The following is a 72,089-nucleotide window of genomic DNA, read 5'->3' as shown; positions in this document are numbered from 1 at the left end:
CCTGACCTCGTGATCTGCCCGCCTCGGCCTCCCAAAGTGCTGGGATTACAGGCGTGAGCCACCGCGCCCGGCTCACGAGACACAAATTTGTAAAAGGAATTCCTACTTTGAGTAAGGATGGGGTCCTGACGGTATCACTAAGTTCCCTATTAATTTACGGTTTACTAGGTGGACATAGAAGAGGCGAGAGAGGCAGGGGAAGTGAGGCCGTCTTGTTCTGCCCCGTTTCCTTCCAGAGGAGGGGAGAAAGGGGCCTTCGCCGCTCAGGAGCACAGCAACGCCGGATGAGCAGTGCTTGTCGGACCAAGGCAGGAGAGAAGGTTGCGACCCTGTCTTGATTCTTTCCTTACGCTTTTCTGCTTTTGCATTTCATCCCCTTTTCAGTTTCAAATCAGCACCATAGCAGATCCTATCAACAAACATTTTCCCTGTCCTGAAGCAGTTGTCAAGCCAGGGAGAGAAAGAGGATCCACTCTGGGGAAACAGCACCCTGGCTTTTGCTTCTGGAGGCTGCAATTGCCTGTGAGGAGAGGTATCAAATTCCACTTCCCGAGGCTGCAGCCAGCCGAGATTGCGCCACTGCACTCCAGCCTGGGCGACAGAGTGAGACTCTGTCTCAAAAAAAAAGAAAAAAAAAAAAATTCCACTTCCCTGTTTGCCCACAGAAGCCAGTGTGAAATCCCCTTCCCTTGCATTCCTTTGGACTGGTCCCATCGAGAAAGAGGCTGGCACTGGACAAGGAGAGGAAAGCAGACTGTTCCAGGTACAGTGTCTCACCAAGCTGCTTCCAGCTGCCGTGGCCCTGTCCAGGTCTGCTGACCTCTGGTGACGGCCAATGCCATCCCTCCTTAGCTCATGCCCACTTTGGCTGAGTTACTCTGGCCCAGCTTAGAATGCCGTGTTTTGTTTTGATGCCTGACTCTGCATAGTCCTTTTTATAAGGTCACCTGCCCTGCTTGGATCTTCCCCTTGGTGCTGCTGACACCCCTGATGTGACGTACGCTGTGCACAACTCCAGGTCACAGAGGGAGTAAAAAACAAGCTCTTTCCCACCTGATAAAATACCTGATTACTTTATGCTTTGCATAAAGAGACATTTGCCTCAAGGAACAAATAAGACATAAATACTGAAAATGGGATTGCCCTTTAAAAAGGAGGATGTCTGCTCAGTCTAATTTGGGGAATGTCTCTTTTATCTCCATTGTTCAGGCTGACTACATGGTTTGTGAATTAACCCGATCTTTTCCTTTGTCTTGTTTGGCCATCTGCCTTGCTTCTCAGTTATTTAGAAAGTGCTTTAATAGCATCTTCACCAATGACTAAAGAAACAGAAAGTGGCATTAAACAAAAAAAAAAAAAAAAAAGCAACCCTGTATTTTGTTTACTATCAGCTTGTCTGGTAAGAATAAAATTTTCATAAGCATTGAGTTTGATATCTCTGAAAATGACAGACTAGATAATGAGGAACCACCCTTCCACTCAAAACAACTGCAAATGCAGCAGAAAGGCTAAGAATAATTTGCTTTAAGGCATTGGGGGAGCTCACAACACAATAAAGAATTAAAGAGTTACAGGACTGAGATCCACAGAAGAAGATGTGTCCGGTTTGGGCTACTGTTCTCGCAGGGCATTTAACAAGGTCACAAAAGATTGAGAAGCTGAGCAGATGTTTCCACAAAACGTGGTGAGGAGGACCTACAAATGAGAAGAAATCTTGGGGGAAAAAAATCATGCTTTGGGTTGGGAAAACTCAAGGGCTAGACCCTAGGAATAAGGGTGAACTAGAGCCCAGCTTCCAACCATCTCAAGGCCTAAATTAAATCAACACTGGAATCGCCAGTGTCCCTAGGCTCCTGCAAAAACCATAAGTAGATCTTCCCTAGCAAAAGATAACATCAGAGTAGACTCAAATTATTTCTTCAATAATTAAGGCAATTATTACTTCTACTTACTTGACTCCTCATGAGCCTATTTATTTTCTATTTTTACGTTTTTACAGAATGTCTTGCATAGTGAAAAGTAAATAGGCAGGCCAGGTGCCTGTAATCCCAGCACTTTGGGAAACTGAGACAGGTGGATCACTTGAGGTCAGGAGTTTGAGACCAGCCTGAGCAACGTGGCAAAACCCCGTCTCTACTAAAAATACAAAAATTAGCTGGGCATGGTGGTGCACACCTGTAGTCCCAGCTACTCGGGAGACTGAAGCTGGAGAATCACTTGAACCCGGGAGGCAGAGGTTGCAGTGAGCTGAGATCGCTCCATTACACTCCAACCTAGGCGACAGAATGAGACCCTGTCTTAAAAATAAATAAATAAATAAATAGGTTCATGAGGAGCAAAGTAAGTAGAAGTAATAATTGTCTTAATTATTGAAGAAATAACTTAATTATTGAAGAAATAACTATGATGTTATTGATTGATTGATATTGATTGATTGATTGATTTGAGACGGAGTCGCACACTGTTGCCTGGGCTGGAGTGCAGTGGCGCAGTCTTGGCTAACTGCAACCTCTACCTCCCGGGTTCAAGCGATTCTCCTGCCTCAGCCTCCTGGGTAGCTGGGATTACAGGTGCACACCACCACACCAGGCTAATTTTTTGTATTTTTGGTAGAGATGGGATTTCATTATGTTGGCCAGCCTGGTCTCGAACTCCTGATCTTGTGATCTGCCCACCTTGGCCTCCCAAAGTGCTGGGATTACAGGTGTGAGCCACCGCACCCGGCCATGATGTTATCTTTTGCTAGAAAAAATCTACACATGCTTTTGGCAGGAGCCTAGGGACACTGGCAATTCCAGTGTTAATTTAATACAGGCCTTGAGATGGTTGGAAGATGGGCTTTTTATTCCATTCAATATTCAACACATTCATTCTTTATTTATTCTGAGACCGAGTTTCAGTCTTGTTGCCTAGGCTGGAGTCCAATGGCACAATCTCAGCTCACCGCAACCTCTGCCTCCCCGGTTCAAGCGATTCTCCTGCTTCAGTCTCCCGAGTAGCTGGGACTACAGGGACACGCCACCACACCTGGTTAATTTTTGTATTTTTAGCAGAGACTGGGTTTTGTGTTTTTGTTTGTTTGTTTGTTTTTTTGAGACAGAGTTTCACTTTGTTGCCCAGGCTGGAGTTGCAGTGAGCCGAGATTGCGCCATTGCACTCCAGCCTGGGTGACAAGAGTAAAACTTCGTATCAAAAAAAAAAAATTCTTCATATTTGAGTTCATGTCCCATATACTTTGTAAAACCAGGTTATTTGCTGTTTTTGCTTTGCTGTTGAATTGTAGGAGTTCTTTATATATTTTAGAAATCAACCCCTATCAAATGTTCACTGTAGCATTATTCACAATAGCAATGCTATGGAAGCAACCTAAATGTCTATAGATGGATGAGTCGATAAAGCAAGGGTGGTATGTACATAGAATGCAATATCGTGGAGCCTTAAAACAAAAGGAAATCTTGCAATATGCAAGGACGTGGACAAAACTGGAGAACATTATGCTAAGTGAATTAAACGAGTCACAGAAGGACAAATACTACATGACTGAATGCATATGAGAGATCTAAAATAGTCAAACTCAAAGAATCAGAGAGTAGAATGAAGGCTGCCAAGAGCTGGAGGAGGGGGAATGGGGAGCAGCTAATTAACAGGCATAAAGTTTCGATGATGGGGACTGAGTGAGTTCTGGAGATCTGCTGTGCAACATTGTCCCTATAGTTAACAGTACCATATCTTACACTTAAAATGTATTAGGAGCTGGCAGGCATGGTGGTTCACGCCTGTAATCCCAGCAATTTGAAGGCCGAGGCGGGAGGATCAGGAGGTCAGGAGATCAAGACCATCCTGGCTAACACGGTGAAACCTCGTCTCTACTAAAAATACAAAAAATTAGCCAGGCTTGGTGGTGTGCACCTGTAGTTCCAGCTACTCCGGAGGCTGAGGCAGGAGAATGGCGTGAACCCAGGAGGCGGAGCTTGCAGTGAGCTGAGATCGTGCCACTGCACTCCAGCCTGGGTGACACAGCGAGACTCTGTCTCAAAAAACAAAAAAAAAAAACAAAAAAAAACCACACTGTATTAGGAGCATAGACCTCATGTTATCTTATATTAAAATAAAGTTTTTAAAATTTTACTTTTTCTTCAATTCATTTTGCAGTTTCTGCTTTTTTTTTTTTTTTTTTTTTTTGAAATGGAGTCTTGCTCTTGTGGCCCAGGCTGGAGTGCAGTGGAATGATCTCGGCTCACTGCAACCTCCGCCTCCTGGGTTCAAGTAATTCACCTGCCTCAGCCTCCCCAGTAGTTGAGATTATAGGCACATGCCACCACCCCTGACTAATTTTTTTTTTTTTTTTTTTTTTTGAGACGGAGTCTCACTCTGTCACCCAGGTTGGAGTGCAGTGGTGCCATCTCAGCTCACTGTAAGCTCCGCCCCCCAGGTTCACCCCATTCTCCTGCCTCAGCCTCCCAAGTAGCTGGGATTACAGGTGCCCGCCACCAGGCCAGGTTAATTTTTGTATTTTTAGTAGAGATGGGGTTTCACCATGTTATCCAGGATGGTCTCGATCTCCTGACCTCGTGATCTGTCTGCCTCGGCCTCCCAAAGTGCTGGGATTACAGGTGTGAGGCACCGCACTCGGCTCTGTTGGCTAATTTTTGTACTTTTAGTAGAGATGGGGTTTCACCATGTTGTCCAGGCTGGTCTCGAACTCCTGACCTCAAGTGATCCGCCCCCGTCAGCCTCCCAAAGTGCTGGGATTATAGGCATGAGCCACCGTACCTGGCCTGAAGTTTCTGCTTTCAGCCAAATTTTGTGAAATTAGAAGGGAAGATTCTGCCCTCAAAGAGGTTTTAGTCTTTTTTTTTTTTTTTTTTTGTGAGACAGAATCTTGCCTTGTGGCCCAGGCTGGAGTACAATGGCTCAATCTCAGCTCACTGCAACCTCTGCCTCCCAGGTTCAAGTGATTCTCCTGCCTCAGCCTCCCGAGTAGCTGAGATTACAGGTGCCCACCACCATGCCACGCTAATTTTTTGTATCTTTAGTAGAGACGGGTTTCACAGCGTTGGCCAGGCTGGCCTTAACCCTGACCTGGTGATCCACCTGCCGCAGCCTCCCAAAATGCTGGGGTTACAGGCGTTAGCCACCACGCCTAGCCTGAGGTTATAGTCTTATCAGAGAGACATTTAGGGAATTTTTTTTTTTTTTTTTTTTTTTTTTTGAGATGGAGTCTCACTCTGTCTCCCAGGCTGGAGTGCAAAGGTGTGATCTCGGCTCACTGCAACCTCTGCCTCCTGGGTCCAAGCAATTCTCCTGCCTCAGTTGCTCAAGTAGCTGGGAATACAGGTACCCGCCACTACACCCAGCTAATTTTTGTATTTTTAGTAGAGACGGGGTTTTACCATGTTAGTCAGACTGGTCTCGAACTCCTGACCTCAGGTGATCAGCCTGCCTGGCCTCCCAAAGTGCTGGGATTACAGGCGTGAGCCACCGCGCCTGGCCCATTTAAGGAATTTTTAAAAATACAGCAAGGTAGACTGACTGTTAAAGTCGCAGTGAAACTGACAACTGCTATTCCTCTGGTTGCATTTTCCATTTCATAGTTCTAATCTATACTGTCACTCCACTTCCCAATTTCCAATTGACACCCTTTGGATGTACATTTTGGGTTGATGCCTGGGGACATTTAAAAATAGTTTAGTGCTGAGCATCAGCTAAATATATTCCCATAATTCCTATGCTAATCAATTATTTATCCCTTACAAATGCTAAGATCAAAAATGAAAAAAAAAAAAGTTACATATTTCAGTTTGACAGGAGGTCTTGGGAGACTAGCAAGAATAAAAAAACTTTCAAGTCCAAAGTGAGTAAAATGGTTATACTTTAAACAAGGCAAAGAATACTCTTTTGCCACCAGTAGTTAAAAATAAATGTATAGGCCGGGCGCGGTGGCTCACGCCTGTAATCCCAGCACTTTGGGAGGCCGAGGCGGGCGGATCACAAGGTCAGGAGATCGAGACCACGGTGAAACCCCGTCTCTACTAAAAATACAAAAAATTAGCCGGGCGCGGTTGTGGGCGCCTGTAGTCCCAGCTACTTGGGAGGCTGAGGCAGGAGAATGGCGTGAACCCGGGAGGCGGAGCTTGCAGTGAGCCGAGATCGCGCCACTGCACTCCAGCCTGGGCGACAGAGCGAGACTCCGTCTCAAAAAAAAATAAAATAAAATAAAATAAATAAATAAATAAATGTATAAATTATGAGAAATTTATAATTTATATGAAATGTTTTAGTCTTTTAACATGAGAATCATTGGGATTCTCTACTATAACTGGCAAATATATTGTGATATCTGCCACACTTTGCCCTTCATTTTTGCTTTAATACAAAAGGTGATCGAATACAATAAATTATCACTTTAAATAGAATCTGTTTATCCTTAAATGTTTCATTTGTGCTCATATATGTGTATATATATACACATATATATATATATATATTTTTTTTTTTTTTTTTCTCTCTCTCTCTCTTTTGAGACAAGGTCTCGCTCTGTCACCCAGGCAGGAGTGCAGCAGCATGATCTTGGCTCACTGCACCCTCTGCTTCCTGGGTTCAAGCAATCCTCATACCTCAGCCTCTCATGTAGCTGGGACTACAGACATGTGCCACCATGCCCAGCTAATTTTTTTTTGTATTTTTGGTAGAGACGGGGTTTCACCATGTTGGCCAGGCTGGTCTCCAACTCCCAAGTTCAAGTGATTCACCCGCCTCGACTTCCCAAAGTGCTGGGATTGCAGGCATGAGCCACCACACCTGGCCTAGTTCTATAATTTTACATTTACAAAAAAAAGTGGAGACAATCGTGCAGAGTTCCCATATACCCAGCACCCAGTTTCACCCATGAATGGCATCTTACGTTGGTATGGTATATTTGTTACATTTAAAAATATTAAGCCGGGTGCAGTGGCTCACGCCTGTAATCTCAGCACTTTGGGAGGCCGAGGCTGGCAGATCGCCCGAGGTCTGGAGATCGAGAGCAGTCCAACCAACATGGAGAAACCCTGTCTCGACTAAAAATACAAATTAGCCAGGCGTGGTGGCGCATGCCTGTAATTCCAGCTACTCAGGAGGCTGAGGCAGGAGAATCACTTGAACCTGGAAGATGGAGGTTGCAGTGTTGCAGTGAGCAGAGATCCCGCCATTGCACTCCAGCCTGGGCAGCAAGAGCAAAACTCCGTTTCACTGAAAAAAAAAAAAAAAAAAAAAGCTCCAGGCTGGGTGTGGTGGCTCATGCCTATAATTCTAGCGTTTTGGGAGACCAAAGCAGGTGAATTGCTTGAGTCCAGGAGTTAGGGAACAGCCTGGGCAACATGATGAAGCCCCATCTCTACTAAAAAAATGCAAAAATTAGCAGTCATGGTGGTGTACTCCTGAAATCTCAACTACTCGGGGGGTGAGACAGGAGGATTCACCACTGAGCCTGGGAGTTTGAGGCTACAGCGAGCAGAGATTGCATCACTGCACTCCAGCCTGGTGACAGAGCAAGATCCTGTCTCAAAAAAAAAAAAAAAAAAAAAAAAGCTTCAGACTCATTCTGTACATTTCTGCCCCAGTTCTAGAATCAACCATTTCTCTGAGGAACCCTGATTCCTTTTGTAGGAAAATGGTATTAGAAATCATGGTCTTAGCCCGAGCACTGGGGCTCATGCCTGTAATCTCAGCACTTTGGGAGGCCAACGCAGGTGGATCACCTGAGGTCAAGGAGTTCGAGACCAGCCTGACCAACATGATGAAACCCCATCTCTACTAAAAATACAAAAATTAGCCAAGCATGAGGGCATGTGCCTGTAATCCCAGCTACTCAGGAGGCTGAGACAGGAGAATCGCTTGAACCCAGGAGGCAGAGGTTGCGGTGAGCCAAGATCGTGCCACTCCACTCCAGCCTGGGAAACAAGAGTGAAACTCTGTCTCAAAAAAAAAAAAAAAAGGAAAGAAAGAAAAAAGAAAAGAAATCATGGTCTGGGTGCTATTGTATTCTAATGATATCAGAAATCATGGTCTGGATGTGCTCACTACTACTGTGATATCATTGCTCCTAAGACCTCTCAGATGACAGAGCACATAAATATGCATGAGTATAATAACCCTCCTCATATCTGTAAATATTTATATATGTTACTACATGTATCTCTATTAAGCAACATACGAGTTCTTACTAATCCATCTAACTCTATTCCATTACCATATGATTGTTCTAGCCTACTTCCCTTGCTTATATGTAAATTCCCACCCCAACAGTGAGACACCTGGCTCCCATCATTCACTATCTATCTATCTATCTATCTATCTATCTATCTATCTATCTATCTGTCTGTCTGTCTATGTTTATCTTTTGAGATGGAGTCTCACTCTGTTGCCCAGGCTGGAGTACACAGGCATGATCTGGGCTCACTGCAACCTCTGCCTCCCAGGTTCAAGCAATTCTCCTGATTCAGCCTCCCGAGTAGCTGGGATTACAGGTGTGTGCCACCACTCCTGGCTAATTTTTATATTTTTAGTAGAGACGGGTTTTTGCCATGTTGGCCAGGCTAGTCTCTAACTCCTGACCTCAAGTGATCTGCCCACCTCGGCCTCCCAAAGTGCTGGGATTACAGGCATGAGCCACCAGGCCTGGCCTTTACTGAACAATATTCTGTCCATACCATTTTCATACCTATATATAGATTTACATCCACTATGAGAGCTATGTACTATTTTGTTACATGGAATCACCATAATTTATTAAGCTAAGCATTCATTTACAGATATTTGTATTATTTTACTTTTTCTAGTACAAAGATACAGTACACATCTTTGCAAATATTTATGTATACATGCTATTATTTCTTCATTTTATTAGATTTTTTCTTGTATAGATGGAGTATCACTATGTTGCCCAGGCTGGTCTTGAACTCCTGGCCTCAAGCAATCCTCCCACTCAAGTCCCCAAAGCGCTGGGATTGCAGGCATGAGCCACTGCACCTGGCCAGTGTGCTAGTATTTCTGACAGATGGATACTTAGAGGGGCATTGAGGAGTCCCAGGATATTGGCTGTAGTCTTTTAAGCCTTCTAGAAATAAAGATTTTGAAATAGTGAATCTGTTTTGTTAGTCTTATTTCTCCATCTTATTCACGAACTATTAAATGCTTGGTTTAATAAAAATATATCATCTCTATGACAATTGCATGATAAAAGGGCTTACTCATTTTTAGAGACTTATCTTTCTTTGACCCTATTCTCTTTCAAATTATCTACCCACACAGTTTCAGCTCTATTTTTTCCCTTCTCTGAAATTCTACTATTCTTAGGTCTAGGACATATCCGACTGGACCCCATGCTTCCTCTAAGATTACAAGCTTTTTTTCCATTGCCCTTTCCACTCTGTCAGAATTAAGTTGTTGCAGAATTAAGGTTTTTGTTTTTTTTTTTTTTTAGATGGAATCTTGCTCTGTCACTCAGGCTGGAGTTCAGTGGCATGACCTCGGCTCACTGCAACCTCCACCTCCTGAATTCAAGCGATTCTCCTGCCTCAGCCTCCCGAGCTGCTGGGACTACAGGCATGCACCCCCACACCTGGCTCATTTTTTGTATTTTTAGTAGAGATGGGGTTTCACCATGTTGGCCAGGCTGGTCTCGAACTCCTGGCCTCAAGTGATCTGCCTGCCTCGGCCTCCCAAAGTGCTGGGATTACAGGCATGAGCCACCGAGCCTGGCCCAGAATTAAATTTTATGTAACAATTCCTCTCATTTAACATCCCTTTGAACAGTTTTTAAATTTTGTTACATCCAAGTAAAGTTTGTATCAGATGCTGTTTCCAACAGAAGGAGATATCCACCAGCGAGCAGACGGCTTAACCCTTTGTGTGCTCCTGGGCTGGCTTTGCCTCTCATTTTCCCCATGGGCCTGGCAGTCTCTGGCTGGCTGTCCCTACAGTCACCTCCCTTCTCCATTTCTGCTTTCCTAAGCTTCCCACCATCTTCTCCACCAGGATGTGTGTTCCCACTAATAGGTGCACAGGGTTTTTTGTTGTTGTTGTTGTTGTTGTATTTTTTAATTTGTTTTTGTTTTATTTTCATAGGTTTTTGGGGAACAGGTGGTATTTGGTTATATGAGTAAATTCTTTAGTGGTGATTTGTGAGATTTTGGTGTACCCATCACCTGAGCAAGCACACAATGAACCACCCAATTTGTAGCCTTTTTTTTTTTTTTTTTTTTTTTTTTTTTCAGATGGTGTCTCACTCTGTCACCCAGGCTGGAGCAAAAACTCAGCTCGAGGTGTAACAAACATGGACCAGAAGAGAGTGCAGTTGTAAGATTTAATAGAGTGAAAACAGAGCTCCCATACAAAGGGAGGGGACCCAAAGAGGGTAGCCGTTGCTAGCTGGAATGCCTGGGTTTATATCCTGAGGTGGGCAGATCACAAGGTCAGGAGTTCAAGACCAGCCTGACCAACATAAGTGAAACCTGTCTCTACTAAAAATACAAAAAGTTAGCTGGGCATGGTGACAGGCACCTGTAATCCCAGCTATTCTGGAGGCTGAGGCAGGAGAATCACTTGAACCTGGGAGGTGGAGGCTGCAGTGAGCCGAGATCCCGCTATTGCACTCCAGCCCAGGAGACAGTGCGAGACTCCGCCTCAAAAAAAAAAAAAAAAAAAAAATTGGCAGCAGTGGCTCATGCCTGTAATCCTGAGATCACGCCAATGCACTTCAGCCTGGCCAATAGAGTGAGACTCCATTTCAAAAAAAGAAAATCAAAATAACAACAACAAAAAACTATCCAGACTGGATTTGAATAACTATTTTAGTGTAGCAGTTCTCAAACTTTTGGGGCCAGTAACTCTGTACTCTTAAAAATTATTGCTGGCCTGGTGCGGTGGCTCACGCCTGTAATCCCAGCACTTTGGGAGGCTGAAGTGGGCAGATCATCTGAGGTCAGGCGTTCAAGACCAGCCTGACCAATAAGGAGAAACCCCATCTCTACTAAAAATACAAAATTAGCCGGGCGTTGTGGCGCATGCTTGTAATCCCAGATACTTGGGAGGCTAAGGCAGGAGAATCACTTGAACCTGGTATTAGCGGCAGGTGGGGGGCCCGGGGGAGGGGTCCTTGCTCCAAGAGCTCCCAAGATGGTGGTAGGCCACTTCCAAGATGGTGGCAGGTCACTTCCAAGATGGTGGCAAGCCTCATGTTCTCTGACCTGGGGTTCTTGGCCTCACGGATTCCAAGGAATGGAATCTTGGGCCATGCGGTGAGTGTTATAGCTGTATTAGAAGCCATGGGTCACAGAAGAGAACCGTGGAACCCAGTGACTAGTGTTCAGCTCCATTAGGATGAATGCGGGCCCTTAGCCGTGCAGGGACAATGACAAGCCTTTAGCCTGATTGGGGCAGCAATGGGCGCCTCGCTGGATCAGGAGCACAGCGGACACCCTGTCGGATCCAGAGGGATGGAAGTTGGCAGCGGGTCTGCAACAGCGGCAAAGAGCAGTGGTGAATGGCAAGCAAAAGCTCAGCTCGAGCTGTAACAAACACGGACCAGAAGAGAGTGCAGTTGCAAGATTTAATAGAGTGAAAACAGAGCCCCCATAAAAGGGAGGGGACCCAAAGAGGGTAGCCGTTGCTGGCTCGAATGCCTGGGTTTATATCCCAGTCATTGTCCCTCCCGCTGCACTATCTGGCGATAGATGATTGGCTATTTCTTTACCTCCTGTTTTTGCCTAATTAACATTTTAGTGAGCTCTCTTTACTACCTGATTGGTCGGGTGTGAGCTAAGTTGCAAGCCCCGGGTTTAAAGGTGGATGCGGTCACCTTCCCAGCTAGGCTTAGGGATCCTTAGTCGGCCTAGGAAATCCAGCTAGTCCTGTCTCTCAGGGGAGGTGGAGGTTGTGGCGAGCCAAGATCGCACCATTGCACTCCAGCTTGGGCAACAAGAGCAAAACTCTGTCTCAAAAAAAAATAAATAAATAAATAAGAAATTAAAAAATTATTGCCAGGTGCAGAGGCTCACACCTGTAATCCCAACACTTTGGGAGGCCTAGGCAGGTGGATCTCCTGAGGTCAGGAGTTTGAGACCAGCCTGACCAACATGGCGAAACCCTATCTCTACTTAAAAATACAAAATTAGCTGGGCTCAGTGGAGCATTCCTGTAATCCCAGCTACTCGGGAGGCTGAGGTAGGAGAATCTCTTGAACCCAGGAGGCTGAGGTTGTAGTGAGTTCATTGCACTCTAGCCTAGGTGACAGAGCAAGATTCCATCTCAAAAAAAAATATATATATATATACACACACACACACACACACACACACACATATATATATATTAAGGACCCCAACAAGGTTTTTGTTCAGGAAGGTTATATCAACTGATATTTACCATACTACAAGTAAAATGGAGAAATCAAAATTTTCCTTATTTATTCAACCGATTACATGTGCACATAAAAAACTTATTTTATTAGAAACATTTTCTGGAATAAAATATTGGGAAGAGTAGCATTGCTTTTCATTTTTGCAAATCTCTTTAATGGCTGGCTTACTTGAATGGTTAGCTGCAAGCTCATGCCAGCTTCTGAACTCAGTCTGTCATGGTACCAACGTAATGCGAATAGCCAACGCAACAGAAAAAGAAAATGACCTCTCAGTATTTTTAGGAACATAGTTTTGATCTTGTGAACCCTGTGAAAAGCCATCCTGAAAAGTCTTCGGGGTCATTTTTTTTTTTTATTATTTTTTGAAACAAAGTCTGGCTCTGTTGCCCAGGCTGGAGTGCAGTGGCGTGATCTCGGCACACTGCAACCTCCGCCTCCCAGGTTCCAGGGGTCTTTAGATCATACTTTTACAACCACTGGTTAAGGCCAGGCATAGTGGCTCACATTTGTAATCCCAGCACTTTGTGAGGCTGAGGTGGGCAGATCACTTGAGGTCAGGAGTTCAAGACCAGCCTGGCCAACATTGTGAAATCCTGTTTCTTCTAAAAATACAAAAATGAGCCGGGTGTGGTGGTGTATACCTGTAATCCCAGCTACTCAAAAAGCTGAAGTGGGAGAATCACTTGAACCCAGTGGTGGAGGTTGCAGTGAGCCGAGATCGCGCGACTGCATTACAGCCTGGGCAACTGAGCAAGGCTCCGTCTCAAAAAAAAAAAAAAAAAAAAAAGAAAAGCACAGTTAGGCCTTAAAATATGGTGTCCATAAAAAGGGGGAAAACTAAATGTATCAGCGGGGGATTAATCAGGAAAACAGAAACTACTTTAAGGTTTTTTTTGTTTTTAGACAAAGTTCCACTCTTGTCAGGCTGGAGTACAATGGCGCATTCTCGGCTCACTGCAACCTCTTGCCTCCCGGGTTCAAGTGATTCTCCTGCCTCAGCCTCCGTAGTAACTGGGATTACAGGCATGCACCACCACACCCGGCTAATTTTTTTGTATTTTTAGCAGAGATGGGGTTTCGTCATGTTGGCCAGGCTGGTCTCAAACACCTGACCTCAGGTGATCTGCCCACCTCGGCCTCCCAAAGTGCTAGGATTACAGGCATGAGCCACCATGCCCAGCCCCTTTAATTATTTTTTTATTATAAATATTAACTCATTTAGACTTTAAGTACTTTTAAACTAGAATTTGGGCTGCTTCTGGAAAGGGAGCATCTGCCGCCTTCCTCTTCCTCCCTCCTTTAGGCTCCCCACTGTAAGCACAGAAGGAAGCTCACCTGGGAACCTGGAAACGCAGTTGGAAACTCCCCTCCTTGCCACCCCACTCTCCCGTCCCCTGCCCTCTCCTGCGATACAAAGCAGAGCAAGGAAAGAAGAGAATTTGAGAGTAAAAGGTACCAGCCTGAACACCGACTGATCACAACTCTTCATACAAAGTACTCTTCATACAAAGTACAAATAAGAACGCATTCAAAACAAAACTACTTTTTTTTGGCAAGGAAGTTATAGACACAAGTAAATATTTAAAATACATTAGAGTAATTGCCTATGCAGGGATGAGATAGGGAGTAAGAAATGGGACTAAAAGGGAATAAATAAATGAAGAAGAGCAGGGCCTGCAGGAGCCGAGAACTGGCCACAAACTGAAAAGTGCAATTAACTAACCCCAAGGTACATAAAAAAGAAGTTCAGTGAGAATGACTTCAGCATAAGGGAATATTCATTTAGCTGATACTCATTTAGCTGTTGTTATTCCTCTGGGAAAAGGGAGTGGAAATTTAGGTTATGACCTATTGGCACCTTAATAAACATGCCCATTTCCTCGATCTTCTTGCTTCTTCATATTAAAGAATCACAGAATCTAGCCTTGTAAATGGCCTTCGATCCTTGGAATCATCTGGAAGCAACTTAACATGTTAGAAAGACCACAGGCCTTATAGTCTGATGGAAGATCTGTCATCTCATCCAAACCCCTCACCTCACCAAGAAAGAAGTGGAGGCCATCGTGTCTCAGAGGCCGGGCCCGGAATCATGTAGGGAGAGCAGAGCTGATGACAGATTTTGAATCTCTTGATCCTCATTCCAGAAACATTCCACCCGGCTATGTTGCTTCTGTTTGTCTGCTTCACCCTGAACTGTATTAATTGAAAGGCCAACGATTGAATGACTCTTTAGGCAGAGGTTTTTTGGTTTTTTTCTTTTTTCTTTTTTTTTTTTTGGAGATGGAGTCTTGCTCTGTTGCCCAGGCTGGAGTGCAATGGCATGATCTCGGCTCACTGCAACCTCCGCCTTCCAGGTTCAACCGATTCCCCTGCCTTAGCCTCCCAAGTAGTTGGGATTACAGGTGCCCACCACTATGCCTGGTTAATTTTTGTATTTTTAGTAGAGACAGGGTTTCGCCATATTGGTCAGGCTGGTCTGGAACTCCGGACCTCAGGTGATCCACCCACCTCGGCCTCCCAAAGTGTTGGGATTACAGGCTTGAGCTACCCCGGCATTTTTTTTTTTTTTTTTTTTAAAGACAAGTTCTCACTATGTTGCCCAGGCTGGTCTTGAGCTCCTAAGCTCAAACAATCGTCCCACCTTCGCCCCCCAAAGTGCTAGGATTATAGGGATTAGCCACCATACCTGGCCAGGCTTAGCTTTGTAGATTGACTTTCTATTTGTTTCTTATGATTTTAAATAAGTGAATTTGAAATTAGTTCATACTAACAGAAATATCTTTAGGAAAAAATCTTGGCCGGGTGCGGTGGCTCGTGCCTGTAATCCCAGCACTTTAGGAGGCTGAGGGGGGTGGATCACCTGAGGTCAGGAGTTTGAGAGCAGCCCGACCAACTTGAAGAAACCCTGTCTCTACCAAAAATACAAAAATTAGCTGGGCGTGGTGGTGTGCACTTGTAGTCTCAGCTACTCAGGAGGCTGAGGGAGGAGAATTACTTGAACTGCGGGAAGCTGAGGTTGCAGTGAGCTGAGATCGTGCCACTACTCCAGCCTGGTGACAGAGCAGGACTCTGTGTCAAAAAAAAAAAAAAAAAAAAAAGATGTCTAAAGACATCAGTGTATATTTTCTTGAAACAAAGGCTTTCTCTCAGAACATTAGAGCATCATTTCAACATTATGAAATTAATAGTGATAAAAAATTATCTAAATTATATACGTGGCCAGGTCCAGTGGCTCACAGCTATAATCTCAGCACTTTGGGAGGTCAAGATGGAAGAATCACTTGAGCCCAGGAGTTCGAGACCAGCCTGAGCAACATAGCAGGACCCTGTCTCTACAAAAATACAACAACTAGCCAGGTGTGGTGGTGCATGCCTGTAATCCCAGCTACTTAGGAGGCTAAGGTCTGAGGATCACTAAAGCCCAGGATGCAGAAGTTGCAGTGAGCCCAGATGGTGCCACTGCACTACAACCTGGGTAACAGAGAAAGACCCTGTCTCCGAAAAATAAACAAATAAATAACAGATGTATTTGACTTTTGTCAACTGTCTCACTAATGTATTTTTCTGGTTCAGAATCCAGTTCAGGATCACACATTATATTAATATATAGGTGTCATGCCTCTTTAGTCACTCTTAATCTGGAATATTTCCTCAGTCCTTGTTTTGTTTTGTTTTGTTTGAGATGGAATCTCACTCTGTTGCCCAGGCTGGAGTGCAGTGTCATAATCTCTGCTCACTGCAACCTCCATCACCTGGGTTCAAGCGATTCTCCTGTCTCAGCCTCTGGAGTAGCTGGGATTACAGGCACCTGTCACCATGCCTGGCTAATGTTTGTATTTTTAGTAGAGACGGGGTTTCACCATGTCGGCCAGGCTGGTCTTGAACTCCTGACCTCAGGTGATCCACCCACCTCAGTCTCCCAAAGTGCTGGGCTTACAGGCAGGAGCCACTGTGCCCAGCCACGTTTTTTTTTTGTTTTTTTGTTTTTTTAATCTAGATTTTTCAAAGAATACTGGTTGGTTACATTCTAGAATATAATGTACCTCAGTTTGCGTTTGTGTAACGTTTGTGCATGATTAAATTGGGGTTATGCGTTTTTGGTGGGAATACCCCAGAAGGGATGCTGTGTTCTTCCCAGTGCACGGTACTAGGAGGCACGCGATACCTATTTTTCTCATTACAGGTGATGTTAACTTGGATCACATGGTTAAGGTGATGTTTGATAGGTCTCTCCATGGCGCTAGGCATGGTGCCTCACACCTGTAATCCCAGCACTTTGGGAGGCTGAGGCGGGTGGATCACCTGAAGTCAGGAGTTTGAGACCAGTCTGGTCAACATGGTAAAACCCCGTCTCTGCTAAAAATACAAAAAAATTAGCTGGGCGGCAGGGCACGGTGGCTCACACCTGTAGTAATCCCAGCATTCTGGGGGGCCAAGGCGGGCACATCACAAGGTCGGGAATTCAAGATCAACCTGGCCAATATGGTGAAACCCGGTCGCTACTAAAAATACAAAAATTAGCCGGGCATGGTGGTTCGCATCTGTAGTCCCAGCTACTAGGGAGGCTGGGGTAAAAGAATCACTTGAACCCGGGAGACAGACGTTGCAGCAAGCTGAGATTGCGCCACCGCACTCCAGCGTGGGCGACAGAGTGAAACTCCGTCTCAATAAAAAAAAAAAAGAAAAGAGAAATAGAAAAAAGTTTTCTCCATGGCATGGTCACTCTTTTCTTTGTAGTTAACAAGTATCTTGTAGGGACAGACTTTAGGCTATAGTCTGTTTTTAATTATACTTTTATCTAATAATTTTAGTATCAATTGATTATCCTTAATCTCTTCCAAACTATTACTGTGGCAATTTTTTTTTTTTTTTGAGACGGAATCTTACTCTGTCGCCAGGCTGGAGTGCAGTGGCACAATCTCAGCTCACTGCAACCTCCACCTCCCGGGTTCAAGTGATTCTCCTGCCTCAGCCTCTTGAGCAGCTGGGACTTCAGGCACATGCCACCACACCCGCCTAATTTTTGTTTTTTTTTTTGTTTTTTTTTTTTTGAGATGGAGTCTCGCTCTGTCGCCGAGGCTGGAGTGCAGTGGCTGGATCTCAGCTCACTGCAAGCTCTGCCTCCCGGGTTCACGCCATTCTCCTGCCTCAGCCTCCGGAGTAGCTGGGACCACAGGCGCCCGCCACCCTACCCGGCTAGTTTTTTGTATTTTTTAGTAGAGACGGGGTTTCACTGTGTTAGCCAGGATGGTCTCGATCTCCTGACCTCGTGATCTGCCAGTCTCAGCCTCCCAAAGTGCTGGGATTACAGGCTTGAGCCACCACGCCTGGCCAATTTTTTGTATTTTTAATAGAGATGGGGTTTCACCATGTTGGCCAGGATGGTCTTGATCTATTGACCTCATGATCCACCCGCCTTGGCCTCCCAAAGTGCTAGGATTACAGGTGTGAGCCACCATGCCCAGCCTCTCTCTTTTTTTTTTTTTTTTTTTAGACAGAGTCTTGCTCTGTCACCAGCCTGGAGTGCAGTGGCGCCATAGACATGAGCCACCGTGCCTGGCCTACTGTGGCAATTTGTAAACATTTTGATTTTGGGTTCAGGGGTACATGTGCAGGTTTGTTATACAGATAAACTCATGTCATGGGGGTTTGTTGTAGGAATTATTTTGTCACTACTAAGCCTAGTATCCAATAGTTATTTTTTCTGCTCTTCTCCCTCCTCCCACCCTCCACTCTCAAGTAGGCCCCAGCGCGTGTTGTTCCTTTCTTTTCGTGCATGAGTTCTCATCATTTAGCTCCCAATTATAGGTGACAACATGTGGTATTTGGTTTTCTGTTCTTGTGTTAGTTTGTTAAGGAGAGTGGTCTCCAGCTCCGTCCATATTCCTGCAAAGGACATGATCTTGTTTTTGTTTTGTTTTTTTCTTGTTTGAGACACAGTCTCACTCTGTTGCCCAGGCTGGAGTGCAAGGGCATGGTCTCGGCTCACTGCAACTTCTACCTCCCTGTTCAAGCAATTCTCCTGTCTCAGCCTCCCGAGTAGCTGGGATTACAGGCATGCACACCACACCCGGTTAATTTCTGTATTTTTAGTAGAGACAGGGTTTTGCCATGTTGGCCAGGCTGGTCTCAAACTCCTGACCTCAGGTGATCTACCAGCCTTGGCCTCCCAAAGTGCCAGGATTACAGGCGTGAACAACTGATAATTTCTTTTTTAGGAGGTAAAACATTAGTATGATTCTAAAAGTTAGAGCTGGCCAGTCATGGTGGCTCATGCATGTAATTCTGGCACTTTGGGGATGCCAAGGTTGGTGGATCACCTGAGATCAGGAGTTCCAGACCAGCCTGACCAACGTGGTGAAACCCCATCTCTACTAAAAATACAAAAATTAGCCAGGCATGGTGGCAGGAGCCTGTAATCCCAGCTACTCAGGAGGCTGAGGCATGAGAATCACTTGAACCCAGAGGCAGAGGTTGCAGTGAGCCAGGATTGTGCCATTGCACTCCAGCCTAGGTGACACAGCAAGACTCTGACTCAAAAAAAAAAAAAAATTGGAGCTGTCAAAAAAAGTTACATGTAGAGAAGTATCCCTCACCCCATCTCTTTTACCCTATTTTCATCCTCTATTTTTTCCAACCTATTTTTATCCACCCTCTGTAGATAAAGAATCCTGTTTGTTTCTCATGTATTCTTCCTGTGTTTCTTTTTACCCAGATGAGCAGAGACATGTGTATCTTTTTCTTTCCCCCTCCCTTGTTACAAGAAAGCTAGCAAACTGTAGACACCCCTTCCCATTTTGCCTTTTTCACTTAATGCTATATCCTGGAAATCATTCCTTACACATGTATAGAGATCTTGACCATTCTTTGTTGCAGCTGCATAGTGCTCCATTTTGTGGCAGTGCCATATTGTTTTCAACCACTCTCCTACGTATACGCATTTAGGCCATTTCCAGGATTTTGCAATTACAAACCATGCTGCAATATGCTTTTTTGCATACATGTTTTTGCAATGTTGGAAATATGACTTCAAGCTAAATTCCTAGAATTAGGATTGCTGAGTGAAAGAGTTAATAAATGCATCATTTTGTTAGATAGTGCCAATTTCGGCCAGGTGCAGTGGCTCATGCCTGTAATCCCAGCACTTTAGGAGGCAGGAGGATCACTTGAGCCCAGAAGTTATAAACCAGCCTAGGCAACATGGCGAAACCCCATCTCTATTAATTAAAAAAAAAAAGATATTGCCAAATTCCTTTCCAAAAAGACCGTATGTTTTCATGTCTACCAGCAATTTCTGAGAGCGCTTCAAGTATCCTTTTAAACAAGAAGGGATGTTTCTGGAGCATTAAAACTGAAGTAATTTCAAAACCATGTTGTGCTCACACAAACAGGTGTGCACTTAATGGACTAAACTAGTTCAGCTGACATGTCGTCTTCATTAGGAACAGTGTGGAGACTGAAAAACTAATTTAGCCTAGAGCAGCTATTCAATTGTAAAGTCTCCTTTCTCAAATATTGATTTACTATGTGAGGAAATATTTACTTTGTATAGAAGTGTGTGGAATGGACGAGGGGGTTGACCTACATATGTGGTTTGGTACACACATATCCTCATTACAGAGGGCATAATGAAGATAGAGGTGGTTCGGCACCATAGGAAAGGGAAAAAAGGAAAAAAAAAAAAAAAGACGGTAGAGGTGGCCTCCCAAGCATCCACTCTCACTCCTCTTGTTAGTGATTCACAATTTGTTGTTATTGTTGTCATTCACTGTTCTGCACACCTTTCCACAGAGCCTATGTGCTTTGAAAGAATATGTCTGTATTCCGGATAGAAGTGGAGCACATGGGGCCAGGTGCAGTGGCTCACGCCTGTAATCCCAGCACTTTAGGAGGCCGAGGCGGGCGGATCACAAGGTCAGGAGTTCGAGATCAGCCTGGCCAATATGGTGAAACCCCGTCTCTACTAAAAATACAAAAATTAGCCAGGCGTGGTGGGGTGTGCCTGTAGTCCCAGATACTTGGGAGGCTGAGGCAGAAGAATCACTTGAACCCGGGAGGCAGAGGTTGCAGTGAGCCGAGATCGCGCCACTGCACTCCTGACTGAGTGACAGAGCGAGACTCAGTCTCAAAAAAAAAAAGGAAAAAAAGAAGTGGGGCACACGGCTCAGGCCTAAGCTAACCAGACCAATCTCACTCCTGATGGTTGTTAATGTTTCAGATGTGGGTCTGCAACCCTAGGTAGAGAAGAGGCCAAGGTAGAAAATATGAATCTGAAGTAAAAAGAAATGAGGTACTTGTTTGCCTAATCAAGCCTCTCAATTAAACTAAACTTGAAGCCTGTCTTACCCTTGGACTTCTAGTGATGTCACCCGGTAAAGCCCATTTGTTTCAGTAAATAAGAGTTGGGTTTTCCGTGACTTGCAACCAAAACCATTCTAACTTACAAAACGAGCAACTTTAATATTATGTATGAGAAATACTTCATTGTTACATGCTCTTTCTCCAGCATGTAACTCTGGAGTCAGAGTCTCTCTCTGTCACCCAAGCTGGAGTGCAGTGGCACAATCTCGGCTCACTGCAACCTCTGCCTCCCTGGTTTAAGCGAGTCTCCTACCTCAGCCTCCCTGAGTAGCTGGGATTACAGGCGCCAGCCACCATGCCCGGCTAATTTTCGTATTTTTAGTGTAGACAGGGTTTTTCACTATTTTGGCCAGGCTGGTCTCGAACTCCTGACCTCAAGTGATCCTCCTGCCCACCTCAAAAAGCAACTTGATAAATCCACAGGCCCGGTATATTTTTAAAATTCTTTTAAATATAGTATACTTTTCTCTTTTTTTCCAGAATTAACCAGGAATCGCACACACAGCCTGAGGCTTTTAACCCGAGAACGGACAAAGGGGCCTGCTTGTGCAGTACAAGTATTTTTAAAGGTTAAACAAATTAAGTACATAAGGTCAGTTTTACCTAATGTAATAATAACGAACCAAAGTTTACAACAGGGAAGAAAAGCAAAGCACCAGCTGTCCCCGCCACCCCTGCCCGGTCTCCAAGGAGACGCTGGAGAGCGCCACGGGGGCCGCGGGAGTCTGACGTCACAGGAACTGGGGGCGGTGGTGGCCCGCACACCCTATTGCGCATGCTCCCGCCTCCCGGCGCGGCCTGGCACAGTGCGCACGCGCGCGCGTGGGCTGGTTTGACTGGCAGTGGCGTCTGCGCCGTTGGTGAATGGCGTTGGTGGCGGGAAAGTTGAGTGTCTCCTGCGCCGAGCCTTCGGGGCGATGTGTAGTGACTTCCATAGGGCTGAGTCTGGGACCGAGGTGAGAGCCGCCGGGTTGGGAGCGAGGGAGATGGGAACAAGGCCGCAGGTGGCCAGGGGAGCCGAGGGAACCCGGGGGGCTGGGAGGCTTGGGGCGGCGCGGCCTGGCCAGGCTGGGACCGGGCTCTCGGCCTGGACACCGGCGATGCTGGCACCCTCTGCCACCTCTCACCTGGGCCCCAGGGGTCCGCCCCTGGGCAACCTGGAGTCCTCCGAGGTGCGAGGACCGGGCGGAGGTGGAGGAAGTCTTTCTGGATAGTTTGGAAGACCTGCTGTCTGCCCAGATCGATATAACATAGGAGGTCTCTCCTCCCAAGAGTGATGGTCTAAAAACCCGTCACAGATTACTGTTGGAAGTGGCAAGCTATGCAAGAAAAGCTAGAAAAGAGAGGGGTCGCCCGTTGGAGCATTTGGAGCTTTTCTGGAACAGGTGGTGTTTGCGGAGGTTGCCTCACCTCCCTGTAGTCCACGTGTCTCTGCTTAGGGCATCTGGGTCTCGCGACCCCCCAGTATTCATTTCCAGCCCAGGTAGCTCCAGAGCCACACAAGCCGATGGAGGCCTCTCAAGAATTGAACTAAGTGTCCAGCGCTTACTGTGTGTCAACTACGGGTTAAGGGATAGGAGTAAGCAACAAAAGACAACTTCTGCCATTAAATAACTAGTAAGGGAGGCTGCTGTAAGAATTACAGTATTGCACAAAAGTTTGTTGTGCATTAGAGGGGCGGGCATCATGGAAGATGCAGGAGGAGATGACTGAAGTTCCAAGGACCATTTGAAATGATTTGGCAAGGAGGGGATGACATTCAGAGCGGAGACAGTGGGGAGTACATGGATTCTGAATTAAGCAAGAGCATGGCTTATTTAGATAACTGCAACTGTTTCTGTAAAATTGGAACAAAGGGAGTGAGGGACAATAGGTTGGGAAGTTAGCGCTCAGCAGTGGGCAGGGTATGAAGGATCTTTTTTTTTTTTTTTTTTTGAGAGGGAGTCTTGCTCTGTCCCCCAGGCTGGAGTGCAGTGGCCGGATCTCAGCTCACTGCAAGCTCCGCCTCCCGGGTTTACGCCATTCTCCTGCCTCAGCCTCCCGAATAGCTGGGACTACAGGCGCCCGCCACCTCGCCCGGCTAGTTTTTCGTATTTTTTTAGTAGAGACGGGGTTTCACCGTGTTAGCCAGGATGGTCTCGATCTCCTGACCTCGCGATCCGCCCGTCTCGGCCTCCCAAAGTGCTGGGATTACAGGCTTGAGCCACCGCGCCTGGCCTGAAGGATCTTTTATGTAGATGAGAGAGGAAGCAATCTCAAAAGAGTCAGCAAACTTTTTTGTGGAGGGCCATATGGTAAATATTTAGGCTTTGCAGGCCATGCCGTTTCTGTCACAACCACTCAACTCTGCTGTTCTAATGGGAAGGCAGTCATAGATAAAGGCACATGGCAGCGTTCCAAGAAAGCTTTGTGTTTTGGATTTGGCTTTCTGGCCATAGTTTGACAATCCCTGTTCCTAAAAAGTAGAGCCACTGCTTAGTATAAGAACGGCTACAGTTAAAATCATATATATATATGTTTAAAAATATATTTATATATAATATATAGAAAGTATATAATATATAAAAACACATTTTTTATATATAAATATATATTTTTCGAGATGAAGTCTTGCTCTTCTTCCCAGGCTGGAGCACAGTGGTGCAATCTCAGCTCTCTGCAACTTCTGCTTCCCGGGTTCAAACGATTCTCCTGCCTCAGCCTCCCAAGTAGTTGGGACTACAGGCATGTGCCACCACACCCAGCTAACCTTTGTATTTTTAGTAGAGATGGGGTTTCCCTGTTTTGGCGAGGCTAGTCTGGAACTCCTGACCTCAGGCGATCCGCCTGCCTCAGCCTCCCAAAGTGCTGGGATTACAGGTGTGAGCCACTGCGCCCTGCCAAAACCTTATGTTTAAATGATTATTTGAAACCCAGGTTAAGGTCTGATGATTTTTGCCATCAGAACAAGCCTCACATCCAAAAAATGGGAGTGTAGCACAGTTAAGTCATGGAACAAAGAACTTAACATCATATCATTTGCCTACCTTGTCTGTGTGGCAATCCTAAACTAGTTCATATTATTCTGGAGTAGAGTGGGGTGGAATGGAGACTAGGAGCTAGGCGATTGGCGCTGCTCTGTTTTCCTTTTTATTAACAAAACCCGTTAAGCCAGCCTCTTTCACTTTAAGTGTCTTGGGGAACTGTGTGGCCACTGCCAAATTTGTTTGAACTCTAGCTGCTTTGCACATTCATCTACTTTGAGTTTACTTGGAGGGATTGTGTTGACGAATATATCTGAAGCCATAAGCTAACCCAAGAAACTGAAATAAGCTACTTTAAATTTTTTTTTTTTTTTTTTTTTTTTTTTTGAGATAAGAGTCTCACTCTGTCGCCCAGGCCTGGAGTGCAGTGGCACGATCTCGGCTCACTGTAACCTCTGCCTCCCGGGTTCAAGCAGTTCTCCTGTCTCAGCCTCCTGAGTAGCTGGGACTACAGGCTCACGCCACCTTGCCTGGCTAATTTTTTTTTTTTTTTTTTTTTTTTTTTTAGCAGAGACCAGGTTTCACTATGTTGGCCAGGCTGGTCTTGAACTCCTGACCTTGTGATCCACCTGGCCTTGGCCTCCCGAAGTGCTGGGATTACAGGCATGAGCCACCACGCCCAGCCTCCTTTAAAATTTTAATTCGCTAGAATTAGAACCTAATAAAATAGTTAACCTTTCTTGTGAATATCAGGGAAAATACATTTCATACGGGGTCTTCAAGAAAATAAAGTTGTAAGAATATTTTTTTAGGCTGGGTGTGGTGGCTCATGCCTGTAACCCCAGCACTTTGGGGGGTTGAGGTGGGCAGATCACCTGAGGTCAGGAGTTAAGAGAGAAACCCTGCCTCTACTAAAAATAAAAATTAGCTGGGTGTGGTGGTGGGCACCTGTAATCCCAGCTACTTGGGAGGGTGAGGGAGGAGAGTTGCTTGAACCCGGGAGGCAGGGGTTTCAGTAAGCCGACATCACGCCTCTGCAGTCCAGCCTGGGTGACAGAGCACAACTCGGTCTCAAAAAAAACGAATATATTTTTAGCAGATTCTAGGGATGAAGTTTTTGGTAAGCCAGGTGGAGAGTGGAGAACATATGCGCCCTTGATTTAAAGAAGACAAGCATTTGACTACAGTTTACAATAGACAATCTATTTTTACCTTTGCATAGTAGCAATCGGATTTTTACTTTTATGTCTCATTGAGATTGTGAGAAAAGATTCAGTGATTTGGGCAGTAGTTTGGTATCATCCACTAAATGGCTTCATTTGCGTATAGTTGTTAAATAATGGTGTACTTTGCATTTTTTCAAGAATGGTAATATGCCTTGAGTTTAAAAATAATTGGTAAATAAAAAATGGGAAGTGTGTCCAGTTTTGGTTGCTATGCACAGCATGCCATGTTTTTTTTCTTTAAAAAACTAACTCAATTATATTTATTATTAAAGCAGTTCATGTACATGGCAGAAAATTCCAATAGCACTGAAGTGAAAAGTAGGAAATGTCTCCACATTATCATTACCCAAGGATAGCCCTGTGAATATCTGTACATTCTTCCAGGGATTTTCTAATGACATATTTTGGAGGCTGAGATATAGAGAATACTGGACTAGAAGTTCAGAAACCTTGGATCTGCCAGGAGCAAGCATTGTGATTTTGGATAAGTCATTTAACCTTTGCTGTACTTTTGTGAAATGAGGGTGGTAGACTGATTTCTCAGTTCCCTTACAGCTCATATACTTCTTTGTATCCTTTGAACTAAACACAGTGTCTGCATAGTAAACGTAAAGATTTACTGATAATAAAGGTTGGCTTTCTTAAAAAGAAAAGCTACAGGGTGGTCTTTTTGCTAGAGGCAAATATTGCATAAGACAAATATTTAATATTTCTTGTAAAATAATAATTGGTGTTGTGTAATCACAGACTTTTAGAATAATGCTTATCACCTTTTATCTTTGCTTCCTTTTTACCCAGAATAGAATCCATATTCCTTCATTATAATTATTCCATTATAATTGCCATCAAATTACTTGCCTCTTAACACCTCTAATCTATTTACCCAACCATAGTGAAAACCAACTGTCTACTTCCACTCAGCTGAATATTACTAGAGAAAATCACAACTAGGCTGACTGGATTTTATTTTAAATTTGTATATTTTCATGTTTTTGAGAAAGGGTCTCGCTCTGTTAGGCTGGATGACACTGGCATGATTACAGCTCTCTGCAGCCTTGACCTCCTGGGGTCAGGTGATTCTCCCACCTCAGCCTCCCGAGTAGCTGGAACTAAAGGGACACACCACCTTGCCTGGCTAATTTTTGTATTTTTTGTAGTGATGTGGTTTCACCATGTTTCCCAGGCTGGTCTCAACTCCTGGGCTCAAGTGATCCACCTGCCTTGGCCTCCCAAAGTGTTGGGATTACAGGTGTGAGCCACGGTGCCTGGCTCCATTTTAAATTTATATTCATCAATCTTAAATGGGCACCCAGTCTAACTATATTTCTCTAGTAATTCACTTTCTCACTACAAAACATCCAACCTTCTCCTGGAATTCCAGACTCATGTTCTATCATCTTGACATCACTATGTGTATGTTTAATAGGAATCCCAGATTTAACATATTCATCCTCAATTGTGTCTAGATCCAGGGAAAATATAATAAAGAATATATGTATTAGAGAAGGGTCTTGTATGTATCAATGTTAAATTTATGATTGTGATTGTAATGTGATTATGCAGAATACCTTTTTCCTCTTTTTTGAGTTTATTATTTTGGTTTTGTTTGTTTTTGTTTGTTAGGAATATCTTTTTGCTTAGATACATATTAAAGTAAATGAGGGGAAGTTCAACAAAAGAAAAAGTTAACTCAAATTTGGCAAAATGTTAGCAATTGGTGGATCTAGGTGAAGTTACTGGGTGTTCACTGTACTATTCTTACACTTTCTCTGGAGGTTTTCCTTTTTTTTTTTTTTTGAGATAGAGTCTTGCTCTGTCGCACAGGCTGGAGTACAGTGGCCTGATCTCGGCTCACTGCAGCCTCCGCCTCCTGGGTTCAAGTGATTCTCCTGCCTCAGCCTCCTGAGTAGCTGGGATTACAGGCACCTGCCACCATGCCCGGCTAATTTTTGTATTTTTAGTAGAGATGGGGTTTCACCATATTGGCCAGGCTGGTCTTGAACTCCTGACCTCGTGATTCACCCGCCTTGGCCTCTCGTAGTGCTGGGATTACAGGCGTGAGCCACCGCACCCGGCCACATTTTTCAAAATTTAAAACTTGGGGGCAAAAACTTAATGTGCCTCAAACTGAAGTCTTGTTGACTACCACACACGTGCACTCACCCCCAGCCTGCTGCTTTTCAGGTCTTCCCTGTCTTGTTAAACGGCGGCTTCATTCTACCTGGTGCATAAGCCAAACACCTTGGAGTCCTCCTTGACTCTGCTTGTTCTCACATATCTCCTGTCAGTCCACTTGATTCATAAGCAAATTCTGTCTCCTGTACATTCAGCATACATTGTGAAATTGACCACTCCTCACTGTCTTTACCGCAGCCATCATTCCTGCTGCTGTCGCCAGCACCTCCTTTTATTGCGGCAACCTAAATGGTCTCCGCTTCCAACCTTTCCACACTTACCCCAGGCTATTTTCTACATAATATCCAGAGTGATTCATTTTAAACATAAGCAGACTCTACTGCCAAAAGCTTCCCAGAGGCTCCCATATCATTTACAGTAAAATCCAGAGTCCTTATCCTCTGATATAGCATCACCCTGTAGTCCCACCCATACCTTCTGTCTCAGTCTCCTGCCCTTTTGTTCTCATCTCCTGCTGTCCCAGTCTTCTTCAGACATTGTCCCTTGAATATGCCAAACATGGTTCCATGTCAGAGCTGTTTGCACTTCCTGATCATTCTGCCTCGATTGTGCTTCCCTCAGAAATTCACATAGCTCACTTCCTCAGGTGCTTCCAGTTTCCGCTCAGATGTCAGCAAACAGGAGAAGCCTTTCCTGCTCATCTGGTGGAGCAGCCCTCCTGTCAGCCCTGACTCCTTTACCGTTTGTTCTTTTTTTTTTTTTTTTGAGATAGAGTCTTGCTTTTTTTTTTGAGGTGGAGTCTTGTTCTTGTCCAGGCTGGAGGGCAGTGGTGCTATCTCGGCTCAATGCAACCTCTGCCTCCCGAATTCAAGCGATTCTCCTGCCTTAGCCTCCCGAGTAGCTGGGACTATGGGTGTGTACCACCACACCCAGCTAATTTTTGTATTTTTAGTATAGACCGGGTTTCGCTATGTTAGCCAGGCTGGTCCCAAACTCCTGACCTCAGGTGATCCTCCTGCCTTGGCCTCCCAAAGTGCTGGCATTACAGGCGTGAGCTACTGCACCCGGCCAAGTGTTCATTTTATATTTACTCAAATACTATGATTTTTCAGTTAATAAGGGTTGCTCCTAAAAAAAGGGGGGGAATTATGATTTTATCCTTCTGAAAATTATATATACTGATTCTTTTCAGAATTTCCTCTTCCTAAAGTAGAGTAATATTTTTTTCTCTTCTTGGGCCAAAAGAAGATAAAAGTAAATAAATAATAGAGTCATAATTTTTGCTCCTAGGAAAGGGCAACTTCTGTACTTGTGAGATGGGTCCCCTCCGTCCCATGCGTCCTCCTCAAGGACATCACACCTGCCGTCCTTCCCACTTCAGTCGTTTTTCTCTGCCTTCTGCATTTTTTCTCCCCGTCTTTTCCATCAGGATCCCATCCTAAAACAATGGAAACAAGACAAACGAAAGACCTCCCTCTCCACCACCCCCCACCCCAGTTCTGTACCCTTCGTCACAGCGATGAGTGGTCCTTGCTCTCTGCCCCCACTTCCTCCTCTCACAGCAGCCTTAGCCCACTGTGTTCTGCTTCCCTCTCCACCCTGTTCATTGAAAGTGCTCCCATCACGGTGATCAACCACCAGCTGCCAGTGCGGCACTCGTTTCTGTGTCCTCCTCCTACTGGACCTCACAGTTGATCATGTATCTTCCTTCCCTCAGGACTTTTAAGGGCCTGCCTCAGTCCAACTTAGGCCTAAAGGAATACAGGAAGATGCATGCTTCCTGCAGGCAAGCTGTCTGAGGAGGGGGCAGATTCATGCATGTCTAGTTTCTGCTCTTAAAATTACCCATAGAAAAATCTCTCTTTCCTGGAAGAAGAGAGAAGGAAAAGATGGGAGAAAATGCCAGAAGTATTTTTCCAGCGGAATTCTTCCCATACAAATGGGGTAATTAGTATTTCACCATCAGGAAGCTCCTGTAGTTTTGATTTTGTGCTTTCCTGCCTCTTGCTATGATCTTGCATATAGATTATTTTTATGTCTAAATGAAATTTTGAAGCAGTCTGATAAAATTTTCGAATCTTAAGGATTCATTTAATGGAATTAACAAACTGGGAAACTTCTTAAATTTAAAATTTAGTACTACAATCATGATAAACTGTCCATGAAAAAAACTTTTAAAAAATAGTCACGTATAGATAATTTTCGCTTGACTTTTTATGTATTCTTCTATTTTCCCTTTCCTCTTACAGGATGATTGCTTTTTAAAAAGTAATTATAAGGCCGGGCATGGTGGATCCACGGGGCCAGGAGATCGAGACCATCCTGGCTAACATGGTGAAACCCCATCTCTACTAAAAATACAAAAAAAAAAAAAAACATTAGCCAGGCATGGTGGCGGGTGCCTGTAGTCCCAGCTACTCGGAAGGCTGAGGCAAGAGAATGGTGTCAACCCGGGAGGTGGAGCTTGCAGTGAGCTGAGATTGTGCCACTGCACTCCAGCCTGGGTGACTGAATAAGACTCCGTCTCAAAAAAAAAAAGTAATTAAGAAAGCAGCAGCCCTTCAGGGAATATACTTAGAAAACAATGGTATTTGAGTAATAGTTGTCTTTTCCATAAAATTTAGACAAATGCTTTACTGAAGAGCCAGTACCACGCCTTGAAGGACAACTGAATTTTCAAAGTGGCAGAGAAGTCTGATTTCACATGTGATGGAGAATTAGTCCTCTGATTCTAGGAAATGCGGTGATAAGGGCCAAGCTTTACATTGATCCCACATGTCCTCACATCACTACAGCTCTCCTCTGCCTCCTACTCATTCCAGCTGCTCTCTGCTTTCCCTGTGCTACCAGGTTACACACACATTTTTGCTTGAAGTGAACTGCCTCTACATATCAGTAGTACAACTATTAAGGCTTGTATTTAGTCGGGCGCAGTGGCTCAGGCCTGTAATCCCAGCACTTTGGGAGGCCGAGGCAGGTGGATCACCTGAGGTCAGGAGTTCGAGATCAACCTGGCCAACATGGTGAAACCCCATCTCTATGAAAAATACAAAAATTAGCCAGGCGTAGTGGCTCACGCCTGTAATCCCAGCTACCTGAGAGGCTAAGGCAGGAGAATCACTTGAACCTGGTAGGCGGAGGTTGCAAAGAGCCAAGATGCTGCCAATGCACTCTGGCCTGGGCAACAGAGCGAGACTCCGTCTCAGGAAAAAAAAAAAAAAAAAAATTGTATTCACTGTTTTGTATTCAGGGGTAAAAAAGACAAAGGAAAAAAAAATATTCAACATGTCGGTGGAAATCCAGGCCTCTTACAGAGCAAGGTTGGGAATATTTGGTTTCGCATGTTTGCTGCTTTAGGTAGCCTTTTCCACTGCTTAAACTGGTTTGAAACCTTGCCAGTGAGTGGGGTCCATTTCCAAGCAGATTTAATCACAAAAGGGGTGAGGAGATAAACCTTTATCCAAATGGGTCTTGTCTTAGGCCATTCTTGCATTCCTAAGGAATACCTGAGTCTGGATAATTTATTTCAAAAGAGGTTTAATTGGCTCCCGGTTCTGCAGGCTGTACAGAAAGCATAGTGGCATCTACTTCTGGGGAGGCCCCAGGAAGCCTCCAATCATGGTGGAAGGCACAAGAGCAGGCCCGTCACCTGGTGAAAGCAGGAGCAAGAGGAGAGAGAATAGTGGAGAGGGATGTGTGACACGCGTTTAAGTGACTAGATCTCTTGTCATGGGCTCACTTATCACCAAGGGGATGGGCCCAACCCATTCAGAAGGATCTGCCCCCGTGATCCAAACACCTCCCACCATCAGGCCCTACCTCCAACAATGGGGATTATGATTCAACATGAGATTTGGGTGGGAACAAATAGACAAACTATATCAGGTCTTATGTACATGTTTGTTTTATACATGTCATTCATTTCTGGTTAATTTAAGCACTCCCTGCTTTAGTGTAAGCTTTTTTTTTTTCTTTTTTTTTTTTTTTTGAGGTGGAGTTTTGCTCTTGTCACCCAGGCTGGAGTGCAATGGCATGATCTCAGCTCACTGCAACCACCACCTCCTGGGTTCAAGCGATGCTCCTGCCTCAGCCTCCTGAGTAGCTGGGATTACAGGCAACTGCCACCATGCCCAGCTAATTTATTGTATTTTTATTAGAGAGGGGGTTTTGCCATGTTGTCCAGGCTGGTCTTGAACTCCTGACCTCAGGTGATCCACCCACCTTGGCCACCCAAAGTGCTGGGATTAGAGGCGTGAGCCACCATGCCCAGACTAGCGTAAGCTTTTCTAAATGATGTTTAAAAGCAATTATATGGGCCGGGCATGGTGGCTCAGTGAGCCTGTAATCCCGGCACTTTGGGAGGCCAAAGCGGGCGGATCACCTGAGTTCAGCAGTTCAAGACCAGCCTGACCAACATGGCAAAACCCTGTCTCTACTGAAAATACAAAAATTACCTGGCATGGTGGCACATGCCTGTAATCCCAGCAACTCAGGAGGCTGAGGAAGGAGAATTGCTTGAACCCGAGAAGACGGAGGTTGCAGTGAGCTGAGATCATGCCACTTCACTCCAGCCTGGGTGATAGAGTGAGACTTGGTCTCAAAAAAAAAAAAGAAAGTCTATATAATATGTATTCTACTAAATAGGCAATATACTGATTGCCCTAAAACAGAGCAATGTTTTGTCAGTACCTTGATGGTAGTCATAAGGATGTGTACTCATGGACTTCTGTGTAATAGAGGTTTGCATCAGTTATCCAAACCTGAACATCTAAATAGTTGGAGGTTCTTTACTCTCCCCATTCTTTCCCAGTTCTGCCTGCGCATGCCTTGTTTGCTTATAGTTTAATAGGCAGCTATTAAGTTTCTACTAAGCATAAAGCATTGCATTTTGGAATTGGTAACCAAGCCAGTATTGATCTCTTTCCTTTTAAGTGTTTATATCCAGATGAGGGAGACTGGCTGGCAATATGTTCTTAAGGATAGTAATAGCTTCATGGAGGGAAGGAGCCTTGAAGAATGCCCAGAATTTTCATTCATTCAGTAGAGAATTTAGTTGGAGGAAATAGGGTAAAGATATTCCAGGTAGAAGGAAAAAAGGCATTTCTCTATCAGTGCACAGTTTATATGTACCTGAAATAACTATGTACCAAAATCTCTCACTCAAAAGTCACTCTTATGCAGGTTAGAATTGGCCAACTCTCTTTTATGCCTTTACAATGCCCCATGTGTATTTCTGTTACAGCACCTGCCTAACTTTATTGTACCTTTTTTTTTTTTTTTTTTTTTTTTTTTTTTTTTTTTTTACAACTTTTTGACTCCTTAGTTTAAATAGGTCACACTATGTTGCTAGTGAGGTCTCACTGTGTTGCTAGCCTTGGCTCAAGAAAGTGCTGGGATTATAGGCATGAGCCACGATGCCCTGCCTCCCCATCAGTTTAGTTGAAAACAGCAACTGTGTTGGCTACATCTTTATATCCCTAGCACTTACCGCAGTTCCTGGAACATACTTGACTTGCATGAAATGTTCACCGGTAAATGGCCGGGCGCGGTGGCTCACACCTCTAATCCCAGCACTTTGGGAGATTGGGGCAGGCAGATCACTTGAGGTTAGGAGTTCGAGACCAGCCTGGCCAACGTGGTGAAACTCCATCTCTACTAAAAATAGAAAAAGTAGCTGGATGTGGTGGTGGGCGCCTATAATCCCAGTTACTCAGGAGGCTGAGGCAGGAGAATCACTTGAACCCAGGGGGTTGCAGTGAGCTGAGATTGCGCCTCTGCACTCCAGCCTGGGCGACAGAGTGAGATTCCGTAAAATGTTTACCATTAAATGTCTGTATAATTGAGCATTATCCCTTTTGCAGACTACAAGCTTGCTCCAGCAATGCTGCTGCTGCTGAAGACGTTTGGGACACCTTGTTAGTGTTCAAGTTTCCACTAAAGGAATGGTTGAAAGAAGTCAGATAGTTGCCCAGACAGGACCTCAGATGGCTTTCCTCCTGTTTTTTAATTTTTACCTTTATTTTTCTGTAGAGGTGGGATCTCACTATGTTGCCCAGGCTAGTCTTGAACTCTTGGCCCCAAGTACTCCTCCTGCCTCAGCCTCTCAAAGTGCTTGGATGACAGGTGTGAACCACTGCACCTGGCCTGATTTTCAGTTTAATAGGTCCAAAAACTCAGTTTAGTCCTTGTACTCATATTTGATTAGTCTTAGTGATACTGAGGTTGTATAGTGTAGTAGAAAAATTCCAGGCTTTGAGAATCACAGAGATCTTGATTAAATCCTGGCTCTGGCATTTACCAGTTTTCTCATGTGAAAAGCAGAATAGTAACAAATAGGGTTGATGTAACAATTAAAGGATATAATATAAAGAATGTACTGCTGATACCACAGTAAGCTCAAATAACTATTATTAGATAGCTATTGTTACAATAATAGAACTTAGCAGATGCTGATTTACAATCCAAATATCAAATCTATTGACTCACAATATTAGTGAAACTGTCAAATAGATTAAAATTGTTATGTCCACTGTGTATTCTTTTCTAGTTAGGAAATTTTGCCTTGGAAAGGTTGCTTAGAGAATTAAGAGAAACAGTTTGTCATAATGGCTACCATCACCAAGCTCTGATGCCTGATGTATTAGTCTTCCCTAAGAGGATTAAACTGTCACGTCAAGCAGAATTTACTTGGGTTCCCTTTATCCTGGACACTTAACAAACTCTTCTTGCGCTCTGAAACTGCAGGTTGACCATACCTTGCTTCTATTGACTCTTTCATTGAATCTGGACATCATTAATTTTAATTTTCTATAATAGGCCTATGTCAGATTTTTGGAGTACCTCTTTTCTTGTCCATGGAGGATATGTTCCAAGACCCCCAGTGGATGCTGAAACTACAGATAGTAATGAACCCTATATACACTATGTTTTTTCCCATACAGTAATGAACAGGTAGTGAATACAGCATGGATATGCTGGATAAAGGGATGATTCATGTCCCACTTGGGGCAGAACAGGATGGTACGATATTTTATTATGCTACTCAGAATGACATGCAATTGAAAACTTATATATTTCTAGAATTTTCTGTGTAATAGTTAAGAACTGTGGTTGGCTATAACTGAAACCACAGAAAATGAAACTGCAGATAAGGGGGGACAAGTGTATTTTCTGCTTATGTTTAGAAGTTTCTCTTTTTTTTTTGAGATGGAGTCTCGTTCTGTCTCCTAGGCTAGAGTGCGGTGGTGCGATCTCGGCTCACTGCAACTTCCACCTTCTGGGTTCAAGTGATTCTCCTGCCTCACCTCCCGAGTAGCTGGGATTACAGGCGCCCACCACCACACCTGGCTAATTTTTTGTATTTTTAGTAATGATGGGGTTTCACCATGTTGGCCAGGCTGGTCTCGAACTCCTGACCTCAGGTGATCCACCTGCCTCGGCCTCCCAAAGTGCTGGGATTATGGGTGTGAGCCACAATTACAATTGTTAATTGTAATATTAACAATTCGCTTGGCTTGTGAATTGTAATAATATTATCCATTACTTGTAAATTTAAATCCATTTCCTATTTCTGGGAGGTTCTTTCACCCCCTTTATAATTCAGTATACTCTGCTTTGACATTGTAAAACATTGCTTTGGATATTCTCAATGGTGGACAGTTTTTCTCCTTTGAAAATAAATTTGATTTTTTAAGTAACAGAGGAAAGTCTGATGCAGATTGCCTAATCCTTGTGAGTAACTAAGAGGAGCAATACTATCTTCACTCAAAAGAGTCCTGTCAATAAAATTATAATGCTTTTTTTTTTTTTTTTGAGATGGAGTTTCGCTTTTGCTGCCCAGGCTGGAGTGCAGTGGTGGGATCTCGGCTCATCGCAACCTCTGCCTCGGATTCAAGCGATTATCCCGCCTCAGCCTCTTGAGTAGCTGGGATTACAGGCATGTGCCACCACACTTGGCTAATTTTGTATTTTTAGTAGAGATAGGGTTTCTCCATGTTGGGCAGGCTGACCTCGAACTCCCAATCTCAGGTGATCCACCCTCGACCTCCCAAAGTGCTGGAATTACAGGCGTGAGCCACCACGCCTGGCCTATAATACTTTCTTGAATATTATTTTGCCAGGATTTCTCAGGGGTGAGGATTCTAAAGTGTTTTGAGTAATGACAGTAAGAGTAAACAATTGGAGTGTCTTCCCAAGTTAATCTAATGATGATGTTATTCATTCATATACATGCCTTTGAAGATATTTTGTAGTCGTTTCCACGTGCTTTTTCTTGTCCATGAAAGCCTCTCCGTCTTGCTGAGCGCGGTGGCTCACGCCTGTAATCCCAGCACTTTGGGAGGCTGAGGCAGGTGGATCGCCTGAGGTCAGGAGTTTGAGACCAGCCTGACCAACATGGCGAAACCCCATCTCTACTAAAAATATAAAAATTAGCAAGGCATGGTGGCACATGCCTGTAATTCTAGCTACTCAGGAGGCTGAAGCAGGAGAATCGCTTGAACCCAGGAGGCAGAGGTTGCAGTGAGCCGAACTTGTACCACTGCACTCCAGCCTCGATGACAAAGCGAGATTCTGTCTCAAAAAAAAAAAAAAAAAAATCTGTATTTTTCTTTGAGTTATATTCTTGCGGTCTTATAGCCCAGTGGTTCTTATACGTTGTAGCCTTAGGACTACAGAACACATTTAAAAATGGGAGATTCCACTGGGCGTGGTGGCTCATGCTTGTAATCCCAGCACTTTGGGAGGCTAAGGTGGGAGAATTGCTTGAGCCCAGGAGTTCGAGACCAGCCCGGACAACACAGGGAGACCCTGCCTCTGCAAAAAGTAAAAAAATTAGCCGGGTGTGGTGGCACATACCTGTGGTCCCAGCTACTCAGGAGGCTGATACGCAAGGATCTCATGGGCCCAAGAGGTCACGACTGCAGAGAGCCATGATGGCATCACTGCACTCCAGCCTGGGTGACAGAGCAAGACCCTGTCTCAAAAAAAAATTGAAGAATCTAAAGAGCTTTTGTTTATGTTATATGTATCCATGAAACAGAAATTTAAATTTTTAAAATATTTACATTCATGTACAGTGACACACACATTGAATATTTTCATAAAACATTTTTATGAAAAATAGCTGTATTTTTCTAAGAAAAATCTTAGAAAAGTGATGTCGTTTTACATATTTGCAAATCTTTTTAATATCTGGCTTAATAGAACTGGGTTCTTATGCAGTCTGTTATCATATGTTGATCGGGTTAAAGTACACGAAGAACATCCATCCTCTCAGAGAAAGTCACGTTGGGAAAGGGAGGAGTATTTTAAGACCTTTTCAGAGAATTATAGATATTCTTCTTGGTTACTGTACCAAACCTTGACAAGTAGTAGTTTTCCTAAAGGCTAACTATAATGTGGGATATAAAATCTTAAGACCTTGGCCAGGTGCAGTAGCTCATACCTGTAATTGCAGCACTTTGGGAGGCCAAGGCAGGTGGATCACTTGAGCCTAGGAGTTCGAGACCAGCCTGGGCAACATAGTGAGACCCTGTCTCCTAAAAATAACAAAAAATTAGCTGGACATAGTGGCACGAGCCTGTAGTCCAGCTACTTGGGAGGCCGAGGTGGGAGGATCACTTGAGCCTGGGAGGTTGAGGCTCATCGTGCCATTGTACTCCAACCTGGGTGATGGGAGTAAGTTACACCCTGTCTCAAAAAAAAAAAAAAAAGTCTGTCTTACAGTTGGAGTGAAATCTACCCAGGAATGATTTCACATCATGCATCTTTTGGATGGTTCACTGAGTTATGTGTTAGGCACAGTTCTCTAGAGGAGACACAACCAATAGGATACATGTAGATACCTAAGAGGAAATTTATTATGGAAATTGGCTCACATTGTTACCAGGGCGGCAAGTCCGGTTGGGATTCACAGTCCTCAGTTCTTGTCTTCTTGGAAGAAAGAATTCAGCCAAGATTCAAGGCAGGAGTGAAGGTTTTTTGAAGTAACGTTCATTTGGAAGGGACCAAATGGACAACTTGAAATATTGAATGCCCCTATTTCCTGATCCTTCCTGGTCTCCTCTCATCCTTCTCCTTGGGTGGGCTGCTGGCTAATTGCCTCATGTGCAGTGACTTGCCAGTATCTGAAAGGGTCCACAGGTGCCATTTGGTGTTTGGAGTTCTGTGCATGCTTGCGTAGGGCAATTTTCCCTTACTGGTCTACTGCTCCCAGAGGAGGGTCATGTACTGGTCACACTCCACCATTTTGCTCCTTACTGCACATTCCTGGACATATTTGCTCAATTCCTAGGATCTTATCAGGAAGTTGTTGCCCATAAGCCCAAGATGTTTCCTGTTAGGAAATTTTCCCCTCCCTGGTGCCAGCTGCAATCAGTTATCATTCCTGAAGAGGCCACCTGGACATTCCTTGGGGCCTGTCCTGCCCCACTCACACCTGCCTGTCTACCTACTCTAACAGCATGATTATGGAGGCCAAGAATTCCCAGACACACCATCTGCAAGCTGGGGAACCAGAAAGCCTGTGGTGTAATTCAGTCTGAGTCTGAAGGGCTGAGGGCCAGGAGGGCCCATGGTGGAACTCCCAGTCCAGGGCTTTAAAGGCTTGAGAATGGTGAAGGGTTGCGGGACAGGCAGCACTGGGGTAAGTCCCAGAATCAGGGGCTCCGATATCTGAGGGCAGGAGATGGGTGTCCCAGCTCAAGAAAAGAGGGATTGGAGGATGCCCGTCCACATTGGTGAGGATGGATCCTCTTTAATCAGTCTACTGATTGAAATGCTCATGTCCTCCAGAAACACCCTCATAACACACCCAGAAATCATGCTTTACCAGCTATATGGGCATCTCTTAACCTAATCTAGTTGACACATACAATTAACCATCACAGCCACCTTCAGGCTTAATAAGTCTCTAGAAGAACTCAGAACTCAATGAAAGCTGTTATGCTCATGATTATGGTTTGCAACAGCAAAAGGATATAGATTAAAATCAGCCAAGGGAAGAGACACAATAGGACAAAGTTCAGGAAGTTCCAAGCACAGAGCTTCCAGCTGTCCTCTCTCAGTGGAGTCATCAACAGTGCTAAATTCTCCCAGCAGCAATGTGTGACAATAGACAGAATATTGGCAAGCAGGGAATCTCAGCTAGACTCTGATGTCCAAAGGTTTTATTGGGGCTCTGCCATGTGGACATAGTCAACTGCCTGCATAGCTGACCTTAGCTTCCAGCACCTCCAGGTTGGCCTGTCACTGCATGACCCAAAGCCCCTACCATAAATCATTCTTGTGTAGCCCAAGGTTCCCTTGTAAACAGACACTATTTTTTGGTGGGGGGTGGTAGGGGACAGGGTCTTGCTCTGTTGCCCAGGCTGGAGTGCAGTGGCACAATCTTGGTTCACTGCAGCCTCGACCTCCAGGACTCAAGCGATTCTTCTCTGTCAGTCTTCTGAGTAGCTGGGACTACAGGCGTATGCCACCATGCCCAGCCAATTTTTGTATTTTTTGTAGAGACAGTGTTTCGCCATGTTTCCCAGGCTGGTCTTAAACTCCTGGGCTCAAGCGATCCTCCCACCTTGGCCTCCTGAAGTACTAGGATTACAGGCGAGAGCCACTGTGCCCTGCCCAAAGACACTTTTATCAGGCAAGACATTCCAAGGGTTTAGAATTACCGCTCAGGAGCCAAGGACAAAAACCAGACCTCCCTTTGGGCAAGGTTAAATTGTTCACTACACAGTATGTTTCTCATGTCATCACAAAGAATATTTTTTAAATATTTTTTACAGTGTACTCAAGGGTCATGATTTAGTAAAACCAGCCTTTTTTTTTTTTTTTTTTTTCATCAAAGACATTCTTACATAAAACTGGTTTTGTTTGTTCTGCTTGAGTGCAGGTAGTGCTTGGCGATGTGTGCTAATACATTTCCACACCACTGCCTTGATTACGCTAGCTGTCAGCAGGTACCCACTATTGCTTTTACGACCTTAATGTCAAACTAGGCAAATAACATCTTAATTTTTACTTTTTCTGTTTACGAAAATAGTTTCGGCCACGGTTATGCCCTCAGAACCTCTGCTCTAGCTAAGCACCCTATATCTTTACCTTGTTTTATGACATAAAGCAAGAGGATCGAGACTGTACATTCTTTGAGGGGAGGTTGCCATCTTCATCTTTGTAGTCAACATTTTACCTAGCACAGTGCTTCATATGCAACAAAAATTCAACGAACGCCTGTTAAATGAATGCATAGAACTTTTAATCACTTTAGGAAGTCTTTCCACAACTTGATTTGGTTTTTAAAAAATGCAAATAAAAGGTGACTTTTTCTTCCCATTTGTGATAGATTTTTTTTCTTTTGTCATATAGAAGCGTTGTCAAATCTGTGCTGATTCCCAAGAAACTTGAGAATCAGTTTTGATTCCCTGGAGAATCAGTTTTGTCTCTCTTGTGACAGTTAAATCCTTCACCGAGGTTGCCGCCTGTGATCCTAATGACTTCTGTCATGGTGCAGACACTCCTCCTCTAGACTAGGGTGACAGACTCCAGCCCTCTCCACGTATGGTTTTACTCTCCTCACATCTGTTCCCTGGTAACCACCAAGATGGTCTGTTTGAAACGTGGATAGGCTGGGCACGGTGGCTCACGCCTGTAATCCCATCAGATTGGGAGGCCGGTGGGGGCGGATCATTTGAGGTCAGGAGTTTGAAACCAGCCTGGCCAACATGGTGAAACCCCATCTCTACTAAAAATACAAAAATTAGCCAGCCGTGGTGGTGGGCGCTTGTAATCCCAGCTACTCAGGAGGCTGAGGCAGGAGAATCACTTGAGCCCAGAAGGCAGAGGTTACAGTGAGCAGAGATCGCACCACTGAACTCCAGCCTGGGCAACAGGACAAGACTCTGCCTCAAAAAAAAAAAAAAAAAAAAAAAAGGATAATAAGCCAGGTACTCTTTTCACATATTTAATCCTCACCATCCTTACGAGGGAGGGTGCTGTTTGTTATCCTCACTTTACAGATGAGAAGCCTGAGGACCTCAGTGACCTAGCAGGTCTGGCTCTGGGGTCCCAGATGTCTCCTCTTAACTATGTGCTAAATACTTCTCACTGCTTAGTGTCACACCTGTTGGCTGTTGTCTACAAGCCAAAGATAAGCTCCCAAACATGACATCTGAGCCCTTCCATGCTCTGACTTCTGCTCTTAGGGCTTCCCTGTGTCCTGCCTGTTTGGTGCTGCTATAGTCTCTAGGAGTTCAAATCTGCGCACAGCGTCCCTGTGCACAGTGCTGTTTATAGCCTCTGCACTGCGGCTGCTCCTGTCCCTGCTAGCAGGTCTGCTAGGCCTGCCTGTACCCCTTTCACCTGGCAGAGTCTTACTTAGGAGAGAGCTCAGGTGGTGACTGCTCAAGGAAGTTCTCCTCCACCTTTCTCCTTTGTCCCCTTCCCCAGTGAAATGAAGAGCTCACAATGAGTGGGGCAGACAAATGAAGGCAGGTAACTGTAACAAGTGTGGTAAGAATTACAACATGAGAGTTAATTATAAGGAAGGTAAAAATTTTTCCATAGCAGTTTGTCCTATATCCTAAACTAGACTATCCATTCCTTTGAGGGTACAGACTCATACTGTCAGTATTTGGTAGATAAACAAAAAGTAAAATATCTGAAAAATAAGTAAACACAGCATTTCTCCTAAACTAGATTTCCTATTTCATATTTTCTTCCAAATCCACAAAATTATGAAAACTTTTTTTTGAGATGGGGCCTCACTCTGTCACCCAGGCTGCAGCCTCTGCCTCTTGGGCTCAAGTGATCTTCCCACCTCAGCCTCCTGAGTCGCCGGGATTACCGTGTCTCAGGTAATTACCGTGGGATTACCATGCCCAGCTAATTTTTGTATTTTTTTATAGAGTCGGTTTCACCATGTTGCCCAGGCTGGTCTCAAACTGGACTCAAGTGATCTGCCCACCTTGGCCTCCCAAAGTGTTGGGATTACAGGTGTGAACCACAGCACCCAGCCTAAAGTTTTGAAATCTTACAGACTTTCGGAAAATGGTATAAATACAGATGTGTAGGATTTTCTATTTTTAAATAACGAGTTTTCCTTCTCTCTTTTCTTTTGTAAGCTCCTTGCCCGACTTGAAGGTAGAAGTTCCTTGAAAGAAATAGAACCAAATCTGTTTGCTGATGAAGATTCACCTGTGCATGGTAAAAATACAACCTTTATAAAAATATAAATGCAAATAAAGCTTTATAAAAGGATTTTTCACATCAGCTCACATGTATACACGTATTCCTGCAAGAGGTTATACAGGTTAAACTGTCCAGTTGAAAACTGAGACACAGGTTGTGACAGGCAGCTTTTAAGCTTTCCTCACCGGTGTCAGACAAGATAAGTTTGCTTCTCTGCAGTAAATCTTCAGAGTCTGCCTTGACCTCTGTCTTATTCCCAACACACAATATTTATGCAAGTCCTGCTATTATAGTTTATTTTGAAATTATTTTTCTTTAGAAGTTTGCGGAGTTACAGGGAAGTCCTTAGGTACCCAATTGTTCTCTTAGTATTTCTACAACAGGGAAAACTTACAAAGGGCGTGTGCTTAGGTTGATTTTTTTTCTTTTAATGTAGCGGCTTCACAGAGATAAAATTCACCCACTTAAGTGTGCAGTTAAGTGATTTTTAGTATATTACACAGTTGTGCAACCATTACCACAACTGATTTTAGAGCATTTTATCTCCTCATAAAGAAGCTCATTTCTATCATTGTCATCTCCCATGTTCCCCAGCTCTAGGCAACTACTAGTCTACTTTCTAACTATAGATTTGCCTTTTCTGGACATTTCGTATAACTGGAATCATGTAATATGTGATCTTCTGTGACTGGCCTTTTTTACTTTGAATAATTTGCATTGTATAATTCATTGTCACCACATCATAACACATATTAGTAGTTCACTTTTTGTTAAATATTTCATTGCATGGGTATGCATGTTGCTTATCCGTTTGTTAGCGGATGGACATTTGGGTTGTTTCATTTGCTGGCTGTTATGCATAATGCTGCTGTGGTTATCTGTGTACGTGTTTTTCTGTGGATAGATGTTTTCAGTTCTATCGGGTAATACCTAGCATAGGCGTTGCTAGGTCATATGGCAATTCTACATTTAACCTTTTGAGAAACTGCCAGACTGTTTTCCAGAGGAGCTTCACATTTTATTTGCACCGTCATTGCATTGCCAGCAATGCAATGATGGTTCCAGTTCCCATATTCTGGGAATACTTGTTATTGTCTGTCTTTCTGATAATAGCCATCCTAGTCAGTAGGAAGTGTTATCTCTGTGTGGTTTTTGACTTACATTTTCCTCACGGCCAGTGATGTTGAGTATCTGCACAGGCTTATTGGCAAATTGTGTATCTTTGGAGAAACGTCAGATCCTTTGCTCATTTAAAAAATCAGGTTATAGCCAAGCGCGGTGGCTCACGCCTGTAATCCCAGCACTTTTGGGAGGCTGAGGCAGGCGGATCACAAGGTCAGGAGTTCGAGACCAGCCTGGCCAAGAGACCAGCCTGGCCAATATGGTGAAACCCCATCTCTACTAAAAATGAAGTTTCCAACTGTTATTGTTGAATTGTCTGTTTCTCTCCTGAGTTTTATCATTTTTTACTTTTGTATTTTGGGGCTTCATGTATTGTTAAGCACACATAACTTTTTATTTTGTCTTATTGCTGGTTGACCCATTTATCATTATAAAATGTTCTTCTTCGGCCGGGCGCGGTGGCTCAAGCCTGTAATCCCAGCACTTTGGGAGGCCGAGACGGGCGGATCACGAGGTCGGGAGATCGAGACCATCCTGGCTAACACGGTGAAACCCCGTCTCTACTAAAAAAATACAAAAAACTAGCCGGGCGAGGTGGCAGGCGCCTGTAGTCCCAGCTACTCGGGAGGCTGAGGCAGGAGAATGGCGTGAACCCGGGAGGTGGAGCTTGCAGTGAGCTGAGATCCGGCCACTGCACTCCAGCCTGGGCGACAGAGCGAGACTCCGTCTCAAAAAAAAAAAAAAAAAAAAAATGTTCTTCTTCGTCACTTCACATCCATTAGGAAGGCTACTATCAAAAAAACAGGAAATAGCAAGTGTTAGCAAGGATGTGGAGAAATTGTAACCCTTTTGCACTGTCGGTAAGATTGTAAAACAGTGCGACCATTATGGAAAATAGTATGGAGGTTCCTCAAACAATTAAAAATAGAGCTACTGTATGAGCCCATAATCTCACCTGTGGGTATTCATCCAAAAAAATTGAAAGCAGGATCTTGGAGAAATATTTGTACACTCTTGTTTATAGCAACACTATTCACAATAGCTAAGAGGTAAAACCAACCTAAATGTCCGTCAGTGTACTCATAACGAATCCCTGGGGGGAAAGGTATCCATCAATGGTTGAGTGGTATATGCAAAATGTGATATATACATGCAATTGATATATTTCAGCCTTACAGAAGAAGGAAATTCTGTCACTTGCTACAACATGGATGAACCTTGAGGACATTGTGCTAAATGAAATAGGCCAGACAAAAAGACAAACTGCTTGATTCCACTTACATGTAGTTTCTAAGGTAGTTAAGGTAGTTAAATTCACAGAAAACAAAGTAAAATGGTAGTTATCAGGAGCTGGGGAGGTGGAGGAAGTCAGTCATTGTTTAATGGATGCAAAATGTGAGTTTTGCAAGATGGAAAAGTTGTGGAGTTCTGCTTCATTGCTTGTGAATGTACTTCACACCGCTGAGCTGTACACTTCTAAATGGTTAAAGTACAGGCTGGGCACGGTGGCTCATGCCTGTAATCCCAGCACTTTGGGAGGCCGAGGTAGGTGGATCACCTGAGGTCTGGAGTTGGAGACCAGCCTGGCCAACATGGTGAAACCCTGTCTCTACTAAAAATAGAAAAAATTAGCTGGGCGTGGTGGCCGGTGCCTGTAATACCAGCTACTTGGGAGGCTGAGGCAGGAGAATAGCGTGAACCCGGGAGGGATTCTGTGAGCTTGCAGTGAGCCGAGATCGTGCCACTGCACTCCAGCCTGGGTGACAGAGCAAGACTCTGCCTCAAAAAAAAAGAAAAAAGAAAAATTACTCAGGTATGGTGGCTCATGCCTGTAATCCCAGCTATTCGAGAGGTCAAGACAGGAGAATCGCTTGGACCTGGGAGGCAGAGGTTGTAGTGAGCCGAGATTGTGCTACTTCACTCCCGCCTGGGTGACAGAGCAAGACTGTCTCAAAAAGGAAAAACAAAACAAAACCAAAGACAAAAAGCTTATGATTGTCATTTTGCTGTTTTTTGTATATGTCTTATGTCTTTTCTGTTTCTTTCTCCTTTACTGTTTTCTTTTGTGTTGTTTTCTAGTGAACCGTTTTAATTCCCTTGTCATGATTTTCACTATATTTTTCTGAATTATTTTTCTAGTGATTGCCCTGGGATTACAAGTAGCATCATAATTTCTAACAATCTAGTTTGGATTAATACAAACTTAATTTCCATATTTTGTAAAAAGCTTTGTTTACTGTGTAGCTATTCCCTACATGATTATACATCGTCTGGTCCTCAGCACATTTAATATTATTACTGAATTAAAATAATTAAAATGATTACTTAAGAATACTTTCTGTCCAGGTGCGGTGGCTCACACCTGTAATCCAGCACTTTGGGAGGCTGAGGTGTGTGGATCACCTGAGGTCAGAAGTTCAAGGCCAGCCTGGCCAACATGATGAAACCTCGTCTCTAAAAAATTAGCCGGGCATGATAGCGGGTGCCTGTAATCCCAGCTACTCGGGAGGCTGAGACAGGAGAACTGCTTGAACCCGAGAGGCAGAGGTTGCAGTGAGCTGAGATTGCACCACTGCACTCCAACCTGGGCAACAGAGCAAGACTCTGTCGCAAAAACAACTTCCTTCTTAAATCAGATAGATGAAAAAATAGTTACAAATATAAAAACACATTTATACTATCTTTTTTTTTTTTTTTTTAGATGGAGCCTCACTCTGTTGCCCAGCCTGGAGTGCAGTGGTGTGATCTCGGCTCACTGCAACCTCCACCTCCTGGGTTCAAGTGATTCTCCTGCCTCAGCCTCCCCAGTATCTGAGACTACAGGTGTGTGCCACCACACCTGGCTAATTTTTTATTTTTAGTAGAGGGGTTTCACTATGTTGGCCAGGCTGGTCTCAAACTCCTGACCTCAGGTGATCCACCCGCCTTGGCCTCCCAAAGTGTTGGGATTACAGACATGAGCCACCACACCCGGCCTGTACTGTCTTTTATATTTACATAGATAGTTACATTTCCCTATGCTTTTTATTTTCTCATTTGGATTTCAGGTACTGTCTAGTGTCCTTTCATGTAGCCTGAAGCACTCCCTTTAGTGTTTCTTGTACAGCAGATTTGCTAACCAAAATTCTCCATAATAAAACACAAATTTTGATCGAGTATGTAAGACAAAAAACAGAATGGTCTTTGTACACTCTCTATAGGGAAGGATATTAATAAGGTGAGCCTTATGAAACTGACATTAATATGTTAAAATGTGTTTGTGGAACAACTTCTACATTAGAATATTATAGAAACACTGAAAAACATCATCATGTTTAGTCACTAACAAAAAAGTTTACTGAAAACTACTGAAGATCCTGTAGCTGTAAAACTAGTTAGATGAGTACTCCATTGGAACAACAGCAGGTAGAAGACTGGGATTATAAAGATTATTTATCAACAATAGAAGTTTATCAGAACTTGTTATAGAAAAGCTTAAGTTGAAGTAGTAAGAGATTTAGGGGTTATAGAGTCTCGATGCCATTGTAAACTTTTTTTTTGAGACAGTCTTGCTCTGTCTCATCTGTATTTTTAGTAGACATGGAATTTCACTACGTTGGCCAGGCTGGTCTTGAACACCCAACCTCAGGTGATCCGCCCACCTTGGCCTCCCAAAATTCTGGGATTACAGGTGTGAGCCACTGCACCCATCCAAACTTTTTTTAAATTTAAATTTAATTTAATTTAATTTTAAATTCTGGGATACATGTGCAGAACATGAAGGTTTGTTACATAGATAAACGCATGCCATGGTGGTTGGCTGCATCTATCAACCCATCACCTAGGTTACTTGTCTTAGCTATTTGCCCTGATGCGTTCCCTCCCCTCATGCCTTCGGCAGGCCCCGGTGTGTGTTACTCCCCTTCCTGTGTCCATGTGTTCTCATCCAAACGTTTCATTTTATTTTATTTTTTATTTTATATTTATATTTTATATTTTATGTTATTTTTTATATTTTATATTTTACATTTTATAATTTTATTTTATATTTTATTTTATTTTATTTATTTATTTATTTTTTTATTTTGAGACAGAGCCTCACTCTGTCACCCAGGCTGGAGTGCAGCTTGATCTCTGCTCACTGCAACGTCAGCCTCCCAAGTAGCTGGAATTACTGGCGGGTGCTACCATGCCCAGCTAAGTTTTTGTATTTTTAGTAGAGACAGGGTTTCAACATGTTGGCCAGGCTGGTCTTGACCTCAAGTGATCCACCCGTGTTGGCCTCCCAAAGTGCTGAGATTACAGGCATGAACCATTGTGCCCAGTGCCAAACTTTTCTTTTTGAGACAGGTCTCGCTCTTGTTGCCCAGGCTGGAGTGCAGTGGCGCAGTGACGGCTCGCTGCAGCCTCGACCAGCCCCGGGCTCAGGTGATCCTCCCAGCTCTGCCTCCTTAATAGCTGGGACCACAGATGTGTGCCAGCATACCCAAGTAATTTTTGTATATTTTGTAGAGATGGAGTTTTGCCATGTTGCCTAGGATGGCCTTGAACTCCTGGGCTCAAGCCATCTGCCCACCTCAGCCTCCCAAAGTGCTGGGATTATGGGCATGAACCACCACGTCCAACCTGTAAACATATTTTTAATGCTTTTTTGGATAGGAGTTATTCAGTACCATGTACCAATTCATTACTTCTTTACTTCTGTAATGATTATAATCTGCAAATTCAACATATTTGTTATATAGTTGGTAGGCTGGTACCAAGATGATAGATTTTTTGGCTTTTCCTTTCTTTTCCTTATTTTGAAGGATCTTTAGATTCATAACTCTTTCTGACAATCTGTTACCCAAACTCCTTACAGCGTTCTATTTGTAAGAGTAACTGTCAAGGCCAAATCATCCAGATTTTCTGATTTAGTTTAATATCTTCAAGTGCCAAACCTTAGGGATTTTTTTACTGCAAGTCGTCACGTTCCATACTTTGGCTGGACAAGCATCCTGTAGCAGCCACAGAAACATATGAGGTGGTGACTCCAAGTACATTGAAAAGGATGATGTCCCTTCTGTGGGACATAATATTTGATCACAGGTTTTGATCTTGAGGATCAAACAGTAAATGTTTATAAAATCAGTAAAACTGATTTCAGTTCATCATTAAACGTATTTGTGAGGAATTTAGTTCAAGGACCTTAATAATAATTCATGTGTCTCTTGCAAGTTTGCAGTGTCTTCCCTGGTTGTTATAAGTGCCTTTTTTATACCTGATTTGCTATTAATGTGTAAAAGGAAAAGAGTATCTCTTAGGCAGGGATTTAACCCTCAACTTCTTTGTCTCAGTTTCACTGGTTGGGAATCTGCTCTGTCCTTGCTGTTACTCTAGAAGCAGTGAATGCCTAGGCTAGTCCTGTTGTCTCCTGTCTTCTGAGTATCTCAGTTTTAAAAGTTTGGTTCACAAAATAAGATGTTAAATATGCTTTTGCGGACTACACAATTAATGCCCCAAGGCCACTATTTTGGACAAACTCAGTGATCTTTTCCCGCCATTTTTCATTGTCATGACTTTTCTGCTGCATTTATTATTTAGTGCTGTTTCATTTTCTTGAAACAGTCTCTTTTGCCCGGTAATGTTTTTCTTCCTGGTTTTCCTATTAAGTTTCTGTTTTAGCTGTGTTCTAATGCCTCTTCTAACTGTGGATATATCTCAAAAATTTAGTTTTGGCCTTAATTTTAGGTCCATATTACCCACCCATCAAAGAGATTTTTGTTTTTTCTCTTATTATTTCTATGTGGATTACTCCTAGACTGCTATAACCAGCCCCTTATTACCATCTTGAATCTTTTTTTTTTTTATGAGATGGAGTTTCACTCTTGTTGCCCAGGCTGGAGTGCAATGGCGCGATGTCAGCTCACTGCAACCTCTGCCTCCCAAGTTCAAGCAATTCTCCTGTCTCAGCCTCCCAAGTAGCTGGGATTACAGGCGCGTGCCACCACGCCCAGCTAATTTTTATATTTTTAGTAGAAGCAGGGTTTCATCATGTTGGCCAGGCTGGTCTTGAACTCCTAACCTCAGGTGAGCCACCTGCCTCATGCCTCAGCCTCCCAAAGTACTGGGATTATAGGCGTGAGCTACCGCGCCTGGCTTACCATCTTGAATCTTTTGTCTTAGTGGCTGTAGGACATTTTCATTTTGTGACACCTAGAGATACATTAAAAAAAAAAAAATACCATTTTGAAAGCTAAATTTTTGCTGGAATACTCAATGTGAATTATGTGAATTAAAAATTTCTACTTTGGGCTGGGTGGGGTGGTGCATGCCTGTAATTCTAGCACTTTGGGAGGCTGAGATGGGTGGATCGCTTGAACCCAGGAGTTTGAGATCAGCCTGGGCAACTCAGCAAGACTGTCTCTACAAAAAAATACAAAAATTAGTCAGGCGTCGTGGCACACACCTGTGGTCCCAGCTACTCAGGAGGCTGAGGTGGGAGGATGGCTTAAGCCCAGGAGGCGGAGGTTGCAGTGAGCTGAGGTCACGCCACTACACTCTTGCCTGGGTGACAGAATAAGACCCTGTCTCAAAAAAAGTCTACTTTGTGTCTATATTTGATGTGTGCAGGTACTTCCAAGCCTATCTTTCAGAAGAACTTTTAAATCACCACATTAGGTTTACCTGCTGTAAAAGGTAACCATTTTCATGCTGCTGATAAAGACATACCCAAGGGGTATGATAAAGACATACCCAAGACTGAGCAATTTACAAAAGAAAGAGGTTTAATTGGACTTACAGTTCCATGTGCCTGGGGAAGCCTCACAATCATGGCAGAAGGCAAGGAAGAACAAGTCCCATCTTACATGGATGGCAGCAAGCAAAGAGAGCTTGTACAGGAAAATTCTCCCTTATAATAACCATCAGATCCCATGAGACTTCCTATCACGAGAACAGCACAGGAAAGACCTCCCCCCATGATTCAATTACCCCCCACTGGGTCCCTCCCACAATACGTGGGAATTCAAGCGAGATTTGGGTGGGGACACAGCCAAACCCTATCACCTGCAGGACTGAGGCCCTCACCACGCTAAGTGTGAGACCCCGTGGTCTCTGGCAGCAGGCCCCACACCAGGCAGTTTGCTTCCCTTGCTTTGCCTCCTATGTTGGTCCCTGTGTTAACCCTGGTCTCGGACCTTCTTACCTGCTGAGCTCTGCCACCAAAGCCACACACCCCACCTGTCGCTCCCTACCAGACCTGCTTCCATTTAAAATGCCAGTTTAACAATTGGCTTTTAGGCCCTTAACCCTCACAAACCAAAACTCGTATTTTTATTCTTTAGATGTCTCTCATGAGGATCTTAAGAAGAAGGTAACTGATGAAGCACATTCAGAAGATCCTGGGTTTTGTGCTGGGGACAGAATACTCAAGTCCCAACCTTAGAGAAGCTAACAGGAAATGTAATCAAGTAAATAGTCAGTGCTTATATAGTGTGATCCGTGTGATGATGGGAGACGACAGAGTTCGTTATTTTCCCTACCTCAGTGTTATTAGGAGCAAACAGGACATGTCTGAAGCAGCCTCTTTAAGGCATGCAGTGCTCTAGAAAGGTGAGTAGCTGTGGGTCAGCCTCCCTGGCTGCCTCTCTGGGAGCAGGAGAGGGAGGATTTGCTGTGGTCTGCTTCTTGGTTTCCCGTCTGCGCTTCTGCATGGTCCCTGTTCTCTATCACACAGGGCAGTAAAAGACGCTTGGTAGGAGTGGTGGGTTCAGCGTAGCTCCTCAGTAACATAGTAGGAGAGGGCACGCTGAACATCTGGGTGGAATACAGGTTTAGCTGCTCTGTTAACTTTTAATTAGATGGACAGTTGTTAATATGAAAATAATTTTACTCCTTGAGCCTGGAATCTCTTTTTTTTTTTTTTCTTTCTTTCTTTTTAGAGACAGGGTCTCCCTCTGTTGCCTGGGCTAGAGTGCAGTGACATGTTCACGGCTCACTGTAGCCTCAACCTCACAGGCTCCCACTTCACCCTGAGTAGCTGAGACTGGGACTATAGGCACATGCCACCACACCCAGCTATTTCTTTTTTTAAATTTTTTGTAGAGGCAGGGTCTCCCTATGTTGCCCAGGCTTGTCATGAACTCCTGGGCTCAAGTGATCCTCCCACTTCAGCTTCCAAAGTGCTGGATTACAGACCTGAGCCACTGTGCCCAGCCATGTGTAGAATTCTTAAATACAAAAGAGAAGTCTATGAGAACTGATAACATACTGCGCTGTAAGAAAGCCGAAGCCAGGTGTGGGGGCTCATGCCTGTAATCCCAGCACTTTGGGAGGCTGACACAGGCAGACCACTTGAGCCCAGGAGTTCAAGACCAGCCTGGGCAACATGATGGAATCCAGTCTCTACAAGAAATACAAAAATTAGCCAGGCATGATGACACATGCCTGTAGTCCCAGCTACTTGAGAGGCTGAGGTGGAATCAGTTTTTAAAGTTCTTCTTAAGGTAAATTTAGAATTGCAAGTTGTATGTAAGATTATGGTAGAAATTTGGTGCAGTCTTGGCTCACTGCAGCCTCTACCTCCTGGGCTCAGCTGATTCTCCAACCTCAGCCTCCCAATTAGCTGGGACTAGTGATGCACACAACCATGGGTGGCTGTTTTTTGTTTTTGTTTTTTAATTGTAGTGTCGGGGTCTCACTATATTGACCAGGCTGATATCTAACTCTTGGGCTCAAGTGATCCTCCTGCCTTGACCTCCCAAAGTGCAGGGAATTACAGGCATGAGCTACTGTACCCAACCTAGATTTCTTAAACATTATTTGTGAATACTCCAACTTACAACGGTTTGTTAATAAGAAGAAGAAAGGCCGGGTACGGTGGTTCACACCTGTAATCCCAGCACTTTGGGAGGCTGAGGTGGGTGGATCACCTGAGGTCAGGAGTTTGAGACCAGCCTGGCCAACATGGCAAAACCCCATCTCTACCAAAATACAAAAATTAGCTGGGGGTGGTAGCGCACACCTGTAATCCCAGCTACTCGGGAGGCTGAGGCAGGAGAATTGCTTGAACCTGGGAAGCGTTGCAGTAAACCAAGATTGCACCACTGCACTCCAGCCTAGGCAACAGAACAAGATTCCATCTCAAAAAAAATTAAAATTAATCATAAGAAACAAAGTAATTGAATTCTTTTTTTGTTTGTTTTTTGAGACGGAGTTTCGCTCTTGTCACCCAGGCTGGAGTGTAATCGCGTGATCTCAGCTCACTGCAACCTCTGTCTCCCGGGTTCAAGTGTTTCTCCTGCCTCAGCCTCCCAAGTAGCTGGGATTACAGGCGCCCACCACCACACCCAGCTAATTTATTGTATTTTTAGTAGGGTTTCACCATGTTGGCACATGCACCACGCCCAGCTGTTTCTTTGAACTCCTGACCTCAGGTGATCCGCCCGCCTCTGCCTCCCAAAGTGCTGGGATTACAGGTGTGAGCCACTGTGCCCAGCCCTTGAATTCTTATATAGACCATCATTTGGTTGGGGATAATAGTTGGCATTTTAACATAGTGTTTCCAATCAGGTAGTTCAGCCATACATTAATAATGACAAGCAAGAGTTGAATGCCACTGTTGAGTGCATTTTGAAAAGCTCCGGAAACAAGGCAACTTGCCCGGTGTCGTTTGATTTAACTTGTGCTGTCCTCAATGAGTTATTTGAGCCTATATAGAAGGAGAGTTGGAGTCTTTAACGTTCAGAGTAGTTGACTTTGATTTTTAATGCTAGGAAAATAATTTCTAATGCAGCTGGACATGGTTTCAAGAGATAATTCCAATAGCAGAGAATAACTGAAGGCAGTTTGGGAACGTGTGAGGTTGTTTTCAGTTGAAGGGTGCTGTTGGCATTTAGGGCCTGCGAGCCATGGGCTTTTGCCTCAGTAATGTGTGAAACCACAAAATCCAGAATTGTTCACCCCATAACATCAGTAACATTGAGAAACCCTAATTAGGGAGTGCTTTCACCTGCAGGTCATAGAAGTCCAACTTAGTGGCTTGCCCAGGTGGAGGCTTGTTTTCCTCACATCCTGAGTGGCACAGAGGCAGGCTGTGCGTGGCTGGTGGGGGCTCCATATGCCCAGAGTCCTGGGCACCTTCTGTCTTCCACGCCACCATCCTGAGCGGGGGCTTTCATCCTCACTGCTTCCAGATGGCTGCTCCACCCCCACAGGAGGGCGCGGCAGGGCAGAAGGTGTCCCTGGATAGGAAAGAATCAACAGAGAGCAGCCTGCATCTCACTGGTGACAGCTGTGTTACCTGGTAACCTTTCTTTTCAAAGGAGACCATGAAAAATAGTTTTAAAGTGGACACATTTCCCTCCTCATCAAATTAGGATTTTATACTTTAGGAAGAGGGGAAGAATGGATATGGTGTAATCAACTACCAGAAATGGTGTGTACTGTAGTAATCAGATTTTTGAAAGGCCCTAGATCTGTGGCTCTTAATTTTCAAATCTCGCAAATTGAAGTGGAAGTGCATGTGAGCCTGGCCCGAGGAGAGTCCCCTAGCCTCTCCCAGTCTTCTCACCGGGCTCTGATTTCCTTGTTTCTTGTGTTTGCTTGTACAGCTCCATTTTGGCAAAAGTGTATTTAGATTTTCTTTCACATTCCAGTGAACGTCTTTTTAAACTTTTTTGCAGACTTTGCATTTTGTAGCCTACCCTTGAGCTACTGCATTTTGACTGAGATTTTTAAATTTTTACACAGGTGATATTCTTGAATTTCATGGCTCAGAAGGAACAGGAAAAACAGAAATGCTTTATCACCTAACAGCACGATGTATACTTCCCAAATCAGAAGGTGGCCTGGAAGTGGAAGTCTTATTTATTGACACAGATTACCACTTCGATATGCTCCGGCTGGTTACAGTTCTTGAGCACAGACTATCCCAAAGCTCTGAAGAAATAATCAAATACTGCCTGGGAAGATTTTTTTTGGTGTACTGCAGTAGTAGCACCCACCTGCTTCTTACACTTTACTCGCTAGAAAGTATGTTTTGTAGTCACCCGTCTCTCTGCCTTTTGATTTTGGATAGCCTGTCAGCTTTTTACTGGATAGACCGTGTCAATGGAGGAGAGAGTGTTAACTTACAGGAGTCTACTCTGAGGAAATGTTCTCAGTGCTTAGAGAAGCTTGTAAATGACTATCGCCTGGTTCTTTTTGCAACGACACAAACGATAATGCAGAAAGCCTCGAACTCGTCGGAAGAACCTTCTCCTGCCTCTCGACGCCTGCGTGACGTGGACATGGACTACAGACCCTATCTCTGTAAGGCATGGCAGCAACTGGTGAAGCACAGGATGTTTTTCTCCAAACAAGATGATTCTCAAAGCAGCAACCAATTTTCATTAGTTTCACGTTGTTTAAAAAGTAACAGTTTTAAAAAACATTTTTTTATTATTGGAGAAAGTGGGGTTGAATTTTGTTGATATGTATCATAAAATAGTCTTTTGCAGGGTACTATGCAAACCTTAAAATTTGTCTTTCTCAAGACAGAGTCTCACTCTGTCTCCCAGGCTGGAGTGCAGTGGCACAATCATGGCTCACTGCAGCCTTGAACTCCTGGCCTCAAGGGATCCTCCTATGTGTGCCTCCCAGAGTGCAGGGATTACAGGTGTGAGCCACTGCTCGCGGCCACAAGTTTTCTTTTCTTTCTTTCTTTCTTTTTTTTTGAGACAGAGTCTCACTCTGTTTCCCAGGCTGTTGGAGTGCAGTGGCACGATCTCGGCTCACTGCAACCTCTGCCTCCTGGGTTCAAGCGATTCTCCTGCCTCAGCCTCCCAAGTAGCTGGGATTACAGGCTCTCACCACCACGCCGGCCTAATGTTTGTATTTTTAGTAGAGACAGGGTTTCACTACGTTGGCCAGGCTGGTCTCCAACTCCTGACCTCAAGTAATCCACCCGCCTCGGCCTCCCAAAGTGCTGGGATTGCAGGCCCGTGCCTGGCCCTAAAGTTTTAAACTCCAGGGGAATTAACAGTATTTCTTTACAGAATGGATTTGTTAAACTAGCACAGTTAAACTAAAGACTATTCTGTTTCTAGGCTGTTGAATCAAAGTGATTTTAGCAATTAAACTTTGTATTAAGCTTGCTTTAAAAGGAAATAAATAATATATACATATATTTCTGCCTAAATAAAATGGACATATTTAACTTTGTGTCACATTTTTGGAATTCAGTTAAGTCCTTTGTTGTTTAAGGAAGTTTAGGCCGGGCGCGGTGGCTCAAGCCTGTAATCCCAGCACTTTGGGAGGCCGAGACGGGTGGATCACGAGGTCAGGAGATCGAGACCATCCTGGATAACACGGTGAAACCCCGTCTCTACTAAGAAATACAAAAAACTAGCCGGGCGAGGTGGCGGGTGCCTGTAGTCCCAGCTACTCGGGAGGCTGAGGCCGGAGAATGGCGTGAACCCGGGAGGCGGAGCTTGCAGTGAGCTGAGATCCGGCCACTGCACTCCAGCCTGGGCTACAGAGCGAGACTCCGTCTCAAAAAAAAAAAAAAAAAAAAAAAGAAAGTTTAAATGCATTTATTTATTTATTTGTTTGTTTTGAGATGGAGTCTTGTTCTGTCACTCAGGTTGGAGTGCAGTGGCGTGATCTTGGCCCACTGTAACCTCCGCCTCCTAGGTTCAAGTGATTCTCGTGTCTCAGCCTCCCAAGTAGCTGGGAGTAGAGGCATGCGTCACCACACCCAGCTAATTTTTGTTGTTGTTTGTTTGTTTGTTTTTTGAGACGGAGTCTCGCTCTGTCGCCCAGGCTGGAGTACAGTGGCGCAGTCTCAGCTCACTGCAAGCTCCACCTCCCAGGTTCACACCATTCTCCTGCCTCAGCCTCCTGAGTAGCTGGGACTACAGGCACCCGCCACCATGCCGGGCTAATTTTTTGTATTTTTAGTAGAGACAGGGTTTCACCGTGTTAGCCAGGATGGTCTCAATCTCCTGACCTTGCAATCCACCCGCTTCGGCCTCCCAAAGTGCTGGGATTACAGGCATGAGCTGTTGCGCCTGGCGTCTTTTCTTTCCTTTTTTCTCTCTCTCTCATATGTCTCTTTTTTTTTTTTTTTTTTTTTTTTGAGACAGGATCTCAGTCTGTTTCCCAGCCTAGAGTGCAGTGGTACGATCACAGCTTACTGCAGCCTTGACCTCCCGGGCTCCAGTGAGCCTCCTACCTCGGCCTCTTGAGTAGCTGGGACTATAGGCATGGACCACCACATCCAGCTAATATTTGTATTTTTTTGTGGAGATGGGTTTCACCACATTGGCCAGGCTGGTCTCAAACTCCTGGGCTCAAACAATCCATCTACCTCGGCCTCCCAGTGTGCTAGAATTACAGGTGTGAGCTACCATGCCCAGCCAATTACTAGTATTTTCTTACCTATTTAGAATAGTCAGGCATACCTCAAAATGGATTGAATCATTTCCAGCTGAGAGCTGGACAGGCTCTGTTTTGTTGTTTTTGAGATGGACTCTCTCCCTCTGCTGCCCAGGCTGGAGTGCGGTGGCACAATCTCGGCTCACTGCAATCTCCACCTCCCAGGTTCAAGTGCTTCTCCTGGCTCAGCCTCCCGAGTCGCTGGGATTACAGGCATGCACCACCACGCCCAGCTGTATTTTGTATTTTTAGTAGAGATGGGTTTGCCATTTTGGTCAGGTTGGTCTTGAACTCCTGACCTCAAGTGATCCGCCTGCCTCGGCCTCCCAAAGTGCTAGGATTACAGGCGTGAGCCACCGCACTTGGCATGGACAGGAACTTTGGTGCAGGGATGGCCCGAATGGGAGTGTGCACCTCAAGGGGTATACAAGGTGATATGGTGGAGGAAGAAAATTTTAGAAATTCTATTAATACATTTTAATTCAAGAAAAGATCCATTTATATTGGTTTGATATTTAGATTGGCTTCAGCAGTCTCCTTCAATCTGTATGTCAGAGTGTCATATGTCACATATGTATCTGAGTTACTCCACAGGAAAAACGGAAGGGATTTAGAGTAGTGTTCTCATGGGTTTGTTCATTTGTATGTTACCTCTTCAGTTAAAACTATTTCACTGTAAATGCACTTATCTCATGAACGTTCTTGTCAAGGGTTTAAGAGGAACACTGCAAAGAAACTGAGCTGGAAATCATGTTCTTCATGACGCAGCCTAGCAGATGCAGCAGGTCCTGTCCGTGCCCACCCACCAGTCCTAGTTCTCTGGCCCACCACTGTTTCCAAACAGCCAGGGCTTCTGAGGGTGTCTTCTGGACGTCACAGCCTGCTGGGCTGCATGTGGGGCAAGCTGGGCTGTCCTTCAACGAGGGGCATTTGGTGCATAAACACCTGGATTTGCTCAGCCCTCAGAGAGGACACTGAGCTGTTGCTCAGAGTGGCCCCAGCAGGAGGCACTCCCAGTTGCTTATAGCGATAACCTCTTCATGGACACATCACTTGCTGCCCTTCCTCCCTTCCATTCCTCACTTCCCACTTTCTCAGGGGCCTCCTGGGATGTCTCCCTCGTGAACAAGGCCTGTCTTAGGAACGTGTCAGCATACAGTAAAAAGTCATCAGACTAACAGCCCTTCAATGGTGTTTGCCCTTCAGCCACATTACGAAATTAAACCGGATGGCAGTTGTTCACACCCACACACCTGTACGCTCCCACTAAATATTTTATCATGAAAATATGTGTGTGTGTGTGTGTGTGTGTGTGTATATATATTTTTTTTTTTTTTTTTTTTTTTTTTTGAGACAGAGTCTCTGCCACCCAGGCTGGAGTGTAGTGGTGTGATCTTGGCTCACTGCAACCTCCGCCTCCTGAGCTCAAGCGATTCTCCTGACTCAGCCTCCCAAGTAGCTGGGATTATAGGCGCCCGCCACCACACCTGGCTAATTTTTGTATTTTTAGTAGAGACGGGGTTTCACCATGTTGGCCTGGCTGGTCTTGAACTCCTGACCTCGGGTGATCCACCCACCTCTGCCTCCCAAAGTGCTGGGATTAAGACTTGAGCCACTGCGCCTGGCCATGAATATATATATTTTTTAATAGTTCATCTTTCTGAATTTTGTGTACTTTTATTATATGTAATACATGTTATACTTAAGTAATTTATAAACATTTGTAAGTTGGGGAAATATGCTAATTTTCCCCCATCAGGGTGTATGGTCAGTACAATTCAGAATCTTTCTCTACTCTAGACTCCTACTTTCAGCTCTGCAGAAAAGATGTGAATATTCAGTTACCTTCCCTTTCAAGCTCTAAATTGTGCATGCCAAGTGTGTATGAAAAACTCAGCAGCTCACAGCAGAAGTCTAGCCTTGAATATGATAGGATTTTCCATTTCCCCTTTCTATAAAAGAAGTGTTAATTTAATGGACTGTTATTCACAGATTTATAACTTATTCTTCAGGAACATGATTAAAAAATAATGAGCTTTCATATTAAATTATCAATTATATATTAATGTATCAGACTAAAGACTTCATTATCTTAAAAAGATTTGTTATTTGACATGTTAGAAGGAATTAAGAATGCTGGCTAGGCCGGGTGCGGTGGCTCATGCCTGTAATTCCAGCACTTTGGGAGGCCGAGGTGGACGGATCACTTGAGGTCAGGAGTTAGAGACCAGCCTGGCCAACGTGGTGAAATTCAGTCTCTACTAAAAATACAAAAATTAGCCGGGTGTGGTGGTGCACACCTGTAATCCCAGCTACTAGGGAGTCTGAGGCAAGAGAATTGCTTGAGCCCCAGAGGCAGAGGTTGCAGTGAGCTGAGATTGTGCCACTGCACTCCAGTCTGGGCAACAGAGTGAGACTGCATCTCAAAAAAAGAAAAGAAGAAAAGAATACCGGTTAATAAAAAAAAAAAAAGACTTATACACTAGAAATTTTAAGGCTGGCATGGTGGCTCACACCTGTAATCCCAGCACTTTGGGAAGCTGAGGCAGGTGGATCATTTCAGGTCAGGAGTTTGAGACCAGCCTTGCCAACATGGTGAAACCCCATCTCTACTAAAAATATAAAAAAAAGTTAGCCAGGCGGTAGAGGCATGTGCCTGTAATCCTAGCTACTCGGGAGGCTGAGGCAGGAAAATTGCTTGAGCCTGGGAGGTGGAGGGTGGAGTAAGCTGAGATTGTGCCACTGCATTCCAGACTGGGCAACAGTGAGACCCTGTCTCAAAAAAAAATAGGAAAAAAAAAAAATTTTAGCACTTGTAAAAAGAATTTACCTTATAAAGAGAAAGAGAGATATGACATTTTAAGTTACATATGTAGCAGACACCAGGGATGTGGGATAGAACCAGAAGAATAATAGAAGTGCATGTTTACAAATCTTAGAATATCCCATGTATTTATTTACCTGCAAAAAACAACAACAACAAAAAATGGGGATCATAAAATACTTTTCTTCTCAGGGTCATTTTGAGAATCTAGTGAAAAAAATACATGTGAAAAATAGTCCAGACATTCATTCCATATATACTATACAAAAATAGGGTATGTGCCTTATCACTCGCTTCAAATCTATAGTTTTCTGCTTTCAACTATAAGATGCTGTATGATCAATATCATTAATTTTTTATGTAGACTACTCTGTTATATACGGATTATCTAAGAATGAGAGTGAAATAGACATTTTCAGATAAAGAAAAACAGAATTTACCACAAAAATTTCTTCACTAAAGGAACTTTTAAAAGATTATCCCAGAAAGTAAATCTGAGATGTCAGAAGTAATGATGAGTAAATGGTAAGTACTTGAGTAAATCTAAAGAAATATTTGGGAGGCTGAGACGGGCGGATCACGAGGTCAGGAGATCGAGACCATCCTGGCTAACACGGTGAAACCCTGTCTCTACTAAAAAATACAAAAAACTAGCCGGGCGAGGTGGCGGGCGCCTGTAGTCCCAGCTACTCGGGAGGCTGAGGCAGGAGAATGGCGTAAATCCGGGAGGCGGAGCTTGCAGTGAGCTGAGATCCGGCCACTGCACCCCAGCCTGGGCGACAGAGCAAGACTGTCTCAAAAAAAAAAAAGAAATATTGACAGTAAGGCAATCCTAAGCAAAAAGAACAAAGCTGGAGGCATCATGCTACCCAGCTTCAAACTATACTATAAGGCTACAGTAACCAAAACAGCATAGTACTGGCACAAAAACAAACGTAGACCAATGGAACAGAATAGAGAATTTAGAAATGAGACCACACAACTATAATTTTCAGATCTTCGACAAACCTGACAAAAACAAGCAATGGGCAATAGATTCTCTATTCAATAAATGGTGCTGGGATAAATGGCCAGCCATATGCAAAAAAATTGAAAATGGACCCCCTTCCTTATGCCATATACAAAAATTAGCTCAAGATGGATTAAAGACTTAATGTAAAACCCAAAATAATAAAGATCCTGCAAGACAACCCAGGCAGTACCATTCAGGACATAGGCACAGGCAAAGATTTCATGATGAAGACGCCAAAAACAATTGCAACAAAAGCAAACATTGACAAATGGGATCTAATTAAACTAAAGAGCTTCTGCACAGCAAAAGAAACTTTCAACAGAGTAAACAGACAGTTTACAGAATGGGAGAAAATTGTTGCAAACTATGCATCTGAGAAAGGTCTGAAATCCAGCATCTATAAGGAACTTAAACAAATTCAGAAGAAAAAACCACCCCATTAAAAAGTGGGCAAAGGACACGAACAGACACTTTTCAGAAGACATCTGTGGCCAACAATCCTATGAAAAAAAGCCCAACATCACTGTCATTAGAGAAATGCAAATCGAAGCCACAATGAGATACCATCTCACACCAGTCCGAATGGCTATTATAAAAACGTCAAAAAATAACAGATGCTGGTGAGGTTGTGGAGAAAAAGATACGCTTATATACTGTTGGTGGAAGTGGAAATTAAATGAGCTCAGCCATTGTGGAAGACAGTGTGGAGATAAAGACAGAGATACCATTCGACCCAGCAATGTCATTACCGGGTATATCCCCAAAGGAATAGAAATCATTCTGTTATAAAGACACATGCACGTGTATGTTCATTGCAGCACTGTTCACAATAGCAAAGGCATAAAATCAACTTAAATGCCCATCAGTGACAGACTGGATTAAAAAAATGTGGTACATACATGCCAGGGAATACTATGCAACCATAAAAAGGAACAAGATTGACCGGGCATGGTGGCTTATGCCTGTGATCCCAGCACTTTGCGAGGCTGAGGTGGGTGAATTGCCTGAGCTCAAGGGGTCGAGACCAGCCTGGGCAACATGGTGAAACCCTGTCTCTACTAAAATACAAAAAAATTAGCTGGGCATGGTGGTGCACGCCTTTAGTCCCAGCTACTCAGGAGGCCAAGGCAGAAGAATTGCTGGAACCTGGGAGGCAGAGGTTGCAGTGAGCCGAGATCGCGCCATTGCACTCCAGCCTGGTGATTCCATCTCTAAAAAATAAAAATAAATAAAAAAATAAAAAATAAGGAACAAGATCATACCTTTGCCAGGGACATGGATGGGGCTGGACACTATTATCCTTAGCAAACTAACATAGGAACAGAAAACCAGATACTGCATGTTCTCACTTATAAGTGGGAGCTAAATGATGAGAACTCATGGACACAAAGAAGGGAACAACACACTGGGGCCAACATGAGGGTGGAGGGTTGGAGGGAGAAGAGCAGAAAGAAAAACTACTGGGTACTAAGCTTAGTTCCTGGGTGACAAAATAATCTGTACAACAAATCCCTGTGACACAAGTTTACCTATATAACAAACCTGCACACGTACCCTTGAACTTAAACATTTTTGAAAAGTTGATAGTATAAAACAATATTTGATTTGTGGGGGAAAAACATGACATAAAGTTAAAATTCAAGATAACCCATTGTCTCCTTTAAGCCTAGCATATATAAGGTAACTGAACTTATTCGACCTGAAGATCTTGTAGTATTCTTTTTTGTTTTGAGGCAGGGTCTCACTCTCTCACCCAAGCTGGAGTGCAGTGGCGTGATCTTGACTCACTGCAGCCTGCACCTTCTGGGCTCAAGTGATCCTCCTACCTCAACTTCCTGAGGAGTTGAAATTACAGGTGTGCACCACCACGCCTGACTATTTTGGGGGCAGGGTTACGGACAGGTTCTAGCTATGTTGTCCAGGCTGGTCTCAAACTCCTCGGCTCAAGCAATCCTCCTGCCTAAGCCTTCCAAACTGGTAGAATTTATTTTACAGGCAGCCCTTCCAAATTTCAACTTCATAATCAAGGCTAAATTTGGTCCATATCTTTACTCGCCTTCAAAATAAGCCTATCTCTACAAAAAAGTTTAAAAATTAGTCAGGCATAGTGGCAGCACCTGTAGTCCCAACTACTCAGGAGGCTGAGGTGGGAGGATCACTGGAGCCCAGGAAGTTGAGTCTACAGAGAGCCATGATTGTGCCACTGCACTCCAGCCTGGGCTACAGAGTGACACCTTGTCTCAAACTAAGAAAGAAAAAAAAAAAAGAGGGGCCAGGCACAGTGGCTCACGCCTGTAATATCAGCACTTTGGGAGGCTGAGGCGGGCCGATCACCTGAGTTCAGGAGTTTGAGACCAGCCTGGACAATATGGTGAAACTCTGTCTCAACTAAAAAATACAAAAATTAGCCGGGTATGGGTGGCAGGCACCTGTAACCCCAGCTACTTGGGAGGCTGAGGCAGGAAAATCGCTTGCACCCAGGAAGGAGAGGTTGCAGTGAGCCTAGTTCATGCCACTGCACTCCAACCTGGGCAACAGCAAGGCTTCATCTCAAAAAAAAAAAAAAGCATCTAAAACAAAGATACAGAAATGTTGAAAACCAAAAGATGAAAAAAAGATATACTAGAGAAATACCAAAATAAAGCTCCTGTAGTTGTATAAATAGACCTTTTTTTGGTAAAGACGGGGTTTCACTATGTTGCACAGGCTGGTCTCGAACTCCTGGCCTCAAGCCATCCTCTTGCCTCAGCCTCCTGAGTAGCTGGGACTACAGGCACATTTTTTTGGCTAATTTTTGTAGGTTTTTTTTTTTTTTTTTTTTTTTTTTGAGACGGAGTCTCGCTCTGTCGCCCAGGCTGGAGTGCAGTGGCGCGATCTCGGCTCACTGCAAGCTCCACCTCCTGGGTTTACGCCATTCTCCTGCCTCAGCCTCCTGAGTAGCTGGGACTACAGGCGCCCGCCACCGCGCCCGGCGAATTTTTTGTATTTTTAGTAGAGACGGGGTTTCACCGTGGTCTCGATCTCCTGACCTTGTGATCCGCCCGCCTCGGCCTCCCAAAGTGCTGGGATTACAGGCGTGAGCCACCGCGCCCGGCCTAATTTTTGTAGTTTTTGTAGAAATAGAGTCCTACATTGCCCAGGCTGGTTTCAAACTCCTAGTGATCCTCCTGCCTTAGCCTCCCAAACTGCTGGATTACAGGCGTGGGCTGCTGCGCCCGGCCATGTGTAGAATTCTTACACACACAAGAGAAATCTATGAAAACTTAATGCTTGTAAGACAGCCTCAGCTGCGCATAGTGGCTACGCTTGTAATCCTAGCACTTTAGGGGGCTGAGGCAGGCAGCTGGAGCCCAGGAGTTCAAGACCAGCCTGGGCAACGTGGTAAAACCCAATTTCTATTCAAACAACAACAACCAAAAATTAGCCAGGCACGGTGGTACGTGCCTACTACTCAGGTGCCAGCTACTCAGGATGCCGAGGTGGGAGGGATCACAGGAGCCTGGGAGGACAAGACTGCATTGAGCCCCAGTCACTGTAATCATGCCTGTAACCCCAGCTACTCAGGAGGCTGAGGCAGGAGAATCACTTGAACCTGGGAGGTTGCTGTGAGCAGAGATCACGCCGCTGCATTCCAGCCTGGCAGCAAAGCCAGACCCTGTCTCAAAAAAAAAAAAAAATTGACACATCAAATTTTAAAGAATTATTATAATGGAGACCACTTTTCTTGGTCATAATGCAATTGTCGGAAGTCACAACAGAGGCCAGACACCGTGGCTCACGCCTGTAATCCAACACTTTGGGAGGCCAAGGTGGACGGATCACTTGAAGTCAGGAGTTTGAGGCCAGGCCAACATAGCAAAATCCCATCTCTACTAAAAGTACAAAAAGTAGCTGGGCGTGGTGGCGGGCGCCTGTAGTCCCAGCTGCTCAGGAGGCTGAGGTGGGAAAATCGCTTGAACTCTGGAGGCGGAGGTTGCAGTGAGCCTAGATCGTGCCACCGCACTGCAGCCTGGGTGACAAGAGTAAGACTCCATCTCAAAAAAAAAAAAAGAAAAGAAATCATATTCAAAATTTAAAAACACTAATATACAACTTAAATTATATAAAGAAAAACAAAGGACACAGAAGGAGGAAATAACAGCAGAAACTAATTAAATAGAAAACCAAACAGGAACAACAAAGGTGAAAGCCGGTTCGATTCAAGTATGATTACAAAGAGTACGTTTAAAACTTAAGTTCAAAACAGTAGGAGGCATGAGTAAGAGGACAGAATTATAGATAGAGCAGAGATTTTTTTTTCAGAATATTTATATGGATAAATTTGAAAACACAGTAGGCACATCTTACTAAAACTGTCTCCAAGAAAACAGGAAAACTCTCTCTAAAATGGACATATTTTTCAAAGCAACTATGACAAGCCTTGAATCAGTAATTTGAGCTCTCCCCAGACATTTAGGGAGATTTCCATTTTCAGTAATAAAATACGTAATTTAGATAAACTCACCCCCTAAAATGAAGAAACGGGATAAAATACAAACGTATTTGACACTTCAAAGAGCAGCAAAGCAGTTGGTGAAGAAGCCGGTGAAGATCCTGAAGAGGCCACGTGGAATTCCGTACGCTGCTTGCAGCAGCCCAGAGTGAGTTGTGCTTTTGGTGGTGTCCCTGGGGGAGCAGTCAACCACAGCCCACTGTCACTAGGACCCTGAAGAGTGGTGCCCGAGGGTTAAGGGTGAAGTGGAAGTCAACCAGCCTCTTACCCAGACTGCAGTTCAGTCTCACATCATTTGAGTGGCTTAAAAAGTCACAAGCCGCAGGGCGCGGTGGCTCACGCCTGTAATCCCAGCACTTGGGGAAGGCCGAGGCGGGCGGATCACGAGGTCAGGAGATCGAGACCATCCTGGCTAACATGGTGAAACCCCGTCTCTACTAAAAATACAAAAAATTAACCAAGCGTGGTGGTGCGTGCCTGTAGTCCCAGCTACTTGGAGGCTGAGGCAGGAGAATGGCGTGAACCCAGGAGGCAGAGCTTGCAGTGAGCCGAGATGGTGCCACTGCACTCCAGTCTGGGTGACAAAGCGAGACTCCGTCTCAAAAAAAAAAAAAAAAAGTCACAAGCCAAGCTATGATCGCACCACTGCAGTCCAGACCAGGCAGTCTGGGTGAGGGAGTGAGAACACGTTTCAAAAAAAAGTCACAAGTCACAAACCTTAAAAAATATTAAAAAAAAAAAGAAAAAAAAAAAATCTGGTCAGGCTCAGTGGCTCAGGCCTGTAATCCCAACACTTTGGGAGGCCGAGGCGGGAGGATTAGTTGGGGCCAGGAGTTTGAGATCAGCCTGGGCAACATTGTGAGACCCCCGTCTCTACAAAAATATTTTAAAAATAAAGTTGGGGATAGACAGATGAAAGGAAAGTGGTAAAATATTGGTAACTGTTAGGGTATGGTACCAATCTCTGATTTTTAGTGCCCCTAAGACCCTATGAAAATAAAAATTATCTCTGGAAGATGATAATATCATCCTAGGCCTCAATTTGTTTGTAAAAGTGAATTTTCTTTTTTTTTTTTTTTTTGAGACAGAGTCTCATGCTGTTGCCCAGGCTGGAGTGCCGTGGCGCGATCTCGGCTCACTGCAAGCTCCGCCTCCTGGGTTCACGCCATTCTCCTGCCTCAGCCTCCTGAGTACCTAGGACTACAGGCGCCCGCCACCGCGCCCGGCTAATTTTTTGTATTTTTAGTAGAGACGGGGTTTCACTGTGGTCTCGATCTCCTGACCTTGTGATCCGCCCGCCTCGGCCTCCCAAAGTGCTGGGATTACAGGCTTGAGCCACCGTGCCTGGCCAAAAGTGAATTTTCAAATGTGGTGTCTGAAGTACAATCGGTAACATGGCACATACAAAGGCAAGTCTCAACTGGGCACCTTGGCTCACGCCTGTAATCCCAGCACTTTGGGAGGCTGAGGCAGGCGCATCACAAGGTCAAGAGATCGAGACAATCCTGGTCAACATGGTGAAACCCTGTCTCTACTAAAAATACAAAAATTAGCTGGGCATGGTGGCCGCTGCCTGTAATCCCAGCTACTTGGGAGGCTGAGGCAGCAGAATTGCTTGAACCTGGGAGGCAGAGGTTGCAGTGAGCCAAGATCACGCCACTGCACTCCAGCCTGGGCGACAGAGCGAGACTCTGTCTCAAAAACAAAACAAAACAACAACAACAACAACACAAGTCTCCCTGAATGAGAAACTGCAGAAACAAATGACTCCCTCAAAATGTGCATGCACACACACGCACACACGCACACCCTCTCACAGACTTAGAACACGTGGCAAGAACAGCATATAATTTGACATTGGGAGCAGAAGAATTGGTGTTCTAAGGTCCTTGCATTATCCGGGAGAAGGGGAAAAGTATCAACATTAGACATTGATAAAGAGTCTGCACCTTTTGATTTCTTAACCACTCAAGGATAGAAAAAGGGACATAACTTTAAAATGAAACAGGACAATGATGGGCTGATTTTTAAATTTAAAAGAACTAAAAACAGCAGGACAGATCCAAAGCACGGAGGAGATGGTGTATTTAACCCCATCCACACCGATCATTACATTATATGCAAAGGGACTGAGGACTCCAGTTAAAATGACAGTTTTAGACTGTTTTTTAAAATACATATTTGCTGCTTTATTTTTAGAGACAAGGTCTCGCTCCGTTGCCCAGGCTGGAGTGCAGTGGCATCATAGCTCACTGCAGCCTTAAACTCCTGGGTTCCAGTGAACCTCCCACCTCAGCCTCCAAAGTAGCTGTGACTACAGGTGTGTGCCACCTTGCCCAGCTCATTCCCTTGAACTGATAAAAGGCATATACAAAAATCCTGCAGTAAACATTAGTTAACAGTGAAATATTAGAAGTGTCTCTTTTAAAATAAAAAACAAGAGTGCCTGCTCTCATTACTTGTATTCAACATTATACTGAAAGTGTCAACACAGTAAAGCAAGGAAAATGAAAAAAAAAGGCCTACGGAAGAAACAAAACTATCATTCTTTAAAGATTAGATGACTGTGTGTATGGAAATCCAGTATCATCTATAAGCAGATTATTAGAATTCAGAGTTTAGCAAATTTGCGAGCTAAAAGATCAACATTTAAGTTTTTCTAAGTACCAGCAACAGAATTAAAAAACAGAGTTTTAGGCTGAGTGCAGTGGCTCACAACTATAGTCCCAGCACTTTGGGAGGCCAAGGAGGGAGGATTGCTTGAGTCCTAGGAGTTTGAGACCAGCCTGGGCAACATAGTGTGAGACGCTGTCTCTATAAAAATAAATTTTTAAAAAGAAAATGGAATTTTAAACACATATAATATTTAATCATAACTAAAAATATAAAGTTCCTAGAAATAAATCTAATAAAAATGTGCAAGACCTTTTTGGAGAAAATTACAAAGCTATATTGTAAGAAGCTGAGTTTAACCCTTTTCCCATTTAGGAAAAAAAGTGCAGCCCACTGCCAGCGCTCATTTAATTTTACATAAACACACTCTTGGAGACTGAAGCAAATCTGACTGATTTTCAATGTGAAAATAAAATATAAACACTGTTCTTGGAGTTATTTCTAAACAGAACTAACATCAGAATTGTCTGAATCATCAGAATCATCTATTTCAGAAAAGTCGGATTCATCGAATGAATCTTTGGCCAGCTGTCGAGAACAATGTTAACATCATGTATAGGAATGCTGCATTGTCTAGGATTTGACATTTCCGGCGATCGAGAATTACTATATTTTGTAAATGGAAATACTACTACTAAAGACAGAATGCTATAATTAGAATAATGGCTTTTGTTTCCGAAGTCGATCTACTAGAGCGATGTGAAAATAATCATAAAAGCGAGACATTTTGTGGCAAAGTTATCTCAGGGTAAACGCTACAGCTGCAAGCACCGCCGGTGAGCATTCTCAGGGCAAATGGGAAAAGGGTAGAGAACCCCTAATACATGGAGAGAAGTAGCATGCTTGTGATTGAGAGATTCTGTCATTAACATAAAGATGTCAGTTCTGTAACTGAGCACTTGATCCAATGCAATTCCTGTCAAAATCCCAACAAAACTATTTTTGTTTTGCTTCATTTTGGAACTGATTCTTAAACGTATACAGCGAGGAGCCAGGAATCCTGGAGCCGCTTGTATCCGCTCAGGTCCGCCAGGAGGCAGATGCAAAAATGACGTCAGAAGCCTAAGAGGTGAAAGACAAGAGGGGCAGAATGAGGCAGGGAAAATCTTCGGGCTGACACCTGTGGAAGGAAGGCGGCAGGAGGAACTGGGAGGAAAAACTTGAGACTGGCAGCGCAGCTCGGGGAAAGTCTTGGCCTGTCCACCAGGGAACTCCTATGCAAAGACTGTCTGGAGGACACCCTCACTGGGCAGAAGTATCCCTGCCCCTCTGCCTTGCTCAGGTGCTCGTGAGCTGCCTGAGGAGCACATGATCTCAGCTCAAATAATGTGGCAGAGAAAAGGCACTTCAGCTGCAGGCTGTCAGATAACTCTCTTTCTTTCTTTCTTTTTTTTTTTTTTTTTTTTCTTTTTAGACAAGGTCTTGCACTGTCGCCCAGGCTGGAGTGCAGTGGCACGATCTCGGCTCACTGCAAGCTTCCGTCTCCCAGGTTCACGCCATTCTCTTGCCTCAGCCTCCCCAGTAGCTGGGACTACAGGCGCCGGCCACCACGCCCCGCTAATTTTTTGTACTTTTAGTAGAGATGGGGTTTCACTGTGTTAGCCAGGATGGTCTCGATCTCCTGACCTCGTGATCTGCCCGCCTCGGCCTCCCAAAGTACTGGGATTACAGGTGTGAGCCACCACACCCGGCCAGATAACTCACTTTCAAAGGGAGATCAGAGCTAAGTGTTTTGTTTTGTTTGTTTTTTAGATGGAGTCTTGCTTCTTCGCCCAGGCTGGAGTGCAGTGGCACAATCTCAGCTCACTGCAACCTCTGCCTCCTGGGTTCAAACAATGCTCCTGCCTCAGCCTCCCAAGTAGCTGGAATTACAGGCACATGCCAGCACGCCCAGCTAATTTTTGTCTTTTTAGTAGAGATGGGGTTTCACCATGTTAGCTAGGATGGTCTCGAACTCCTGACCATAAGTGATCTGCCTGCCTCGGCCTCCCAAAGTGCTGGGATTACAGGCGTGAGCCATCGCACCCAGCCTGGCTGCTAAGTGTTCTTAAAGGAGGCTGAGGTAGGGGAACTCACCCTATTAAATGTAAGGATACGTAGCTAAGGCTTGGCATGGTGGCTCAGGCCTGTAATCCCAGCACTTTGGGAGGCCATGGTGGGCGGGTCATGAGGTCAAGAGATCGAGACCATCCTGGCCAACATGGTGAAACCCCTATCTCTACTAAAAATAGAAAAATTAGCTGGGCATGGCGGTGGGCGCCTGTAGTCCCAGCTACTCGGGAGGCTGAGGCAGGAGAATTGCTTCAACCCGGGAGGCGGAGCTTGCGATGAACCAAGATCACATCACTGCACTCCAGCCTGGCGACAAAGCAAGACTCCGTCTCAGGGAAAAAAAAAAAAAAAGATACGTAGCTAAAGCGAGAGTATGTTATGCCATTGGTTCAAGGATACACAAATCAAACAGAATATAGAGCTTCAGAAGAAACCCACACGTATGGACTTCAGTGTATTTCAGAAGCAGCAAATCATGTAGAAAGGGTGGACTATTCAAATCCTTGTAGCAAGGATGGATGTTACATCACGGAAAAAGATGAAGGTGAAAACTGGATTACATTGGTATTTACAATTTTTAGTCATCAAAGATACCATCAACAAAACAAAAAGAGAAGCTACAAACTGACAGTATATTTGCAACCCATGCAAACAACACGTTTCATATTAAAACCAAAATGTAGTGTATATGCTCATAAGTGTGTATATATGTGCACACAACTATGTGTGTATACATACATCAAGGAAAAATTAAGTAGAAAAATGGGCAAAGGATATTCAGAGGCATTTCACAGAAAAGAAACAGGACTGGTCAAAAAACATGAAATGATGTTCAATCTCCTTGGTAATTGCAAATACAAATTAAGAGCTCAGTAAGGTGTCATTTCACGCACACTTGGATGACAGAAATTTAAAGGCTGACATTGACAAGTAGTGAAGAAGTTGTGCAACAAAGAACGCCAACTCTGTGCTGCTGGCAAAGTCAAACCAAAGAAGCGCAAGCACCTGGAAAACGAACTGGGCATTATTTTTCTTTCTTTCTTTCTTTCTTTTTTTCTTTTGAGATGGAGTCTCGCTCTGATGCCAGGCTGGAGTGCAGTGATGTAATCTTGGTTCACTGCAAGCTCCGCCTCCCGGGTTCAAGCGATTCTCCTGCCTCAACCTCCTGAGTAGCTGGGCTTACAGGCGCCCGCCGCCACACCCGGCTTATTTTTGTATTTTTAGTAGAGATGGGGTTTCACCATATTGGCCAGGATGGTCTCGATCTCTTGACCTCGTAATCCGCCCGCCTCAGCCTCCCAAAGTACTGGGATTACAGGCGTGAGCCCCGGCGCCCGGCTTGGCATTATTTTTCAAAGTTAAATACACATATACCCTTCAAGTTGGCATATATCTTTGAGAGATTCTTGCTCATGTGTATCAGGAAAGATGCATAAATATATTTATATTAGCATTATTTATAACAACGAAAGCCAGAATCAAACATCCATTCACAACAGAATGGATAAACAAATGGTGGCATATTCATACAAGGAAGCACTCAACAGCATTAAAAATGAACGCATTACTATCGGATGCATAAACAGTCAATAAATCATACAAACGTAATCCTGAATTTTCTTTCTTTTTTTTTTTTTAACTTTTTCTTTTTTTCAGAGGCTAAGGAAGGGGTGGGTTGGGCAGGGAGAGGAAGGGGCTAGGGGTGGAGTCTGCTGATTTTTCTTAAAGAATTTACAAAGGAATACTTTCAATATAATACCTTTTGAAATAATACCTTTGGCCGGGCGCGGTGGCTCACGCCTGTAATCCCAGCACTTTGGGAGGCCGAGGCGAGTGGATCACCTGAGGTCAGGAGTTTGAGATCAGCCTGGCCAACCTGGTGAAACTCCATCTCTACTAAAAATCCAGAATTAGCTGGGCATGGTGGCACATGCCTGTAATCCCAGCTACTCGGGAGACTGAGGCAGGAGAATCACTTGAACTCAGGAGATGGAGGTTGCAGTGAGCCAAGGTGGCACCATTGCACTCCAGCCTGGGCAAAAAGAGTAAAACTCTGTCTAAAAAAAAAAACTTCAATATAATACCTTTTAAAATAGCTTTATCAAGAGATAACTCACTTGGGAGGCCGAGGTGGGCGGATCACCTAAGTTCAAGAGTTCGAGACAAGCCTGGCCAACATGGTGAAACCCTGTCTCTACTTAAAATACAAAAATTAGCTGAGCATGGTGGCATGTGCCTGTAATCCCAGCTACTTGGGAGGCTGAGGCAGGAAAATCACTTGAATCCAGAAGGCAGAGGTTGCAGTGAGCCGAGTTCACACCATTGCACTCCAGCCTTGGGGACAAGAGCAAGACTTCATCTCAAAAAAAAAAAAAAAAAAAAAAAAAGACATAACTCACATACTATACAATTCGCAATTCGCTCATTTAAAGTATACTATTTGGTGGTTTTAGTAAACTCCAAGTTCTGCGACTATTTAATTTTAGAACATTGTCGTCACCCCGAAAAGAAAAGAAAAGAAACCCCATAGCACTTAGTAGTCACTCCTCATACGCTTCTCTTCCCCAGCTCCTGGTAACCCTATCCTGCTTTCTGTCTGCATTTGCCTGCTATGGACATTTCAAATACATAGACTTATATACTCTGTGGTCTGAGTCTTCTTTCATTTAGTATAATGTTTTCAAGATTCATCCATGTCATAATATATGTCAATAGTTTATTCCTTTTTTTTTTTTTCAAGACAGGGTCTCACTCTGTCACCCAGGCTGAAGTGTAGTGGCATGATCTCAGCTCATCACAACCTCCGCCTCCTGGGCTCAAGCGATTCTCCTGCCTCTCAGCCTCCTGAGTAGCTGGGAGAATTACAGGCATGCACCACCACGCCTAGCTAATTTTTGTATTTTTTGTCGAGATGGGGTTTTGCCATGTTACAGAGGCTGGTCTTGAACTCCTGGGCTCAAGTGATCCACATGCCTCAGCCTCCCAAAGTGCTGGGATTACAGGAGTGAGTCACTGCACCCAGCCAGTTTAGTCCTTATAGCTATATAATATTCCATTGCACAAATACGCCACTTTTAAAAAATCCATCATCAATGGATGGATATTTGGGTTGTCTCCAATTTGGGGCTATTTAGATGAATGCTGCAATGAATATCAATTTACAAGCCTTTGTGTGGAGATGCCTTTTAAAATAAGATTCAAAAACAAAACTAAACAATATATGCTAAAATTAGAAGAAAAGCAAGGGACCAGCAGCGTGCTCTTTGG

The 72,089-nt window shown here is 44.1% G+C and overlaps 1 protein-coding gene across 1 annotated transcript; it reads left to right on the top strand.

Moving 5' to 3' along the window:
- Positions 1–21,557: 21,557 nt before the first annotated feature.
- XRCC2 (X-ray repair cross complementing 2) lies at positions 21,558–54,553 on the top strand. The gene is made up of 3 exons (XM_001108141.5): positions 21,558–21,717; positions 41,204–41,285; positions 53,103–54,553. The coding sequence occupies exons 1-3, from the start codon at positions 21,679–21,681 to the stop codon at positions 53,822–53,824; spliced, it is 843 nt and encodes a 280-aa protein (XP_001108141.3). The 5' UTR covers positions 21,558–21,678; the 3' UTR covers positions 53,825–54,553.
- The last annotated feature ends 17,536 nt before the right edge of the window (positions 54,554–72,089 follow it).

Source organism: Macaca mulatta, chromosome 3 (genome assembly GCF_049350105.2).
Source record: "Macaca mulatta isolate MMU2019108-1 chromosome 3, T2T-MMU8v2.0, whole genome shotgun sequence".
Taxonomy (NCBI): Eukaryota; Metazoa; Chordata; class Mammalia; order Primates; family Cercopithecidae; genus Macaca; species Macaca mulatta.
Note: the sequence above shows the minus strand (reverse complement) of the source record. Positions and strands in the feature narration are given on the sequence as shown.

Coding starts and splice junctions, on each gene's coding strand:
- XRCC2 (XM_001108141.5), top strand. CDS start 21,679: ATGTGTAGTGACTTCCATAGGGCTGAGTCTGGGACCGAG. Junction 21,718..41,203: donor GGGCTGAGTCTGGGACCGAG/GTGAGAGCCGCC, acceptor TTCTTTTGTAAG/CTCCTTGCCCGACTTGAAGG. Junction 41,286..53,102: donor TGAAGATTCACCTGTGCATG/GTAAAAATACAA, acceptor ATTTTTACACAG/GTGATATTCTTGAATTTCAT.